Source organism: Hibiscus syriacus, unplaced genomic scaffold (genome assembly GCF_006381635.1).
Source record: "Hibiscus syriacus cultivar Baekdansim isolate YM2019G1 unplaced genomic scaffold, ASM638163v2 tig00110429_pilon, whole genome shotgun sequence".
Lineage (NCBI taxonomy): Eukaryota > Viridiplantae > Streptophyta > Magnoliopsida > Malvales > Malvaceae > Hibiscus > Hibiscus syriacus.
The window spans coordinates 4,488,013-4,552,500 of NW_024062733.1; the positions used below are offsets into that span (position 1 = coordinate 4,488,013).

Genomic DNA, 64,488 nt, shown 5'->3' on the forward strand with positions numbered 1-64,488 from the left:
ACTTGTTGTTTATTATGATTATTTGAAAAATATTATACTAATTGTTGTCAATTAATTTATGCGTTTGTAAAATTAGAAAGCTAGAATATACGTCGAAATAGTTTTGCGGTACAGGTAATAATATAAAATTATATTATTTAAATTATTTACGTTTATGTGTAAAAGTTTTATTATGTTATATTTTCGTTCATATATTATTTATTTAATCAGCATTGTTTCAGTTTTTTTTGCAGATATAATATTACCGCACTTTTAAACTCAAAGAATGACGCGACTTTCAGCTATTGTTTATTATAATGGTGAAATTCGAGAAGATGAAACCGGCGTTGTTTTCGTATCAAATGAGCGTGTTAAAATATCATTGAAGAGAAACATAACTCTTGAGGAGCTAATAACGAAGATTTCGAGGAAGATTCATGTTCGAAGTAGTAAAAGAATGTCGTCGTTGCAGTACAGATTTCCAACATCATTGTTGCCATTAACTTATATAGCGGTCGAACTTTTGAACAATAATGATGTTGAATGATGGTTGAAGCTCAAAGTAATTATTCAGACGCCAATATTGAGATGAATGCAAATTTATTCAAGTGCATGTCGTTCGGGGTCAATCATTAAGCTCCCACTATGGGCTGGCTGAACAAGTTGATCAAGTTGACAGTCCGACGACAGTAATGTGTAATGATTTTAATGCCATAATAGGGAGACATTCATCCGCAACTCCTTACAATATGTATTGAGGTGGGTCGACGAACAATCCGTATGGCAACATCGCGTCTAGTTCAAGGGGAAGGCATTCATCTACAAATCCGTTTGACCTTAATATGGAGATGCCATCAACGCGACCATCTGTGCAGTTTCCATTTGACACGATGGCTTCAAGTTCCAGGGGGAGGCATTCGACTGCGAGCTTTTTCGATCTCAATGTCGATATGCCTTCTAGTTCAAGGGGAAGGCATGCAAGTAGTAGGTTCTTCGACCTAAATGTGGATCGCATGGAGGAACCATCATCTCTACCAGAAGAACCGCTTCGTGAGCCTGGTGTGGATGGTACTGAGACTGGACTATTCATTCACCCAGAATCACCGCAATTCAACTCCGATGATGAAGTTCCAGGAAATATGGCACAAACTGACCCTCATGCACACATGTATGAAGTTGATTATGGTGCAATGTACGGGCCAAAATTTGCGGATATGTCTCATCTCGGTGACTATGGATATTACTCATCAATAAATAATGATGAGTTATATTTAGGCATGGAGTTTTCAAGCAAAGAAGAAGCGATGATGGCTATAAAAATAACAATATCTGTAATTCTGTTCAATCGAGAGTCGACCGCTCCACGACAAAAAAATATGTATGCTACTGTGCCCGACGTGAAAACGGATGTAATTGGATGGTTCGCATATCGAAGAGGAAGAGGAAAAATAACAGATGGGAACTAACAGTATACAACGGTCCTCACACATGTTGTGTTGGAGGGGTCAACCAAGATCATCCCAACTTGGACTCGGAAGTGATATGCCAAGCCATCATGCCCATGGTAAAAGCAAGCTCTCATATAGCTGTTGTTGTGTTGATTTCAGCTATACAATCGCAATATGGGTACACTGTCTCCTATAAAAAAGCTTGGTTGGCAAAATAAAATGCCATTATCAAACTTCATGGCGAATGAGATGCATCTTACAACGAACTTCCAGGCTGGTTTAGGCTGGTGCGGAGGTTGAATCCTGGGATAATTGTGGACTTTGAAACCTCCTATGCATACCATAATGATCGAGTTTTCCGCGATCGATGCCAATTCTATCGGGTTTTTTGGACTTACCCACAGTGCGTTAATGCTGTCAAATACTGCAAGCCTGTGGTCCAGATCGACGAGACATTCTTGTATGGAAAATGCAAGCAAGTTTTATTATTGGCAGTTGTCCAAGATGGCAATCGCAACATTCTTCCATTTGCTTTTTCTCTTGTCGAAGGAGAAGATACAGATTCTTGGGTTTTTTCCTCTGAAATTTACGTGCACATGTTATCACGAGGGAAAACATCTATGTTATTTCAGATCGTGGAATTGGGATCAAAGCAACAATGGAGTCTTTGGGTCCAATGTGGCAACCACCCTTTGTCCAACATAGGTTTTATCTCTGACACATTGCTGCGAACTACCATGGAAGGTACAAGAAGAATGATGAGCGTCAATTAATTGTGTGCATGGGTAAGTGAAATTGATGTAGTTTATTTTCTTTCGATCGTTTTAATTTTGCAAAGAAAACAAGTTAGTAAGTTATACATTTTTTTAGTAGGTTACGAACTACTTCCTCGAATGTTTGAATCAATGCTTCAAGATTTACGGGCGAAGAACGAGGAAGGATACGATTACATCAGCCTCATCGATAAAGAAATGTGGACGAACGCATATGATGGTGGATATAGATATGGACACATGACGACCAACTTGGCAGAGTCAATCAATTCAACCTTAAAGGGTGCACGTCACTTACCAGTAGCGGCTTTGGTAAATACTACATATTTTTGTTTGGGGGCGCTTTTTGCGAAGCTCGGGGGACAAGCTCAAACCTGGATGTCAGGCGGTCATGTCTATCACCCTAGATTAGTTGCAGATCTACAGGAAATTTTTTTTTTTGCATCAAATGGAATGTCTGTAACAAGCTTCTCTAGAAGGCATGAAATGTTTCGTGTCACAGAGTTGCCGCGACCTCTTCAAGGGATTGAAGCTGTGTAGTTAAGAGTAAATCTAAGGGACAAAACATGCGACCGCGGGTTTTTTCAAGCTCTGAAGTATCCATGCTCTCATGTGATAGCAGCTTGCTCGCATACACGTCAAGACTATAACCATTTTGTGGATCCCGTATACCTACTATATAAAGTTTTTAAGGTATACGAATTTGAGTTTCCCCCCATAGGTAATGACAAAGACCTTGATGAGGTTCAAGATTGGCTTCCGATTATACCAAATACGAGTTTATTGAGGGAGCGTGGTCGTCCAAAATCCAATCGAATTCATTGCGATATAGATATTCGAGAAAGATCTAGACAAGACAGAAGATGTGGGCATTGTAGAAACCCAGAACACACTAGAAAAACATGTCCACTTCTGTTGCCATCAAGTAACAATTGATGAGGAAATGATGTATTTGTTTATCAAATAATAATTCTTGTATTTTAATTTGTATTTACTTCAAGTTAATGTCATTCGATAATCGTTGATGAAGATTAAAAAATGATACAATAATACGAGATTGGACGTTTGCGTTATATGTGATTATAATAAAAGAGATAATAAGTGGCAAACTTAAGAAAGTTATCGAACACAATCATTAAATTTTATCAAACTAATAACAATTTGGTATTTCAAAATAATTTTAAATACAACAAACTTACAATAAGTATTAAATGGTAAATGATAACCAAATTACAATAACTGATATTAAATGGTAATAAACAAATTAACTGAAATACATTAAAAAAAGTCTAACAAATTTAACAAAATAAAGTAAGTATTAAATGAGAAATAATAAAAAATTACAATTAAAAAGTCCAATAAACTAAATACAAATATAATAAAAAACAAAATCTATCGATGCCTACGTGCGAATGTGTTCCGCAGGGCGGTGGCTGTCGGTCTCGAGGAGGATTTCTTCGTATCACTGGTTGTGACTCCTCGCTGTCATCATCATCACCATCATCGTTGTCGTCGTTGTCCTCCTCCTCCTGAGTAGGTACAATAGGTTGATGAGGAACTGATGACGATGAAGCACCTCCATAGAATAAGGGCCCTAGAGGTGTATGACTGACTATCCCACCGGCCTGCGAAAACTGGGAAAACTCATAAAACCCAAACATCGCTTAGTGTGAAAACTGTACATGAGGTGTTTGTTCTGCGGCCATGGGTGATGAGGTTGAACCCGTAAAATATCCAGTATATGAACCCCAAGTCATATCTACAAACATAGACCCATAATAGCCTCCAGGAGGGGTCATCTGCGACGGTGGCAGCGGCGGGGTCATAAAACCAGGTGAAGGCGGCGGCGGCATCTGGTAATGGAAAGGCGACGGCGGCATCATATATGGTTGCCGTATGTAAGTTGCTGGATACGGTGGCTGCTATGAAGGTCATGCTGGTGCAGCTGAGGATGAACCAGAAGTACCTACTCTTCGTCCATGAGTTGGGGGACGATGGTGCTGTGCCGGTGAACGTCTCTGTCGACGTCGCAGAAAGGTCTGCCCTCGTGCATCCTCGGAAAGCATAAACGGTTTCCCGTTACTGTTGAACCACTCATAATAACCGTCAGCAACCATCAAGAGGTCATCAAAAATAGGCTCTCTACGGGGAAGACGCCGATGTTGATCCTCCCACAACATGACCCATTCATGATGCCTCACCAGCCAATCTGTATCTGTCTTGCCACGTCTATCTGCGTTATATAACTCGTCCATATTGTGAGGTACTTCCGTAATTGGTTGAAAACAACCAAATTGCTGGAGCATGCGATCAGTGGAGTGCCACTCGACGATCGCATAACAGATCAAGGGGACCATCGCCATCCAAACATCTAATGGGCCCTTCAACTCAGGTGGGATCACCCCCCTCACATCATCAGTAGAATATGACACAAATTCAAACTAAAACAAATATATATAATTTTTATCAAAAGAATAATCTAATTATATAATTATAATCTAAAATCGATTTTTAAACATTAAAATTTATACCTGTGTGCCAACATTCTGATCGATTAGCACCCTAATTTTTTCTAAATCATCATGTAGCTCTTGATGATTTTTCCTATCAGTATACCACTTATTCAAGGAAAAAAAATTATTATACGCTTTATAAAATTATTAATATACAAAATCAGTTTTATAATTACCTCAGGAGTAGTGGAAATACGAATGGGTTCTTCACAACGGGACATAAAAAAGGGCAATCGATACCATGCCCAAGACTGCAGCAGCAGGAGACATCCGCCGATAGCATTACGCCTGTAATCAATGGCTTGACACATCTCCTTGTACAGCAATGCCAAAACTGTCGAGCCCCAGCTGAATGATCCGGCCAGATGAAAGTCGCTCAGATGTCGCAACCACATGCAGTGAACTTGGTTGCGTGATTTGTCCGGCATCAGCAACCCTCCTATCAGCTGCAGTATGCATGCCCGTGCATACAGTTTAACTTCATCCTCAGACGCGTCCTCGCTCAAGTCTCGAAAATTGGCATCTAACCAATTTAACGGTATCCGACCACCGTTAAAACTTTCCGGGACACGTCCTAGATTTTCCCTGCACAAAGTAGTCTAGGAACCCTACGCGATCCCTGATATAACATCCCCATCCACCGAAAACCCCAGGTGCATAGCAACATCCTCAAGTGTAATCGTGCACTCTCCGCACGGAAGATGGAATGTGTGGGTCTCCGGCCTCCACCGCTCTACTAAGGCAGAGATAAGGTCTGGTTCTATCTTACAGTGACCCTGATATCTACCTATGTAACCAAATCCAGCCTCTATTAAATACGGCAATACATGACTATGTATCACTAACTTAAGGTTCCTAATAAAAGGATCTAATACACGGTCATTCTCCTAAAAATAAATAATTACAAAAATTAATTGTTAATCTAATAATCACGCATTAAATAAATCAACAAATTATTACTAATCATTTAAATTAAATTAAAACGTTAAAATGTTACCGAATCAGCAAAGTGTCGAGATATATGATTTTCATCCAATCAAAGTAGACTGTCTTCCATTATATATCTGCAAAAAAATTATATAAGTACAATATTAAATAAATTAAAATACTTAAATAAATTAAATACAAAATATTAAAAATATAATAAAATATACCTTAAACATAGAATATAAGAGTATTTGAGAGAAGTTGAGAGAAATTGAGAGAATTTTGTGTGATGAAAGTGATTGAGGATGGGGGTATTTATAGGGAGGATTGGGGTGTGAAGCGTCGGGGTAGAGGGGTAATTAAACATATAGCGCAGGGCAGGGGGCGTGCCTTTCTGACGCGTGGCAGATATACAGGTAAGACGCGGCCCCTGATCCGCGCTATACCCACGTGTATCCCATGTCAGCATATAGCGCGGTACAGGGGGCACGCCTTACCCCACGTGACGCTAAATCAGCATATAGCGCGGTTTAGGGGGCGCACTTTACTGCTAAGGATGTTAGATCAGAAAATATAGTCTGACCGATATTAGATCGGTAAATATACCGATCACCGGTGATTTTTCAGGAAAAACGCCTTTATAAATTCTTAGGTAACGAATTGATAAAATTTTAAACGAAATAAAATATGCTATTAATAGAAAATATAAAAAGATATTTAATTATTGAAAATCTGATACTTTTAAGTCTTCCTCGCTTCCTTGCTTTGAGCTTGTAGTTACCAAAATTTATAGCTATATACCAAAGAATCTTTGCCTTAAGGCCAGAGAAACCATATTTAGAGCTGAATGCCAAAGAATCTTTGGGTGTTTCTTGGCTGCCATAGTTGACAAAATTAAGCTTGTAGTTACCAAAATCTATGAATCTGTACTATTCATTTCAAGAAGATACACTTAACAGAATATTAGTTCATCATAAGTAGTTTTCGTTTCGAACCTTCCAAGAACAGTTACAAGCATGTCGTGATGGGTTCTTGTAAGAAGCTCAACATCATGGTGCTGGCTTTTTCCCATGTAAACCTGTCGAGTTTTACACAATTTACCTCGTTCTTTGAATATAATCAGCTTAAAGATTAAAGAAAAACAAATAAATGAAGTATCATTCATGGTACTCCCGTGGATGATGACACAACATTTCGACTGGAATCTGCTATCTGGTAACACATAATAATAATGCATGTGTAGAATCAGCAGTAATGCAACTAAAACAAGCGACATAATCATTGTGTTAACGAAGAAGAAAGGCCTTCTTCTCATGCCCTGATACTCTTTCTGGGTTTCGAATTGAGGATCGAATAGTTCAGCTGGGTGTCTGTGGGGGAACCTGCAACTCTTTATCACACACCAGAAAGGAAGCTCATATCTCCTCTCCACTTTCAACCACAAGAAATGTGTGAAAAGAACGCGTATAACAGCAAACACATATGGTTCCCACCAACAAAAGCTATTCTTATGTTAGGCAGAGCAGCAAGAAAAAGAACATGACATTTGCAAAATGAGTTGGTAATTTACTAGCTACATTAATCATACGCAACTTTGCAATGCTTAATGGAACGAAAGCACTTGAATAAAAAGGAAATGTGTTCTTTGCCATATAGTATAATTGATCAAAGAAAAATCAAATCAGTTCACTAGGTTTGTCTCTTTTTTTAAAGAAAAATTCTGAAGTAGAAGCTTCTAACTTTCAGGCAATGAGTTCTGTGATTGGCCTAGTTGGTGTGACGTGAGATCACTTTTCCTCTACTTTTGCCATGTTGTAGTTCTCATCATCAAAGTGCAATCGCAGTGGCTCATTATGATTAACAATTATTTACAGAGATCACCCTTAAGCTTCAGTCTTCGGTTCAGTTGTCAATCATTAAGCAGACTTTCTGCTTTCTTTCTGGTTGAGAATCTGTTAGCTGACTCTGATAAGAGATTGTTGAGAGACATTCCGGTCCCAGCGGTTTTCTTCTTTACTTCATACCTGTGCTTAATCCTGTCATAAAGCTTGTAACCGAGAAATGCAGGGAAAGTTAATAGCTCCCTAATATCTCGGCCCATGTCCTCTGTCAAATACACCATCTTCTCCTCCAAAGAACTAGGATTGTACTGCAGTATTTGAGGGTGTTTCTTGCTCATGTAAAAAATATCTTCATAAGAAAGTCCGTAACTCAAGAAGAGGCCGATTTCCTTTTGCATATTTTCACAACTAGTTCTGGTGACAGCACTCAAAGCGGCTGCAAACTCTTTTGTCCTATATTCATACTCAATCTTTACCAAAAACCCGAATTTATGAGCCAGGTTATCTTCAAAGGAAAGGGCCACAAACAAGGGGGCCTTGTCAAGAACTTTAATATGTCATTAGAATCAAGTCCACAGTGCTTGAGAAACTCGATTCTAGGACGCAACTTCCTCTCTTTGCTGGCACTAATCACATTCGGAAACACGAGAATGATCTTGAATATTTCCCTGTCACTGAGACCAACATATGATTTCATGAATTCCACATGCCCCTCCATATGCTCCAAACTATAACTCAAAATGGCGGGCAGTTTGAGCAACACCGTCCCAGTGGCATTTGCTTAGCCTCCGCTGAGTTCTTCAAGAAACTGAATTTTTGGAGAACCCAAATCATAGTTGAGAACTGAAGGACGCCTGACTATTATTTCAATGCCATGAGTTTCAAGAAATTTATGTTTATTTCAATTTCTTCAACAGACTTGCAGCAAATGGCTTTGTTCAAGTTGACATTGTTGAGAACATGAGCTATCTTCTCCCTGGGAACTTCATGACGAATAAGCATTTTAACCTTATGATCAAAACCAAGCAAGAATCTCGCAGCCGTTGTAATAAAGAGACGTTCAAGTTGTGCTGGCTCGACCTTTCCTTCTAATTCATCACGATCAAAACTAATCACTGAATCAATTTCCTCGGCAATTAGCACACTTGGACATTTAATGACCAACCGATAAAGACCAAACCCATTGATACCAACAGACCGTAAAGCAAGAAGCCGGGCACGTATTCTGTCCAAAGACGTCGCACGAATAACAGTCAAACTTTGAGAGCAATAAGAGTTTTGTCAGAACCTATTAAAAAAGCTTAGAATAGTTGGGAGTACGATAAGTGTTTGATAAATTGCCAGAGTGTCGCACCCCAAAATTTCGGGTAAAAATATTAAAAATTCATTAAATAATTAAATGTGTTAAATTGAATTTTTATTAATGATTTTAGGTCAAAATGTAAACCAAAGATGTTTCAAGGACTAGCTCCATAATTTTTCCATAACCAAAAATATCATCTGACAAAAAAATAAAATAAAATGATGTTAGGAAGCTTAAACCCATGACCTAATGGATGACCACTCATGCCTTAGCCATCTAGCTTAAATCACTATTAATGATAATAATAATAGAAATATGTTTTATTCGTTTAAGCTCAATTTTAATAAAAAAAATCAGAACCCATATTCTCGTGAAATCTCAAAATCCCCCAAAATCCCTAGTCGACCCCTTAACCGATCTACCCCGCTCCGGCTGCCATTGATGTGCCCCGTCGCCACCAGTTGAACCGGCATCCTCCCGTAACCGTCCCCAACCGTCATCGACTCCAAATCGATTTTCGTTCATCGTGAAAGACGTGAAGACCGTTCTTGTTGCTCCATCGTCAAATCATCTCAGTCCAGTCTCTGTTTCCGTCACCGACCATTCCAGCCTGACCAACGACCTCCCGCAACCAAAACCCCTCTATCCCCTTGTCGTGGATTACCGTCGTTCGTCGTGAATCGGAGTTCGAGTATTCATTGAAATCTGCCGACCACTGTTGTTTTCTTCAATTTTCGACCGAACCCGATCTTGTTTCGCCTCACCACCCCCAACTTTGGATTCCCCATCACTGTCCGACCAAAACCTAACCGGGTACGTTATCCACCATTGCCGTTCTCGCTATCCGTCATCGGGGTAAGCTTCAAATCGCTTTTATTTGACTACCTCACCATGTTTTAGCTTGATAATATGTTGATTTAGGTCATTTTTGGTGTTTGGTTGCTTGTAGAATGTTCGGTCGTCGTCCCTGACCCCGTCCCCATCGCCGCCGTCACGTGCGCGTGGGGTTCCTCCCCAGTTTTGGAACCTCCTAGAACCGATTTAAGCCAACTTGAATCGGTCTGAGATAACTTAGACTGAATTGAGTCAACATGAACCATTATGACCCGTTGACTTTGATCTGCCCGTTGACTTGTCCGTTAACCAGACTCGTTGACTTTTACTTTAACCTTTGACCAATTTGACCATTGGCTTTGACCAAAAACTCAAATTTTTTGAAAAGTAATATTTTGTGTTTTTGGACATCATGAGCCTAAATCCGAAATCCGTTTTGTCAAATTCGAACCTTAAAGCCTCCGAATTAACCTGTTAAACTCGAATATGCATATGTAATTTAAGAATTTATTTAAGTGATTTAATTAAATGCATCTAATTTGAGGGTTAATGACTAAATTATTATGCCGTTTAATTAAGGTACCTGTGATTCTCCCGACCGTTCGTTTGCTCGGCTCAGTTCCTCTCGACCCGCTCATATGTGAGAGCACGTGATTACTCGTATAGTTTTGCAACCCTATTAAATACTTAGTTTAATGTACTACTCCGATAACAATTTTGTTATGATATGACATAGGTTCTTGTACAGTCGTAGAGCGTAATGAAGCTGGTGCTCGATAGATCTACCAGACTTATTCATTTTGTGAGGTGTATTCCTTGTGTGCTATATACATATATATGCTTTAAATACATGTTCGAAATATCATGTGCACATGACTGTTTTACCTGATTTGCAATATGGCTAGCTGACCTGATTTAATTTCGCATGATTTATCTGTTTCAAGCCTAATTTCTGATTTACTGAAGTTTTAAGACTGCTTGTCTTATTCATGTTCTCTGGTTATTGTTTTTACTAAATTGATATCTATTTGAGCTCTGATTTCCATGCTACTGTTAGTTACTATTTAAAAATAATTCTCTTTGGGGTACTCTGGGATCTAGTATGAAGTCTCTATAGGTTCAGCTTCAATCAAGCTGGTAATTCCTCGTGCAGGTTCAACACCGATCAAGCTAGTAATTCTTTATGGACCTAAGGTGACCCTTGGGTGGGCTCTTGGGGTCTAGTGGTAAGACCTTATGTGTAACACCCCCAACCCGTATCCGAGTTCGAGGTGTCACATTGACTTTTCAAAACTCCGTTCTTTACAAATCCACTAAAATCTTAATTTCATCATTTAAGAAAATGAGTATTTTACATTAATAATTACAATCAAATTGTTACTTTAAAACTATCAGAGCTTATTCAATTTAAAATCTTGTAACTACATGCCAGCTAACTCTATAAACAAAATATATATGTTCAATATGTTTCTGATCTGATCATCGTATGGAAAATACTGACATGTCTTGCTTCTCGCTATTCCACTCTTGTTTCTCATGCATACGTGTGAAACAATCACACGCTAAGTCGTTGACTTAGTGAGGCATAAAACATATAATAAAACTCTAACTTGTAGTCATGCTTGAACAATTTCTACTAACATATCACATACAAGTATCACACCCACATATACATATACTAATTCCTACTATGCACATTTCATATATTCATCTATAAAATAATTATCCATATGCGCACATATCATCCCTCACTTCATAACTTTATCATCTTATTATCATACTTTCACATACATACACATCATTTTACCAAACAATCATATAGTATCACGTAGCATTTTTCTCATATTATATCCTTTATTTTAGCCCATGCATACATGTGAGAACTGTAGATATATGAGTCTATTGAGGTTGTGCACTATGCTATCACCACAGCTCATATGGGGTCCCACTAGGGGCTATGAATTTATCCCAAATGACCACTATAAAATGTCCCGAAGGACCACTGTATGTCCCGAAGGACCTATGAACCCTCGACTCTTGGCATGCCAACTATACCTCTAGCTCTCTTTACACATAACATGGGTATTAGTAATCTATCATGTCACATATTCACATGTACATATCACTGTTCATATGATTTCATATTCATATGTCACTTATCTTATAACACTTCCCATGTGTTCATATAACATGTATATCATTTTCATCTCTTGTTCACATATGTTCCTGTATATCATATATATCACATATGCACACAGATCATTTTCATATTCACATAGATCTTATCACTTAACTTATCCTTTATACTCATTTAATTTCTGAACTTATTTTATATTCTCTTATCATCACTTAGTAGTGTCTTTAAAGAAATCACATAGCACATACAAGAACAAATCAATTCATATAAATAAGCATACACACACTCATATTAAACACAAGTTACTATTTATAAATTCATACGCAACACTATAGGAAATAGACTTGTCGCAAGTCTTATTTCCATCAACCATCATATACTATCGAATATGCACTCACCTTGGCCTCACTAAGTTTTGATCCCCTCTTATGATTTCCTTTCTTTCGATCGAATCTTAACTTGATGATCATACCAGAACTTATTCGTGTTCGATATCTACATAATCATACATTGATACATATTAATATCCAATTAATATACTTTAATCTATCATTTCTTAGACCAAAAGAAAGGTTTATTTCTATTTCCCCTTGAAGTGCATTGATGCATTCTACAGTGTATCGATGCATCCCTTAACATGTACATCGATGCACTCCTTATGCATCGATGCACTAATTGCATTCGATGTTTCCATTTTTAAGGGGTGCATCGATGCACTTCCTGTACATCGATACACACTGAACAATTTCTGGAAATTTACCCTTGATGCATCGGTACATGATGAATGTGTACCGATGCACACTAGCCTAGAATTCTAATTTATGCCCGAAAATCCACTCTTTTCAGCTTAATTACTTCATATATCATCCCCTTTCTTATTCTTAACTTACATACTCATATTCAAACTCATTTCTATTCATTAATCACCTCTTTAACATCAAAATCCTATTCTCCATATGTAATTCAAGAATTACACTAAATTTTCAACATGTTCCAAATTTAATTCTATTGCTTCTAACTTCTTAATTAGACCCTTGACAAGTCAAATTCATCCTTAGAACTTCAAAAACCTTTTTATAATAAAAGTTCATTTATAAACTCTTAATAGAAATTCCTTTCTAATTATCTCTTCTTAGTGTTTTAAACTTATATAAGCTTTCCTTAAGCTTATATAACCCCCAAAGACTCAAATCCAACTTAAAAATTCAAGAAATCAATAGCTAAATCAAACTTACCTTTGCTCTTGGCTTCCACGTGAATAAGAAGAAAGGAGAAGAAGAGAACTCTGGAGAAATCTCACCCTTTCCACGTGGTTCCCTTTTCTTATAAAGGAAGAATAAAAATCTTACTTGTCAATTGACCATTTTACCTTTTAATTCATTCCATAATTACTAAATAACCTTCATCATATATTTCCAATAAATCATTGAACTATTCAATTATCCTACTTTAATCACCAATTTCTGAAATTTTTCAATCTAGTCACTAACATGATATTGAGGATGTTACAATATGGACCCTTAGGTGGACATTTATGCTTCAACTACAATAAGACCTTATGGACCCAAGGTTCTCCCTTTGGTCAGCACCTACGCCCTTTGAGCCTAGGATAAGTCCTTATGGATGCAGTTCTGTGGAACTGCATATGGCGTACGGTTGGAGGGTTGTTATGTATTTTAAACTACAACTCTACCATCGTCACGTGCGTGTAGGGCTCCTCCCTAGTTTTGAAACCTCCTATAACAGGATCGAGCCAACTCGAACCTGTCTGAGTCAACTCAGACCTGTTTGAGTCAACTTAGACTGGTCTGAGTCAACTTAGACCGAATTGAGTCAGCCCGAACTGACCTGAATTAACTCAAACCGGTCTGACCCATTGACTTTGACCTGACTGTTGATCATACCTATTGACTTTGACAAAAAAGTCAAAATTTTTGAAAAGTTATATTTTATGTTTTTCGACTTCCTGAGTCCGAATCCAAAGTCTGTTTTGCCAAATTCGAACCTTAAAGCCTCCAAATTGACCCGTTAAACTCGAATATACATCTAATTTGAGGGTCAAAGACTAAATATTATGTCGTTTAATTAAGGTATATGTGATTCTCCCGACCGTTCATCTGCTCGACCCAATTCCTCTCGATCCGCTCGTTTGCGAGAGCCCATGATTACTCGTATAGTTTTGAAACTCTGTTAAATACCCATTTTAGTATACTAATCCGATAATAACTTTGTTCTGATATGACTTAGGTTCTCATACAGTCGAAGAGCGTAGTGAAACTGGTGCTCGATAGATCTACCAGACTAATTTGTTTTGCGAGGTATGCTCTTTGTGTGCTATATACATATATCTATTTTAAATACATGTTCGAAATATTATGTGCACATGAGTATTTTACCTGATTTGCAATATAGCTAGCTGATGTGATTTAGTTTCGCATGATTTATCCGTTTCAAGCCTAATTTCCGATTTACTAAAGTTTTAAGCCTACTTGTCTGATTCATGTTTTTTGGTTACTGTTTTTACTAAATTGATATATGTTTGAGCTTTGATTTCCTTGCTACTGTTAGTTACTGTTTGAAAATGAATATCTTTGGGGTACTCTAGGATTTGGTATGAAGTCTCTGCAGGTTCAACTTCGATCAAGCTGGTAATTCCTCATGCATGTTCATCACCGATCAAGCTGTTAATTTCTTATAGACTTAAAGTGACCCTTGGGTGGGCTCCTGTGCCCATAGTGCCTAGTGGTAAGACCTTATGAACCCTAAGGTACTCCTTTAGGGTGGCTCATCTGCTATGTGCATTTGGTAAGTCCTTATGGGTTTGAGGGCACACCCCCTCAGGTAGGCACCTATGCTTCGACTAAGATAAGACCTTATGGACCCAAGGTGCTCCCTTAGGTTGGCACCTAGGCCTTTTGAGCCTAGGATAAGTCCTTATGGATGCAATTCTAGGGAACTGCATATGGCATACAGTTGGAGGGTTGTTCTGTATTTTAAACTACAACTCTACTATCATTTTCATAATTTTGATAATGAATCGATTTTGAAACTTATCTGTATGTTTTTATTTTGCACTGCTGGAACACACTGAGCTCCCTAGCTCACTCCCCCAAACTTTTATCTTTCAGATACTTTTTGATAGGCGACCCAAACCTGACACTTGGAGGATCGACACATTCGTACAATATCATTTTGTTGTAATGTTTTTATCTTCCGAGTTGCATTTATTTTGAGTGATATGTGCCTATATTTTGAAAATACTTGTTTTACGACATATGTTATTTTTGTTACTAATGTTAGATTTGCTTCGATACTGGTTATAAAATATTTTATTTTACTCAGTCCTTAATACTTTAATTTATTGAAATTGAAATTTAATGTTATCAACTATATTTTTAGAGATGTTTATTCGTAATATGGTTTTAAACTATTGAAATATGTTTTGGAAAATTTTTTATCGTAAGGGTCTAGGGGTTACACAAAGAGATTGGACTACAAACCCTTTTCCCAGTGAAGAGGGATGGCCGTGTCGACACAGTTACATTGGATGAGAAAACGATTAGGCGGTTGGGGACACTTGAATGGCCTGAGTTCAGTACCCGAGGTGTTGTTAACACTTACCAGAGAGAACCATTGCCGTGAGCGGGCAGTTGGAAAAGCACAAAGAAACGGGGGATAGTAGTTTGGGTGGACTAGTAAAGGTGTGAGAGTTAGAGAAAACAGAAAAGGAGGAAAGACAAGGAATCTGTAAACATGGCAATCCCAGTCACCATATTTGGGATTGGATGAGCTCAATCTCACCAAACGTTGGGGCTTCGAGTGCTTGAAAATAGATGGCAGGCCTTGGTCGTCACAATGGTCCTGCTCCCTCAAGATGATTCATGTTAGCTGAAAGGATGGTGAGCCTGTCCATGGCCAAATAAGACCTCCACCGTGTAGAAAATAGAGTACCCTTTTTATATCAATTAGGCGAAGGGATCACTTGGATGATCCCGTTTCTAACTCAATCATTCGGTCAGCAAAACTCCGTTTCATTTAATTTTTTTTAATTCAATTTGATTTAAAAAATTTGATTCTTTAATAAACTCAACTTGATCTGATTTTCTAAAAAATAAAGTTGAAGTTATAATAAGATTAAAATAACTCAAATTTTTTAGTAATTAATTAATTACTTTTTAAGTTTGAGTTAAATCTCTCATCTTTACAAGATATATGTACATTACATATGAAAAGATATAAAAAAATACATGTATATCATATATATACATATAGAAAGTTGTTTAAAATGAAACCAATTAGTATCACAACACTATAAAAATTTACAATTAAATTTAAATAGAGACTTGAACAACTTGAATAAAAAAATTTTAAATTATAAAATAAAAATCGTTAACTCTACTAACTCCAAATATTTTTAACTCATCGACTAACTCCAAAAATTTAAAAAAAAATTATATTTTTTTAATTCAATCTTATGTTAAAAAATTGACTCTTTAATAAACTCAATTTGATCTGATTTAAAAAAAATAAAGTTTAAGTTATAAAATGACTCAAATAACTCAACTTTTAGTAATTAATTAATTGATTAATTTTCAAGTGTAAGTTGAATCCCTCAACTTTACATGATATATATACATCACATATGAAAAGATATAAGGAAAAAAATATGTATATCATATATAGCTATAGGGAGTTGTTTAAATCGAAATTTAAACCAATTGTAACACTCGTTAACTCTGAACAATGGTTCCTATCTCTCATCTTGTGCATTAGGTAATTCCATAATTGATTCCGTTTACAAGGGAAAAACGAGCCTCTGATTGGAACATCCAACATGACCATCTTCTCAAAACCAAATATAAATTCTCATATTACTTTTCATCAAGTGAACACCTTACCCACAGGCTTGAAGTTAGGGGCCAATTTCAGCCGCAAAACCTCAAACAAAGCCATTTGAATCCCATCCATCAATAGGAGTAAGGCACACTCAAAATAGAACCAATTGCTGGCTCAACCGCAGAATTGGCTATTTTGCCAGACAGGCTTGATGGATTTATAACGTTTTATATTTCCTCTGAGTGTCCTTCAGGGCAAGCTTTCCTCCATTTTTCTTGCCTGTAGGAATAGCCTTCATAAGGACAACAGAAGAACCTCCCTTTCCCGATTTCCGAGGTAATCTGGAGAAAGGAAACCTGGATGAATTAAATTTCAACCACATTCAAATCAAGTATATTAAAATGATTGATTAATGGAAGAAAATAAGAAAGAATGAAAGAAAAAGAAACTGTGGTAATTTGCTGGTTTGCTTGCCTCTTTCTAAGAACTTGGGTAAGATCATCAGCTGCCTCATTGTGAACTTCTTCCCTTTTATCATCTGGAGCATTCCATCCCTTGCATAGAAGATGAATATATAAACAAGTTAGAATTACTTTTCATTAACCTCTTGATGGTTAACACACTTGCTGACAATGGTCGCATTCTCTCCCCTGCGTGAATCATCAAAAAGCTATCAACATACACATATAAATGACCGATCCATAAAAACCATATTCAACTGGTTGTTCAACCGAAGAACACATACATATATAACCAACGTTTTCAGTGAATAACTAAAAGGGTCAACTTTTTTATAAGAAAACAAAATTTACTTCCACCAAGGAGCAAACTGAAGATCAAACCAAATGCCTCGAGGAACTCAAAACAATAACTCAACAAGGAGGAACAACATTCAGGATAGTTGAATTCATATAAATTTTCATTGCTGACTGAAAAAACTGAATACCGATAGCCTCTAAATCTCGGGAAGAAAAATTGTAACTAGATTTTCATGTCAAAACTACACATTTATCACGACTGGCATAAATAGCACAAGTTTTACACAGAACTGAAAGCATACTAGAAATTCAAAGGACGCGTCTCCATATGAAAGAAGCTTTTATAAGAAGCTCAATAACCAAATTGCTATTAGTGACCTTCAGAGTACAGAAAACAATAAATAAAAAAAAGGTACTATCTCTTCTGTCATTTCTCAGAACCAAAATTAAATCATTTGCATCTTAGAAAATCTGAACCATGCAGTCACTTTGCGCCATAAGTTTAATTAGTACCTACCTATATATTGAGCTATGTTTTGAATTAATCACCAAACATCAAATTAGAATATCCCCGTGGAATTTAATAAAACAATGCTTGAAGAGAACTAAACAAATCATTTATCAGATTCAAGATCATATGCTGAAACATAAAACTGAATACTAGTATGTTACTCAAACTCTTCATTTGTACAGTACTCATGTCCAATTCACATCTTGACATAGCTCCCATACTGTCTTATAAAAAATCCTCCAAATATAAGGAAAAAAATCGGAAAAAAGCACAAATATACCCATATCAAATACATACACGTATCCAACACTGGCACACCAGACTAAGTTACATGGGAACTCTATCCCCTCTTCAGCAGAAGAGGAAAAAAATGCATCAAGAATAGCTTAAGTTAACAGCATGAAGAACAGCCAGCAACTGTGGAAAGAACTAGAAAACAAGCAAATATGATATTGAGCCCAGGGTTCTCAATGTTATAAGGTAACAAGTTAAGATAAATAGAAAGCCAAAAGTAATATCTTCAGTGTTTTGAACAGCTTAAAACAACATCATACTTAGACAGCTTCAATCAAACCAAGAAAGTGTACCAGAACTGTATCCACTAGTGTGCAACATTATCATCACTCCCATTTAAGTAACCCAGAAAAATTTACCGGAATAGTGTCCAGTTGTGTTCTACATTATCATTATTCCCATCTAAGTAAATTCATTAGCTTACATAAACAACATAGAACATTGAGTCACAAGTGCAATACTGAACTCTTCAATGAAAAAATGAAAACAGAAAACAGAATGGTACTTGATTACTAATGACTGAACTTTTAAAAGCTCTCACTATGCATATCAATACACAAAGCTGAATCCAAGTTGACAAAATAGGCGTGATTGATTTAAAAGAATTATTAGAAAGGACATGAAACCTTAAATCTTACATGATTTGTAGGCGATCCACATTGTGTTCCACTAGTTTCTATCAGCTCCAAACTCGAAATCTTCCGTTTCTTATTACAAACACCATTGTCTTCAAATGGAGGAGGTGGTTTCCTCTTCTTTCTACCAATGGTGCGTGACTTTCCTTTCTTGTCTTTAACTTTCCAGATATTTTTCCTCCTGAAGATAAACTTGTCAGATTTCCATGCCTCGCAACTCGTGTCTATTACCGTAACTTCACTTCTCGAGTACCCAACCAGTTCCCTCTCTCCTTCTCCTTTGTCTTCTGCTTCTTCTTCTTCTTCTTCTTCTTCTTCTTCTTCTTCTTCTTCCTCCTCCTCCTCCTCCTTCCACGTTGTTATTTTCGCTCCTTTGTTCAGATTCCCTTTTCGCTTCTTCCCTTGAACTCGACGACCTCGTTGAAACGAAAATGTCCTTGTCTTTTCTCACGTTATCCGAACTGCTTTTCCATTCCTCGATAGAATTAACGTCGGGGGTATTGAAAATGCAAATTCTAGGGTTTGTCTGTTTCCTGGAAGATTTTTTCTGGGAAAATCTGGAGGTTGGGGCTTGTTCGCCCATGTTGAAGAGCTCCGACAGGACATTGGTCATTATACCAAACCATTTCTTGTCTACGGAAGGCTCGGCGGATGTCACCTCCGGAGTTGGCGGCGGCGGCTTGGGATTCTGGAGTTGTTTATCGTTGGAGTGAGTTGACTCGGCATTTGAATCCGGAGAATCGGAGGCATTGATGACCGGAGAAGCGGGAGAGTTGGGGTTTGAGAGGAAATGTTCGAGGTCAAGGTTGTCGGCGGCAGGGAACCCCTTGCTCGAACGAAGCCGGTCCAGCCAGTTCGAACCGGTCTTAGCGGTCGTGATAGAGCAGAGCATTGGGTAACGTCAGATTGAGCTGGTTCCACGAAACTTGTGAGAAAAAGAGCAAACGAAACGGGATCAAAACATAAAATAAAATAATATTGGGGGTTTTCTTACCAGGATAACAAAGGCCTGGGATGATTATGTACTGGATTATTAGGTCCATTTCATAGCCCAATTTAAAGGGCCTCCGCCTCTTTTATTTATTTTAAATTATTTTTTATTCTGATATTCATTTTAAATTAACTTTTGAATTAATATTTAATTTTATCATATAAGATAAGATGTGTTACATAAAAAATATTTTTAAAAGTACATTTTGTAAGATGTGTATTTTGCCTGCTTGATGATAACACGAATGCGTATTAAACTAAAACGGAAAAGACATAAAAAGTCAAAAATATGAAAGAAACTACAAAAATTTTATAATAGACATGTAATTATAAGGATAATTTATTTTTCTCTAAAGTATATTATAATATTTTAATATCAGTGTGCAGTTAGCGGCATATCTGCTTAGAGTGCTTTAGGGTAGAGCATAAGGATGAGATTGTTGGGTGAGTCAGTCACCTCGAGTATAAGGACTTGTGTATTATAAGATCTATCTTCAGTCAGTGGCAGGGAGGACTAGGGGTCCGCGTGAGAAAAGAAGAGTGATGTCAGCTCAATAATTTTAGCTGAGTTAGAGGTTTCTTGTAGGGTCTCATAGGAGATCGTCAACCCCACCAACAGTGGTGAGCTTTAGAAGCTCTGGTAGAGTTTCAGATTATTCAGAGTGCAAGTGTTGTGATGAAAATCAGTGAGAAAGATGTTATTTCTATGCTTAGACAGACGAGTAGTGGAGTAGATCGATCAGTTCTCGATTTAGGTTGGAAGATCTTGGAGAGACAGGGTCAAGACGTTGATGTCGAAGATAAGATATCAAATAGATAATCCAAAAATTTGGATCCGAATGGATAGTAGGTGAACCTTAGTAGATTAAAAGAGGTTACCCTAGAATATCATTGAGGGCTTAGATAAGACTCGATAGTCGACCTTAGGGTAGTTGTTAACTCAAGTGTTGCTCGACCTTAGGATTTCGGGATTCAGAGTCAGAAGGATAGGTGGTTGTTCCTTGTTGAGTTGAAGATCACTCTAAGAAATGTTTAGCTATAGAATCTCACCCTTGTGTGTTCTCTAGATGAGTATTCTTACTCATGGTCTTGCTAGATACGAGACTATAAGGACGTCTTTATATCATCAACAAAGGGTTTGTGTAATGGACCCACAGAGAATTAGTACTCCCAGGTTCAATCTTGGAGGTAGAAACCTCCATGAGAGTGTTAAGAGTGCTTAGGTTACTCTTTCCAGTATAACAATCACCCCATTGTCAGAAATATCAAAATATGTCTTAGCAAGTGCCAAGGCACTTCAGTTGCTAACTGGGTGTAGATGCCCCAAGTACTCGCAAGGAGTAAGTTAGTAGGTGTATATTCTAATGTAGCAGTTCTAGAATTTCACCCCATATTCTAAAGGTACTATAGGTGTTATAGTGAGTTATGAGTCTTGAGATGCATTGAACCCTCATACGTCACCAGGATGCCTTCTTGCATGAACAATAAGTGAATAAGCTAAGTGAGCCAAGACTCGTGAGTGGTGTCTTCTTGTTGGTATATGAGTGCGAACTATATACAACACATAACAGTAGTCAGTGTTGTGTACTTCCGAGAATTTTAGTGCTTCAGACTTAAGGAGATCAAGTACGTTAAGCTACATTTGACTAGCGTTAGCGGTCATTGGATAGCTTATTAGTGGTAACCGATAGTGAGTGTCAAACGTAAAGTCTCAGAATTGTTAGTCAAAGTGTGGTTGTGACAGATCTCCGCTTTGTGAGGTATGTTCTCTGGGAGAGCTAAATGTTTCTAGTTTCGCTCTATAAGTGGCTGATTTCCAGTTGTGACACCTTAGATGCTTGATCAGGTGAGTAGAGCGTATGAAAGTCGCACGGTAAATGAGAAACAGTCAGGTACCGTGGGTGAATATTAAATTAGAGTTGCATAAGAGAAGCGTATATATCGATGTTAGAAATTCGAGATTTGTCGTTACATCTTCAGTAGTTGGTATCGAGACAATGTTGGCAAGTTCCATAAGATCTTAAGGTATCGCATGACGAGTCGTCTATGTTCAGCAAATTAAATAGTTTATTGGGTTACGTAGAGAATGAACTCAATTGTGTAAGATTATTCATAGAAGGATTTAACGATAGCAGTGATTTTTGGAATTGCGTCATCCTTGTAGAACGTTCCGAGCACATAGTATCAGATAACAAGGATGTGATGTCTTTAGCTTTGTGCTTCTCAAAGGTTTTTGCTTAAAGTTCAATTTTCATAGTGCCTTCAGAAAATCGTAGATTGATTTGGCGAGTTCCAAGTTGCAATATCATATTGTGAGGACTTCTTCCTTGAGAATCAGATTTATTAATGTTTAAGAACTTTGAGAAGAACTTTGAGATTTTTAAGTGTTCGACCTAAGGATAGGTCGTTTTTCAATCCAAGTAAATTTCGAGGACATAATTTCTTTTAAGGAGGGGAATGCTGTAACACCCCAAATTTTGGGCTAGTAGTTTCGAGTTTACTCGAGAGGTAAGTGTACCTTGCATAATTTATATTCAAGTAGTTGGGTTTAATTGGGTTGGACGTGGGCCAAATTATCAATAAAAAGGGGTTTTTGAATAGTAGAAAGATGAAGAGGGACTAGTAGAATAATTAGCTCATTTTAAAAGATGGAGACTTTTATATCTTCTTCCATTTTTTTCTCTTCACTTTGTTCGTTCTCATTTTCCTCCTTCCATTTTTTCTTCTCCAAGTTTCATAGTAAAAAGGTACGATCTTGGACCCTTTTTATTCATCAAATTGTCCATAATCCTCCATTAAACGTGTATTAATGTTTCAAAGCCTTGGGTTCTTTAGGTGTAAGAAAATTTAGGGGTTTTATCATCCAAGTCATGGTAAAGGATGATTTTTAGTTAAAAGAGCTCTATTTCAAGATTTAATCATCAAGGTAATGTATTTCTAATCCTTTGGAGTATTAAGTTTTCATTAATTTCAAGAAATTGCTAGGATTTGAATATTTGAGTATATTTAGGGTTTACCTTTGATTTCATGATCAAACCATATTTTAGGTATAAGAAAGTGTTTTTATGATACCTTATGACCCTAATTAACTCTCTAAAGCTTCAGAATATGATTAGGAACCAAACTAAGTTATTTAGGATGATTTTTGGGTGATTTGTTAGCCTAAATAAATTATTTAAGGGTTCGAGTATCGATACTGGGATGAACAATATCAATACTGGTTAAATTGGGGCTAAAATTAAGGACTTCATAAGGGAGTATCGATACTTCCAGGGTGAGTATCGATATTATCCCTGCAGTATCGATACTCAAGGTAATGATATCGATACTGAGGTCCCTTTTTCGTAATAGAATGTATTTTTGGTACTGATACTCATAGGGGTATCGATACTTGACCCTAAGGTATCGGTACTACAATTACCGTATGGATACTACCCCCTTGTATGATCAGATTCGACCCTATTAAGGTCCGTAAGAGCTAGGGACGGTTTGTAAGGACAAGACTTAGTCCGTGAAGGATGTAAATAACCAAATAGGCCTAGTGAAACTCGTACGGGTGGGTTACAACCAGTATAACCATAGCAGGCATAATGTGATCAAGTATCTTTCGTTGAACACGTAACAAATAACTAAGAATGAAGGATTTTTGCTCAGTGAGTACCGACAACCGGTATGATCAAATAATCATATTATGAAACAGTAGAGTCGTTTTTCGCAAGATCGACCGAGAGTGTTGGACGTACAATTATCATTTTTATTCGAGGGCGGATTAAGGGAAAGTATAGTAATAGCGAATAGAGTATCGCTACCCAGAAATGAACCCGATTCAGATATTGAGCCAACTAGAACCACAACCGGTAAACAGTAACCACAGTAATCGTCGTGAAGTCCTGAAACGCATAGAGACTTATATAGAGTCCGAGAATGATTAAAATTCCCTTATGTAGCAAACAACAAGATCAGTACAGATTATCAGTAATAACAGTCTAATAAAGACTCACTTAACATTCTAGATGAGAAAACGAGCGAGATAACAACTAGAAAGAGTAATAAACAATAATAACTCAGAACAACTAGAAACAGTAATGTAGACACCCAGTTTCATCTGGAACTTTGTTATGAGTTTTAATGTATTTATATATATTATAGTATATTTTTGAAAATACGATTTTTGATAATATATATATGGTATATATATTATAATATATAGTATATTATTATATAGTTTTTGAAATATATATTATTATTATTTGTATTTTATTTGTATTTGTATTTTTTATTTACCATACATTTATTTATTATTTTATTTTTTAAATCCAAAATAATGTCTAAAGTTCAAAATTCCAGATTGGGGTCTAATAAGTTAAGGTCCAGTGCAAATTCTCAAATCAACCTAACCCAATAGATTAGGGAGGTCCAGCAGAGAAGGCGAGGCAGGCCTAACAGAGACCATTCAGGGAACCCAAGGAGCCTGACCCAACACCATAAGGTTTCCACATTAAGCTCTAGCTTCGTACGGATAAGAGCTATCGGATCAAGGAACGAATGGACGACCAATATTATAATTATATAGGGTTATAAAAACTTAGTGTAACACCCCCAACCCGTACCTAACCCGGATACGAATCCGAGGTGTCACATTAACTATTTAAAAGCATGTACATTTATAAAAATAGAGAGAAATTCAGATTTAATTTAAACCTACTAAATAATTTACATATATTACTCAAAAAGTTTACAAAAACTGTTCAGAGCTTATACAATTTAATTCTTTGAATACATGTCAACACTATTATACAACAAGAAAACCTACTATTAATTCTTCTGATCTGATCCTTGCAAAAGTTACGTTGTCTCCTCTGCCTATCTTCTCTTTCTGAAAATCTTGGATCCTACGTGTAAAACACTCACGCGCTAAATCATAGACTTAGTGAGACACGTAAATAAATAATGGAAACTATAACTACTCAACAAATGCATGTACATTTATATAACCCAATACTTATATGCATACATATCAGTACTATCACTATTAACATGACTTTCATTTATTAATATACTTATATGTCTTATATTTAACAATACACATCACATCAAATAATTATTGTAATACAATTCACATCACAAAGCATATATCTCTTATATCCTACACTTGTTTAGATCGCTCTTTAATAGCCCATGTATACTTTTGAGAACTTAAGGTATGTGAGTACATAGAGGTTGTGCACATATGCTGTCACCATAGCTCGTATAATTCCCACTAGGGGAACATAGAATTTGTCCCGAATGACCATATAGATTATCCCGAAGGACCACATATAACACATATATCCCAAATGACCACTCCTTAAGGACCACATACATATTCCAATGGACTAAATAGGTGTACCGAAGTACCGCATATATGTTCCAAAGGATTACATATATGTCCTGAAGGACCACGTAGACCCTCGACTCTTGGCATGCCAACTATACCCCTAGCTCTGATAACACATAACATGAGCATTATTATTATGCTATCACACATTCACATAGTCACGCAGTTCACTTACATGTAGATCATTTCCATATGATTCACATGTCACATGTCACATGGCTTATATCTCTTGATCATTTAATCACATAACGTCTTATCAAATAGCTCATAATCATATACATGTTCTCATATAGTTCATATCCTTTCTCCCATAATCACATAATTTAATTATATCATTTAACATAAGTTATCATACCAACAGACATTCACATAACTCATTTAACATACATAGTACATCATGTAACTTATACAATAACTTATGATACATATACTTACATTCATATGCTCTACATGCTTGTATTCTTGTACTCGTATAATTTACTATCAGAATTAAACTCATCGTAAGTCTTAATTCCATAGCCTAACTTACACTTAATATCATGTACTCACCTTGGTTTACTTGCCCATATCAATCTCTTGTTTCCCTTTCGTAATTCTTACTCTGATGGCCTATCCTAACTTTGTTTTCGATCGATATCTACACGAATATAATCCATTTAATATAGGGATTTGAATTACTTGATAAGATTCATACCAAAGCAAACTAAATAAAACACTAATTTCTACTTTTCAGCTTAAGTAGTATTGGTACTACCAGTACAATACCGATACTTCTATGCTATGGTACCGATACTCCCCTCCAGTATCGATACCAATATTAGATTTGATGTTTATTGATATCGATACCCTCTCCACGGGTATCGATACTCCCAGTATCGATATTATCACTTCAGTACCTATACCTCATGAATATTTATTATTCTTTTTCCATATGGTATCGATACTGTTAATGCATTATCGATACCCTACATATAATTTTCCCATAATTTTCCTTGTAGTATTGTTACTCACTCAACCAATATCGATACTACTAGCCCATAATCTATTTCTTCAACCCGAAAATTCCAACACTTTACCTGAAACTCTACTTATTTGGCTCTCTTCATGCTTTTAAACTTAACTATACATACTTAAACTATCATATATCACTATAACACCTCATTATCCTTAATAACTCACTTTAACTCTTGAATTTAAGAATTTTACTAAACTTTCCATGTGTTCTAAATTCAATTCTAATGCTTTAAACTTCTTAATCCTTATAATGACAAGTTTTATCAACAGAACTTCAAAAAACCTCTTCATACCAATAATTCATTTCTACACCCTTATTATAATTCCCATTCTAATTATCTCTTCTTGATGTTTTGATCTTATATAAGCTTTCCTTAAGCTTATTTAACACCCAAAGAATAAGTCCCAACTTAAAAATCCATGAATTAACTAGCTAAAATTAAACTAACATTTGAGATGGAGCTAACGTGAAGAAGAGGAAGAAGGCAAGAAGAAAGGTTCTAGATTAATCCCAATTTCACGTATTTATCTCCTATTAAAGGGGATATAATATCTTTTAGGCTGAGAAGATTATAATACCCTTTACTCCTTCTATATTTACTATTTAATCCAATATTAATATATTCATATTTAAGTCCTTGAACTTTCCAATGTTTCCTGAATTGATAACCAAATTTCAAAAACTTTCATTTTAGTCACTAACCCGGTATTGAAGATGTTACACCTAGATTTTATGGCATCATGCGCAGCCGATCCATAACCGTTGGATCCAACAGCCACGATTACACCGTTAAATCAACACGCAAACGAAGACACCAAACAAAAGGCACTTTAGGCAAGAAATGAACAACCATGGCAACCAAATCACCATAAACAAGGAAACAAAACAAAAATCACAAAATAATGGCAACCCAAAAACCATATAGATTCAAGATAGAACAAAAAGGGAAAACATCCCCTTTTCTAAGCAAATCAAAGAGAAAATGGGAAGTAATCCCCCTCGTCCGAATCAAGTCCCACAGATCTTGGGACAAACATATCATCATATTTAAAGGGATTTGTCATTTCCCGAGCTGTATATAAACCTGCAAAGAGAAGAATAAGGGTGAGGTCAATGAGGAAGCATTCGAAATCCACCAAAAAAAGGAAAAAGGAAAGGGGAAGAAAACACTTAGCTTTGTGCTTCGTCGCTGCAATTGGGAAGATGATCGGCTACTGGAGAAGGTGAACGATCATCGTTGGAGTTGAATTGTCACCCAAAAAGGTAAGGGGCGAGAACTTTGGGTATATATCTACGCTAATAGGGGCATTGTATGTATGTTTGGGGGCTAGATTTAGGTTTAGGGTGTATAGAGCTTTTGAACGGGGAAGTTTAGGGGTCCACGACCACCGTGGACTGTGGCCGAGGCGATAGTCAGAGCTAGGTTGGTAATGTAGGGCCACTGGATTCTAGAAATGATGGAGACTATGTGAGGGAATTTCGAGATCATTTTAGAGAAAGTTTTTGATGTTTTTTAAGGGAATGTTTGAAAATGACAAAAAAGAAGAAGAAGGAAAGTTGGGTTTTAAATAGAGGGGACTCGAGTATAATTATGAAAATTTTAAATTATTTACGCAGTTCTCATTAGTTTAATGCGTAATTCATTTTGGTTACTAAACTTGTAATTTGAGCCCTTTGGTTTTATTTTTAATGCAATTCGGTTCCTGATTTCATATTAATTATTTTATTTCTTTTCTTATTTATATATTATTATGACATTTCTTTTAGTGTGTCTAATTAATTTAAATTGTGTGCCTTTTAAATATTAAAGCATGATCATTAAATTGTTTTATTGTATGATGTTGTATTTTAATTTAAGTCTTGATTAAATGATTTTATGAATTGCATATCATTTTAATTTAAAAAAAACATACTATCCCCATCAACATTACTCCATTATTTTACATAATAAATTAAAGGTCGTGTGCATTCAATTTAAATTATTTAAGAGGGTTATCCTAATCCACCTTGGTAGTTTGATTCGATAATTTAAAGTGAATGAGTACCCTCAAGTGAAACAAATAAAAAATTGATAATCTTTAAAATCAATTAGAATGGTAGAAAAGGAAATGTTCCCATATTTAGACTTGTCGAAAATGAGCCTTTCGACCCTATTCATAGGTTTAGGATTGATACTTCTAAATATGCTAACATTCTTTATCTATCTTAAAGGACAGGTAATCCTATTAACAAAAATTCCGCTTGTTGTATAACTTTAGGAAAATAAATGCCATGAATTAGATATTCATTGTTTCCTTCTAGGGAATTGTCACTTTACCTTATATTAGGTGGTGATTCCCTTACGGTTAGAAATATTGGAACGTCAATTAAAGTTTTCGATGAAGGGAATAGTGATTAAACGATTTATTTGGGAATGAAACACAATTCTTCCTCATATAAGTTTGTTAACTTTCCCCAATTAATTGTTCGAATCGTCAGAATCCATAAGTTCCATTGCAAAGACAATAATTAATTGATTAGATACCGTTTTTCGGGCATTGTGGGGGTGTTAATCATTCCCCACGCGTAATCGACTCCTGAACTTATTTTTCTGGTAAGCAGACCAAAAAAGTTATTTTAATAATTTTTTAAAATTTAATTTTCTTAAAATAACAACATTTTGGGTGATCCAATCACATCCTAAACAAAGATTGGCGGCAACTCCATCGAACCACATTTTTATTTTTAGTCAAAATAAACCCCTAAAATCAATCCCTCAAATTTTCAGGATGTTACGACAACATGACGACTCTACTGGGGATTTTAGAGAGTTAGGCCATTAGTTGATTAATCTTTGTCTTTGCAATGGAAATTATTGATTCAACATAATTTAGTTTTTGATCCCTTGGTTGTGCTTGCTTTTTTGCATTCATCTTTAGAAAACCCTAGTGATATATACATAATTGTCATTGTCTATATTGAAATGTGTATTCATGAACTTTTAGATTATTAGGTTGTGTGGATTTGTTTTGTTCAAAGATTTTATACCTTGTGTATTGTAAAGGTAGGTAAATTTCTCCTCGTACACTCACTGAATTTGCATGACATGAACCCTATACTTAGTTGTCCTTTTTAAGTGAGGGTGAAAACGACGTCTTCATTAGTAAGTAACCTTCAGTGTCCATGGATTATGTCTTCGTGAGATATGTTTCCATGTGTCAGGCATAAGGAGGTGCATCATCTCGAATTTGACTTGATCTATATGAGCTTATGATGGGTTTAGGATCGAGGGTCTGCCAAATCCCAGAGGGCACCAACAAGGATAATTCAAGTACCTTTAACCCTAGAGCCTAAACCATGCATGTAATATACCCTATAAATCTACTTGTATCAAAACCATGTCAAACCTATAGGAATTCCCTAGTAGATGTACACAAAGGAGAAATCGATCTATATCATTTTCCTTTATTTTTCAAGCAACAAACATGCAAACTAGAAATCATGTTGTTAGGATAAAGCATGGGGGTATAAATCATGTGTGGGTAGGATTTTATATTTACCATGACAAGAGTAGAAAACTTGTGGGGTAGGATTTACTGCCTTTATCTGTTATTTATTGTTTTACTAACTCATTTCCTTTTTGTTTCCTTTGATTTTACTTTGCCTATTGCATCACATTAACATATTATAAGAGACATTGATCCATGAATATCCCATCAAATTAGAAAGGTTTTGAAACAATAGTCCTCAAAGCATTTAGCTTCATATTTAAAAGTGTATGCTTGGTCAAAAGCAACATAACATGAGCATGGAGGTAGTCCACTACTTTATTTCACTCGAATTGATTCAGAGGAGTCCCTCCTACAAAGGCAAGCTCAATGGTGACCGAAAGACTCAAGAGATATTCATGAAGAGAATGAGACATCACATGATACAAGCTGAAGCCATTCAAGCCCACACTAAGCCTAGCTTGGACTATGAATCACTTGGCTCAACAAATGAGAGGGGCTAAGCCGTATCTTTAAGGGAACTATTTGCAATATTTGGTACTTTTCTTTCTAATGAAAGTTGTTCTATGATGGGGCACTATTTAGATTAATGTCTCTTCTTGCATTGCATATTGCATTCATTTCATAAAGCATTGAATTGATTTTATTTATATGTTTTCATATTATAACATGCATGCATGTTAAAAAAGAGAGATAAATTACTAATAAAGATAATGTTGTCTAACTGAAAAGATAATGACCGATACCACATCTCATCCTTACAACACTCATTTTCAAACAAGAAAGATGAATGCCAGATTAAAGAAAATGGAAAACAATATCGCCATGTTATAGAAAGATATGTAAGAGAATAATAAATCCACCATTGATACCATCATAAAGAATCAAATTAGCTTGGTCAATCAGATCGTGGCCAGGCTAGAAGGAATGAGTTTTGTAAGTGCTCATGGGGAAGAGAGATCTAAAGAAGTAGTGGTCATGCCACCACCACCAAAATTGGTGATCACACCTAAGAATTTTTTAGGGTACCATGGAGACGCTTCTGCCTCAAAGGGGAAAGTGACGATAACCATTTGTCATGAAGACTGTCGTATCCCAGACTTTGACGAGGAAGATAAGTCTATGAAGATGAAGAATAAAATAAATCAGTTGGAAGACTAGATAAAGGTCATGAAAAGAGAAGAGGATTTCTATGGGATTGATGCCTCGGAGCTGAGTCTGGTCCCAGACCTAATCCTTCCCCCTAAGTTTAAAGTCCCAAGCTTTGAAAAATTCGATAAGAGTAGCTGCTGTCCCTATAGTCATATCAAAATGTTCTATAAGAAAAAGACAGGACATATAGGAAATGATCAATTCCTGATTTACTGCTTCCAAGAAAGTTTGACAGATTCAACAATCCGTTGGTACAATCAATTGGACCAAATCCATATCAGGTCATGGAGAGACCTCGCTAGGTCTTTCCTGGAACAATACAAACATGAGAATGACACGAGACCCTACCGAGTGATGCTTCAAGAAATAGAAAAAAAGCCCAATGAGAGCTTCAGATAGTACACACAATGGTGGAAAGACGTCACTTCAGAATTTCATCCGCCCTTAGATGAGAGAGAAACAAGGAAACTCTTTGTACACACTCTCAAGGCTTCATTTTTCAGTCACTTGGTGGCAATCACTTCTGAGAGCTTCACAAGCATTTTGATGGTCGATGAAATGGTAGAGACAACCATCAAGTAAGGGAAGATATAAGGGAATGAATCCCATAAGAGACCATCATCATGGAACAATCAATAAGAGGTCAACAACGTCACTATCTCTCAACCAAAGTCAACTACAACTGTATCATCAAATCCTTCAAGCCAATTTGACCTTATTTATATTTTGTATGGGGAGATATTTCAACAACTCTATGAAAAGCATATGATATCTCCCTATCCATTGGATCCCCTAAAACCACCGTATCCTAGGTGGTGTGATGAGAGCGCACATTACGAATAACATGGTGGAATACCATAGCATTCCATCGAAAGCTGCCCCACATTTAAGATGGCTGTCCAAAGGCTACGAGACAGAAATCATATTCATTTCAACAATTCCAATGAGTCTCAAAGTTCTAATCACAGAGAAGCGGGGGGTTAACGAATAATGGAAGGGTGATAAGTCTGGAGTTTTCGCATTAAGTTGTGTTGCATGAAAATAATTTGTCTTATTTTGATTTGACTTGTTTTCTTATATCTAAAATTTTTATCATTGGATAAATATCATTTCTTTGATTATGAGCAATGAAGCATTTTTGAAATTAAGTGAATATCAAATATATTGAAGTGCACATTTGAGAATTGAGGTTATAGCCTTTTGACATGTAACAAGATAAAAATTCCAAAAAAATATCCATTATTCATTGGCTCATCCTCATACTCAATTTTATTACCCAAAGAAAGATTCCCCCACACAAGTAAGCCATCAGTTGCTCAGGTAAGGATGGAAGCGGACAAAATGGGGCATCATTGATTCATGACAGTGCATATTGTTTAGTTTACATATATGTTAAGGATGTTTGGTGACGGTTTACAATCTTCACAAATGGAATGGTGGAGTAGACGGATTTGGATTAGGTCAGTTGCTTGGAAATTGAGCTTTAAGGATAAAATTTCCTTTCACAATAATCAGACTATAACAGATTCTTCTTGATGAGCTTAAAAAATATTGAAATAAAAACTCAATGAACAATGTGGTACTAATGAAAGTTAATTTAAACATTATTGGGGCACTCTGCTTATAGTAGTAAGCTGTTAATCTTTGGAGGTAATATCTGAAACAATTAAGTTTTGTTTAAGTTTGTCAAGTTGAAGACTTTCTGACACTTTTATCCTTTAATTAAGGGTATTCTGCTAAAGTAATAGGTCATGTCAATTGCCCTAACCTTATGAATACGATTACATTCAGATCATGACACTAGTCTCTATGTGTCGAGATGAATCTCCCAGCAAAATCAGAAGCAATGATATCAAACTAAACAAAGCATAATTTAAAGAAAGGTAGTAAAGCCTGAGATAAATGTGATTTGACCTTAGTTTTGATGAAACATGGCCTAAGGAAGTTAGGAAACATCTGTTATAGTCGACTACACAAAAGCACTCAGGAAATTTATTTTTAGATCGATATTTCTACACTATCTCTTCCCATGAAGTATATGAAACTTGAACAAATGGATGATTCCTAAGAACTGAAATAGAAATACTCTCTAAAAAGTCTAGTAATGAAGTGTATCAGTTGTGCTATTTTTGTTCGCATCCTATTTAAAGGCCATGCCATAATTATGGGGCATTCTGAAGATATTCAAAATCCATGAAAACCATAAAACCCTATTAAGATCAAACCAAATTACATGGCCTTTCCAGATCACCCATCGAACTTGACACTTGTCAAAGGGCTATAATTTTGAAATCAGCATGTGTCATTTATTTATTTGATATTCAGTGAACTATATTCTGCTTCAATTGCTCTTACATCATTTTCTTTACCAAACTTTTCAATATTTTGAAAAACATACACTTTTCAGACAAGACATATTTTTCCTCGAAGATCAAATGAAGAACTCAAAATAAAGTAGGGCATCTCTAGCATCCCTTTTCTCCCGTCATTTGTGTCTCCTGATCAAGGTTGACCCTGAAGAAGAAGTGTATCTTTACTATAAAGATTTCTGCTCGATACGGTACAAGATACCTACAACAATGAGTTGGTTGGAAAGAATTTCACCTATGATAGCGAGTTCACTACCGGATCCCTTCCAAATGACAAGCATGAGTTTACTGTTGTACTTGAGTATGCCATATTGAAGATAAACAATGGGAATACAAGACCTGATGAGAATGAAAGCCCAAATGAGCATGAAAGAGATAAAGGCAAGCTTTGATGCCAAGATTCCTAGGTGAGCAATTCAGGGTACTCTGTGAGTACAAGAGTCAGAGAACTTACAAGAAGCATTGAGGGTGCTTGATACAGTTTTTAAGGAAGCATACTCCTAAATAAGGATGTTTTTTTTTGTTTATGACTCATTCTTCCATGACAACCAGAGCAATTTTATAGACATTGGAGGAGGTATCCTTGGTAGTAGAGGTTTTAATTTGAGCTTTCAAGCAGTACAAAGAAACATTTCACTAAATATTGATGTGCCAACTACGATGATGATTCAATTATTTACAGTGGTTTATCATCAATCAAAACGCAAGAGAGCCTGCTCATTCGACTAAGCCAAGGTCAAAAGAGCATTCAAGAATCTCAGGATTAAAGTTATTCCATACAATCATGAGTACAAGATCACTTGATTGAATAAACAAATGTGCAAATATCAGACATTTTTCCATGAAGCTGTCAGTGCTAGGACAAGGTTGACTCTAAGGATAAGGCTGATAGAAGAAGAATGAGACTCTATCCAATAAGTAAAATAAGAAACAAAATATGCATTTTTACATACATCTTATACATACCGAAAAACACCACATTCATCATTTTGCACATATATAATTTCTTTGTAGCTTTAGAGTCGAGTTTCAACTTCACGATGAAGGATACTCAATTTGAAAGCATCTTTAAAATCAATTGTGGTTTGGCTTAACTCAACGATGAAGAGCCATCTTCTAGCTAAATCTTTTCTAAGATAAATTCAAGCTAGATTTATACTCCACGAAGGAGGACATCCGGTTAGAAGAATATTTCACTTGACTTTCCCATGAAGGGGAGTCATTCGAAGAATATCTCACTTGGCTTTTCCGCGAAGGGGAGTCATCAAGAACTGACTGTATTTTGGCTTAACTCAGTGGCGAGGAGCCATCTTCTAGTTAAATCTTTTGAAAATCAATCTCAATTCAGAATCGACTGCAGTCTAGCTTAACTCAGCAACGATGAGCTAGTTTCTAGTCAAAGTTTTTAGGCCATGTCTCAACTTTATGACGGAGGATTCTTGACCCATAAACACATCCAGAACTGACCGTATTTTGGATTAAATCAGCGGTGTGGAGCCATATTCTAGTTAAATTGTTTCGAAGTCAATCTCAACTCCACGATGGAGGATATTGGGTTCGGAAAAACAATTCAGAATCAATTGCAGTCTAGCATAACTCAGCAGCGAGGAGATAGTTTCCAATCAAATTTTTTATGGCAAGTATCAACTTCATGATAGAAGATTCTTGACACAAAAATGCATCTAGAACCGACTACATTTTGGCTTAACTCAGTGGCAAGGAGCCATCTTTCAATCAATTTTTTTCGAAGTCAACTCAACTCAACGACAGATGATATGGGTTCAGAAATATAATTTAGAATCTAATGCAATCTAGCTTAACTCAATGGCGAGGAGCTAGTTTTTAGTTGAAGTTTTTATGCCAAGTTTCAACTTCACGGTGGAGGATTCTTGACCCGGAAGCACATCCAGAACGGACTGCAATTTGGCTTAACTCAACAAAAAGGAACCATTTTCTAGTTAAACCTCTTCAAAGTCAAATTTCAACTCTACGATAGAGGATATCCGGCTTGAAGAACAATCATCTACAACTTTGAGCAAGATTTCTACTTCATGACGAAGGATATCGAGCTCGAAGAAAACCCAACTCTAAATCAACCAAAAGTTTGATTCGATTCCTGAAGAAAAGTTGGACATTCCAAGAGCTAGCTCGCCTTCAGAATCCCCTTATTATCGGACGAAAATATATAAATGGTATATATATTATAATATATAATATATTATTATATAGTTTTTGAATATATATATATATATATATATATATATTATATGTTTATTATTAGTATTTTATTTTATTTTTTATTTTATTTTATTGTTCATATCCAAAGTGATGTCCAAAGTCCAAAATTCTTGATTGGGGACTAATAAGTCAAGTCCCAGTGCAAATGGTCCAATCAGCCTTACCTAACAGATTGGGGAGGTCCAGCAGAGAAGGATAGGCAGGCCTGACAAAGCCCATTCAGGGAGCCTAAGGAGCCTGACCCAATACCCTAGGGTTTCCACATTAAGCTCTAACGTTGCATGGATAAGAACCCTTAAATCAAGGCACAAATAGACGACCAAGATTAAAAGCAACTAGGATTTTAAAACCTTAGATTTTATGGCATTATACGGAATCGATCCATAGCCATTAGACGAGCATTTGATCCAACGGCCATGATTACACCGTGAAAGCCACGTGTTGATGAAAACACCAAACAAAAGGCATTTCAGGTAATAAACAAAAAACCATGGTAACCAAATCATCATAAACAAGGAATCATAACAAAAATCACAAAAAGAATGGCAACACAAAAAACATGCAGATTTAAGATCGAACCAAAAAGGGAAAATATCCCCTTTTCGAAGCAAATCAAATAGAAAATGAGAAGTAATCCCCCTCGTCTGAATCAATTCAGGGTGGTCGCCGAGGCAGAGCTCAGAGGTAGGTTGGCGGTGGAGGGCCACTAAATTGTAGAAATGGGGGAGGCTCGGTGAGGGAGTTTTGAGAGCATTCTAGAAAGAGTTTTTGAGGGATTTTTAGGGAATGGTTGAAAATGAAAAAAAGGAAAGTTGGGTTTTAAATAGAGGGGACCCGAGTCTAATTATGAAAATTTTAAATTATTTCTACATTCCCTCTTAGTTTAATGAGTAATTCATTTTGGTAACTAAACTTGTAATTTTAGCCCTTTGGTTTTATTTTTAATGTAATTTGGTCCATGATTCAATGTTAATTGTTTTATTTCTTATTTTTTATTTATGTATTATTATGATATTTCTTTTAGCGTGTCTAATTAATTTAAATTGTGCGCCTTTTAAATATTAAAGCATGATCATTAAATTGTTTTATTATATGCTGTTGTATTTTAATTTAAGTATTGATTAAATGATTTTATAAATTGCATATCATTTAATTTTTTAAAAAAGCATGCTAGCCCCGTCCATATTACTCCACTATTTTACATAATAAATTAAAAGGCCATGCACATTCAATTTAAATTATTTTAGAGGGTTATCCTAATCCACATGGGTAGCTTGATTCGATAATTTAAAGTGAATGAGTACCCTCCAATGAAACAAATAAAAAATTGATAATCTTTAAAATCAATCAATATGGTAGAAAGGGAAATATTCCCATATTTAGGCTTGTAAAAATGAGAATTTCGACCCTATTCGGAGGTTTAGGATTGATACTTCTAAATATACGAACATTCTCTATTTATCTTAAAGTACCGATAACCTTATTAACAAAAATCTGCTTGTTGTACAACTTCAAGTAAATAAATGCCATGAATTAGATATTTCTTGTTTCCTTCTATGGAATTGTCACTCTACCTTATATTAGGTGGTGATTCCCTTACGGTTTGAAACGTTGGAACATCAATTAAAGTTTTCGATGAAGGTATTAGTGATTGAATGATTTAATTGAGAATGAAACACCATTCTTCCTCATATAAGATGTTTAACTTTCCCCAATTAAATGTTCGAATCATCAATGTTTTCTCTTAGATTTTGAATATCATGATATTTATTTAAGTAAAAAGGGGATCATTAATTAAATTAAGTATGAATCCATAAGTTCTACTGCAAAGACAATAATTAATCAATTAGGTTCTGATTTTTGGGCGTTGTGGGGTACTAATCATTCCCCACTTGTAATCGACTCTCGAACCTATTTTTCTGGTAAGCAGACCAAAAAGGTTATTTTGATATTTTTTTATAAAATAAAATTTTATTAAAATAACAACATTTTCGGTGATCCAATCACACTCTAAACAAAGATTAGTGAGGACTCCATCGAACAACCTTTTTATTTTTAGTCAAAACAAACCCCTAAAATCAATCCCTCAATTTTTCGGGACGTTGCGACAAGTAACAGCTAGGATGTCATAAAACTAGCCTTTGTGTGATACTCGAGAAACAGTCAGGACACCTGAGTTACTTTAACAGTAGGGCGATTGTCTTGTTTGTCAGTATGTTCTGGTATATACCAATCAGTGCCACGACACTTCTTTTTCCAGCTGGGCGTAGATGCCCCAAGACTAGACGGAGTAAGTCGGCGGGATGTATGTTTCCGATACAGCTCTGGATCTCACCCCATATACCAAAAGGGTCGAGTGTACGTTTTCGATGTAGTTATGGATCTCACCTAGACACCCGAGGGTATTCCAACAAGTTAGAGGGGTGCGTGAGCTCTGAGATATAAAACCCTCAGTTGCACCATGATGACAACTACAACTTGTGTGTTGCATAGTAGTATCAACATTGCATTCAGATGATGTATAGTAAAGTTAGTATTACATTCAGATAATGCATAACAAAGTCAGTATTTCATTCAGATAATGTATAAAAGAGACATTATTGCATTCAAATAATGCATAACAGAGTTAGTGTCACATTCAGATGATTCACAGAAGCGTCAGTATCACATTTAGACAATGCACTTCAGATACAACCAGTAGGGTTAGAGACCTTTCAGAGGTGTACTCATGGCTAAGATCTTAGCCGAGAATTTAGGGATATATGAGACCCCTACTTCAGTGATAGGACAACCAAGTCTTAAGTAGGTAGCACTTGATCTAGATCATTCATGTATCTAATGCTTAGTGTCTTTAGCATGCTTGTGTTTATGAAATTCTTATGCTCCTCTATATTAGCGATTATACTGCTGGGCTTTGTAAGCCCAGCCTTTCGTTGGCATGTTAGTAGTATGAGCAGTTCATGGAGCACCGTCGTAGCAGGACTTATAGTATCTCCTTCAGAGTACTTTACTGTAGCTTAGTGGGCATATGTATTCATAGAACCTGACTTATGTATTCAGTTTATTAAACTCAGAGTTTGTATTATTTTGATTTTAAATTATGTGTCACGGAACTCCTACTTTTGTAAAATGTTTTATAACAATTATTTATGTTTTATTATGATACCATTCAGAATGTCTGAAAAAGATGTGTCACTTTAGGCCCAATCAGATTTAGGGTGTGACAAACTTTGTGTAAATGCACATCCTTGCATACCAGTGACTTTTTCAACTGCTGCACCTGCGTTGCATTGTATACCAAGCTTTTTACAATAAGATTTTTAAAACGAGATTTATAACATTACTTTTTTTTGGGTGTTGAGCTTGGAGGATGGATATAAAGTTAGAAACATTATTTTTTTGGCAGATAAATTAGGAACTTGAATTGTAAATGTCCATATATAAACAGAAAATAGAAGAAGTTTAGGGAGGGATCTTCAAATGTTGTGTACCTGTGTGTACATTTTTGGGGTAAATTACATGTTTAGTGTCCAACTATTACTTTTTTTGTTTTAGTCATCTAATTACTTTTTGTTTCAAAATTATATCTAATGTTATATTTTGGTTTCATTTTGATTTCCCAACATTAAAAAAGTTAACAGTAATGTTGATGTGTCACCATAAGGTAACGTCATGTCATCATTAAAAAAAATTAAAATTACTACATCAGCAGTCTTGTTAGTTTTTTTTAATGGGAACGACCAAAATGAAACTAAAATGTAACGTTAGATATACTTTTGAAAAAAATAATAGTTAAGTGACAAATGGGATAAAAATGATAGTCGGGTACTAAACATGTAGTTTAACCTTTCCTTTCCCACGTATAGGTCGTTGCTTGAGTTAGATTCTCTCGGAAGTAGTACAACCAAAGTGCTCAACTCTGCCAGATTTTCCTTTTTCTTCTTCTTCCGTTAAAGAATCTAGTCCTATCCTTTAGTTAAAAGGCTGAGAAAAATAAGACAGACAACACAATGATATGAAAAGAAAAGAAAAGCAAAACTAAAAAACCCTCTAAAATCCTTCAAACTCGTAAGAGAAAAGAGAAATCAGTTTAAAAGGAAAAGAAAAAGATTTTGGGGATAATGCAACTCTTAATTACCTCATTCCAAATAGGTTGCCTGCACGCTGATTTTGATTAAGGAAAAATGTTTCCAAGTAAAAGGACATTACCATATTAAAGATCCAAGTCATTTTAGGATAGACGACATGTATGATTCACTATGATGTTACAATCTGCGTGTACCAACAAGTGGCTGGCAATGGCAGCTATCGTGAAATTAGTGTGCTTGTATCTGTAGGGAAGGCAGAGGCAGAGGCTGGACCACCAATCTGCAGAATCCAAGGAAAATCAAAAGCCTCATACAGCGCCAGAACCATATATTTTCTGCATTCACCAAAACTGAATCCCAATGCTGTCCTAATTAATAACATTGAACTCATGGTTTTGACTGGTCTATCCAATCAGATCTCCAAGTCCTTTTGTCCCATGTAATATCACTAATTCTCATCATTGACATTATGTTATTAATTCAAATGAGAGTTCAATTACCTGTTTAGGGAATGCTAATACAAGTCACAAAAAGGGACACCATCTCTTTTAGCATTATTGTGTAACCTTACACAGCTTAACTATAATGCAATGGTGTCGGCTCCCAAATGGAAGGACTAACTATCACTATGTCACTTTGCACACAAAACCCAAATTTTGTTTCTTTCTTTTTCATTTAGATCTCTACCCCTCGGTAGTTCTGTTGTGCGGTGGGGGAAATTAAGGGGCTTTAATCTAAAATATTATCCTATCAGGTCTAAAAAGTTACATAAATTATAATTACATTAACTTAAAATGTTACTTTGTCTATTCTAAAAAATTATACAATTAATAATATACAATCGAGAATATTACATGAATTTCTTGATGGTAATATTTTAGGCTCCGACCAAAATAGTTATATAATTTATATGATTTTTTTACCATGTTCGTTCTAAGATGTTACATGAATTTCTTATATGATTGTTATCGATAATGTAATGATTTGGTTTCAGCCTAAAATGTTACGTAATTCACTCTAAAAAGTTAGACACTTGACAAATTTTTCGATTGTAAACGATTACGACTTTTTTAACCTTATATTGACGGATTGTAGTTTATACTCCCGTAGCCTTTTGCATTTAAAGATACTAACTACATATGCAGACCGGAGACTGAGGCTCCCATGCCATATGTATAAATCACCATTAGTCTTTTGTTATATATTATATAGTTGGTTTAGTTTAAGCTTTGCTTTTCGTGCGAAATCCATCTTTCATGGGGAAGATTGGAGGAAACTCTTGGTTGGCTGCAGTGAAGAAGGCTTTTAGGTCACCTAACAAGGAAAACAAGGAGAATAGCTCTAGGAAGAGAGAAGAAAACGAACAAGAGGAGGAAGAGAAGGTTCTTCATTTCTCAACATTTTTGCTTTAATTCTGTTGCATGCCATCAACTTTAAATCTATTTCCCCCACTTTTTCTCGGTGATTTTGTGCAGAAAAGAGGAAAACGAAGATGGATTTTTAAGAAGCCTTCACAAAATGAAACAATAATACATCACAATGAAGCAAAGAATATAACTACTACTACTACTACAAGTAGTGCTAAAGAGGTCACCATCCCTGAAGGAGGCGAAGCTGAGCAAAGACATGCCATTGGCACAACAGCAGCTGCTCAAGCAGCAGTAGCCACAGCACAGGCAGCCGTTCCAGTCGTTCAACTCACTCAGCCTTCCGTTTTCGTCACACGGCGACATTTTTCCGCCATTGTTATACAGACAGCTTTAAGAGGACATCTGGTGAATAAATATTGTTTGTTTTTCTGGCTGTAACCAAGTGAATATAGTTCATGTTTGGGATAACCACTAGCGTTTTTGCAGGCAAGGAGAGCTCTTCGGGCACTAAAGGGGCTGATGAAGCTTCAAGCCTTGGTGAGAGGCCACAATGTTCGAAAGCGAACGAATAATACATTTAGGCGCATGAAGCAAGCACAGAATCCGCGTTTAGTGACCCCAACAAAACCACTGTAAATACTACTTTTCTTAAAGATGACTTAAGCTTCGAATGGACACTTTGTGTTCAGTTTATTAAATGGCCTTGTAAGTTGATTGCAGTGTAGGGAAGAGAGCTGCAATGTGTATGATTGGATACACCCGAAAACACTGCAGGAGATTCAAGCCATTGTGAAGAACAAAAAGGAAGCTACCTCGAAACGTGAAAACGATCTTGCTCATACCTTCTCTCACCAGGTTAAATGATGTTTCCATCTCTGAACTATGTTGTTTGCTGGATTTAGAAACATAATTGATGAAATCATTTTATATATGCATGTTTCATGGAAAAAAAAAGATTTGGAGAACTCAAAGTGAGGAAGAAGAGGGGAAAACCAAAGGGGTTGATCGGTGGAGGCCGACAAGGAAGCAATGGGATAGTCGTGCAGGTCGGATGTCGTGTGACCACATAGATCACATAAAAACTATTGAAATCGATACCACTTGGCCTTACGCCGACCAACAACGGAGGCCTAGTTCATTTTGCATTGCCTCCCGTCTCCCCACTGGCTCAATCACACCATCAAAACCAAAGCCTCTCCAAATGTACTCAGCTAACCTCAAAGAAGAGCCAACCACCACCAGCTCATGCACCAAACTCAGAACCACCAGCTATCCATGGAATTCCAAACTATATGGCAGCTACGGTATCTGCTAAGGCTCGGTTCCGGTCCCAAAGTGCACCGAAGCAGAGGCAGTCGGCGAAGGAGAAAGTAAGATGTGTCAAGGAACGCCTGTCGTTTCCAGTCCCGGACCAATGTGGTGTTAAAGGGTGCAATGATCATGTTCATGATTATAACTCGGAGCACAAACCTAGCTTGTCTTCTTGTTATGCACATAGTCTTGGGGAAGAAATCTTTCCACCTTCAACGAATGATGTTAAGAAGTGGTTGAGGTAAACCAAACGAAAGCATCACTGTTTTAAGGTGAAAAAGAAGTAAGGCAATGCTGCTTGTAAACTTCATTCCAATCACAAAAGCTAGGCCTAGAACTGAATGTAGATGATGGGAATCAATTGTGACAGCGTCTCACAAGTTCGTGTACTGATATTTATTTGAAAATTTAATCTTTATTTCAACTAATAACTGGTAAGATAAAGCACAACGATCAATCAACTTAACTACAGACTGAATTCACTTAAACTTCAGAACTTAATCGCTATCCCATCCATTACAGAAAAACCGAACAAATGAAGCAAATCGAATCATATCAACTGACTGAGTATTCCGAAAAGTATATTTCGTAACCGGTTTTCGTCCGGGCACGAATTTTTTATTTGGCGGGAAAAATGATGGGAATAAATGGTTTTTTTTAAATAATTTGGGAGTCGCCATCGGCCTTTTGGGTCAGGTAGGTCGAATACCTAAAAATCATCTTTTAAAAGAGTTTTTAAGAAAACATTGATTAAAAGATAAATTGATCTGCGTGTTAACAAAAAATTCTTTCTTTTTAATAATAAAAAGGGATTCGTGGTCGGTTACGTTTAGGGAAGGATTAGCACCCCTACAACGCCCAATTGATACTTTTTAATTATAAATTGTCTCTTATTATTAGAAATTTAAAAATTCAAAATATATTTAATTTATGATCCTATTATTTTATAATTATGAAAAAAATATTTATTTATATATATTTGTAAATAAAATATTTATTTATTTAGAAATATCAGAAAAGAATTTCTAGGTGCCTTAAGACAGCTCTTTTCTTCGATATTTATTTATTTAAAAATATCAAAAAATGGACATCCAGTTATTTTAAGACTGCCCTTTCTTAATATTGAAAAATAAATAAATATTAAAACATGATTAAAATAAGTTAAAAATAATTAAATAAGATTTTAATAAATAAAATAAATATTATTTTATTATAAAATATATTATGGCTAAATAATAATAATAAATAATATAATAATAATTAAAATTAAACATATTAACATATAACTAAACAATAAATAAAATTAAAACTATATATAAAACTTGTAAAAAATAAATAAAAATTGAAATTAGTGACTAAATTATAACCTAATTCATAATTAATTATTTAAAATTACAGGGATTAAACATGTTATTTTACTCATTTATTAATTTATGGACTAAAATAAAATTATATTAAATTCGAATGTCAAATTAAAAGAAATTAAAACATGTTATTCAGGGTTTAAAATATTAATTAATAAAGTTACGAGGACTAAATTGGTTATTTACTTAAAATATCTATTATTATGCAAATGACTAAAATAAATAAAATTAAAGTTATTAAACCGGATTAAAAGGATTATAAATTGATTTAGTGACTAAAATGTAAGGATTACAAACTAGGATGGCTGCGGAAAGGGTTTGGCCATGCACGAAATTACAGATATACCCCTCCCAAAACGGCGTCGTTTGGGAAGGGGTATTTATACCCGAAATGGCTGGCCCTTCGGGCCAGCTCTCTCATTTCTCTCCTCTCTCTAGAGAAGAGAAATATCATTTCTCTCGCTTCTCTCTAAAACTGAGAGAAGCGGCACCGGCTGGCAGCCGTTCGCCGGTGTTGACTCTGCCACCGCATCCGGTGGCCGGAAAAATTTTTTTTTACACCAAAATACAGATCAGACCATCCTATTGATGGTTCCGATGACCGTTTCTCTTAAAACACTCTCGATCGGAGCAAATCTACGAAAATACCTTCGGGTTTTCGTAGACCTTTGGTGATGTTTGGAGGCTCGAGTGAACTCCGGCGACGGCGGGGCTTTGTTGGTAAGTCTCCCTCGTATTTTTCTTGCTATTATGGTTGCTGGGTTGCTCTCTGTATCTTCTTTTCTTTTTCTTTTTTTGCTTTCTGTTTTTCTCTTGGGTTGCTGTTGTAGTGATTTTTTTTGTTGTTCGATGTCCCCTTGTTTGCAGGTGGTCGATGGCTTTATAGCCATCACCAGCGCTTGTCTCGGACTGGGTAAAAGGGTTGATTTCGGTGATTCACCGAACTATGTGGTGACTCACCCCTAGAGCAGCAACATAGGTGGCCATCTGGGTCTTCTGGAGCCTTCGACGAGGGGCGGCTGGAATGCTCTTGGAAACGGCGACGACCGCGTGGCACAGGAGTGTCGACAGCTGGACGTTGGATCACCTGGCAGAGGCGGCGGTTGGCCTTCTGGAATCATCAGAGGCGGCTGGAGTGCTAGGGTTTAGAAACCCTAGCTGAAACCCTAAATTAGTTTAGGGTTTCTTTTTGGGTCTGGGTCGGTTCTGGTTAGGTCTTCAATTTGGGCTTGTAATTATTTTTTAATAATAATATATATAATAATAATAATAATAATAATAATTATAATAATAATTATTATAATATAAATAATATTCAAATGAAAAAAATGAGTATCTTCAGCTGCCCCTCTTTGTTTATTCTTGTGTTAACAAGAATAGAGTAAAGACGAAAAGATAATAAGTTTTTTTTTTCATTTGATTTTACTTGATTATGATGGGAATGTTGAAATAATTCTTCTTTGGGATTAGCTCTTCTCATTATGAACTTTTCCACCGGGGATGACAACTCATCTCCTTTTGTGATGTAATCTAGCAAAGGTTGAATAATCTCTTCTCATTATAAATTTCTTCTTCCTTCTTCAGATGAGTTCTTCTCATTATGAACTTTTTCTAGAAAAGTTGATCCAACAAGTGATGAATTTAAGCAAAAGGTTGAACAAGTTATTCTCATTATGAACATCTTCTTCTTTTTTAGATGAGTTCTTTTCATTATGAACTCTAATTGGCACTGCTGATCCACCGAGTGATGAATTTAAGCAAAAAGTTGAACAAGTTCTTCTCATTATGAACTTCTTCTTCTTCTTCACATGAGTTCTTCTCATTATAAACTCTAACTGGCACTGCTGATCCACCGAGGGATGAATTTAAGCAAAAAATTGAACAAGTTCTTCTCATTATGAACTTCTTCTTCTTCTTCAGATGAGTTCTTCTCATTATGAACTCTAACTGGCACTGCTGATCCACCGAGGGATGAATTTAAGCAAAAAGTTGAACAAGTTCTTCTCATTATGAACTTCTTCTTCTTCTTCAGATAGTTCTTCTCATTATGAACTCTAACTGGCACTGCTGATCCACCGAGGGATGAATTTAAGCAAAAAAGTTGAACACGTTCTTCTCATTATGAACTTCTTTTTCTTCTTCAGATGAGTTCTTCTCATTATGAACTCTAACTGAAAATGTTGATCCATTAAATGATGGATTTAAATCTTTGCTAAAATCTTTGAAATTCCTGTCAAAATTTAACATGGATAAAATGAATGAAAATGCACCTATTTTTGCAAATGCCTAAATATGATGCATGAATGTTAAGTTTATCTTTATTTGATTTCAAATTGGTGAACTTAGTATTTCTTCAGTTGTGTAGAAATTCAATAAATCTTTCTTCTTCAAATCGGAGAATCTATCATCTTTTAAAAATGTAGATGTAGATATAATGTCAAAAACCCCTTGAGAACAAAACTCAATGGCACAGGCTCTTGAAAAGTTTGTACTCATGTAACATGTTGATTCTGATAACTACTCATCTAATTATGAAGTGATCTTTCAAGATGATTTCACAGATATTGATAGTTCTTCTGATATCGAGGAAATCCTGAATTCTGGTTCTGATGAGGAGAGTAAACTGTTATACTTTACAAAAATGGGATACTCAAATGCTAAGTCTTCAATAGTCATAGAGATGTGATCCTGATTCATCAATTGTAGAGTTGACAGATTTTATATGTGCTGCTCAAATGGCTAAGGTTGCTGACACACTTCTTCCGGTAAAAGATAAGAAGCCATTATGCAATGATCCCAATTACAAGAAAAGGCGAAACTTGGGCTATGATTTTCTTAAAAAAGAAGAAGCATAAGTAGCTTAGAAAGAAGCTTCTTGATGAAGGCAATCATGCAGTTCATCTTCCTAATCCAATGATTGGTTTTGGAATTCTTACCGAACCAGATCAGATAACTCAAAGAACACTTCCAGAAGATGCTATTGAGTCTCCTTATTTATACTATGATAATGTGGTGGTTGCTTCAGTTGGTTTTTGGACCAAAACATCACAGTACTTATATGATGTAGAGCCAAAATTTGTAGATTCGAAGCATTTTTGTACTGCTGTATGATAAAAAGGCTATATTCATAATCTGCCAATTGAGAACATATTTCTTCTTGTTCCGCTTCCAAATAACTCTATGATGGTAATAATTTGTTTGCTTTTTAACAATGATTGCAAACGTTGATAAGATTTACTTTGTTTTCCATGACCTTAAAAGTATTAACATAAAGTGATATTCAGAAATCTTTAACTTATTTCAAAATTATATTAATCCATTTACAAAAAAAAAAAGAATAAGTTGAATTTTCGAAAATAAATTGAATCTCAAATAAATTGAATTTAGATAAAATAAACTTAGAATTTATTAATATATAGATAGAATTGTATTCAAAGTTATGGTAAGCATAGGAATGATAAAAATTCAAATGACTCAACAAGTTATTAGCATAAGTATTTCTAAATTAATCAAATTGATATAATTTAGAGTACTGATGTAAGCTTTTGTCTGAAAGATCTCAAACATTGTCAGAATGCTTGTAGATGTGAAGTTCCTCCCAAACTATCAAACTCTTAAGAGGGTTCAATTGCCAGATGCCTAATATCAACATGCATTTGAGCCGCCCTTTCAGGTTTTCAACTCAAATCCTTCATTTGGTTACAAGATGCCCTTTGCGGGTTTTCATCTTGACCCCCTCTTTTTTTTCTTTCTTTTCTTTCTTTTCTTTCTTTTTCTTTTTCTTTTTTCTTTTTTTTCTTTTTCTTTTCTTCTTCTTCTTTTTTTCATTTTTTCTTCAAGCATAATATTTCTTGACAGAATCTGAGTTTATTGGGTTTCTCAGAATTTTTCCATCCATTTCTGCCAAAATCAACGCTCCTCTGGAAAAGGCCTTTTTTACAACGTATGACCCTTCCCAATTAGGCATCCATTTCCCACGGAAATATTTATGTATAGGCAAGATCTTTTTTAGTACTAGATCACCCTCTTGGAATTCTCTTGGATGTACTTTCTTGTCATGAGACTTCATCATCCGTTATGATACATCTGTCCATGGCAAATAGCTTTCAATATTTTCTCTTCAATAATGTTCAACTGATCAAATCTAGCTTGGATCCATTCAGATTCATCGAATTTTGTTTCTCTCAAAATTCAAAGCGATGGAATCTCAACTTCAATTGGTAAGACTGCTTCCATCCCATAGACTAAAGAAAAAGGCGTTACCCCAAGTAGATGTTCGAACAATAGTTCGATATGCATATAGAGCAAAAGGTAACTTCTCGTGCCAATCTTTGTAAGTTTCAGTGGTCTTTGTAATGATTCTCTTGATGTTCTTATTTGCTGCTTCAACTGCCCCATTCATTTTTGGACGATATGCCACTGAGTTTGCATGTTTGATCTTAAACTGTGCACAAAGTTCGGTCATCATCTTGTTATTCAGGTTCAGAGCATTATCTGTAATGATTCTTTCTGGTAGGCCATACCGGCAAATTATTTCTTTCTTTATAAATTTACAGACTGTGGACCTCTTAATATTGGCATACGAAGCAGCTTCAACCCACTTGGTAAAATAATCAATTGCCACAAGGATGAAACAATGTCCATTCGATGCTTTTGGTGTGATTGCCCCAATGACGTCTATTCCCCACATAGAAAATGGCCAGGGTGCTGTCATTACATGTAAAGGAGATGGGGGTACATGAATCTTATCTGCATATATCTGGCATTTATGACATTTCCTTGCATAATCAATGCAATCTGTGTGCATGGTAGCCCAATAATATCCATATCTCATTATTTTTCTAGCCATGGAAAGACCATTTGCATGTGTTCCACATATTCCACTGTGTACTTCTTCAATGATGCTTCTGGCTTCGCTAGTATTTAAACATCTCAATAGCATTTGATCATTGCTTCTTCTATACATAGTCTCGCCATCCAGAAAATATCCAGCAGCCATTCTTCTCAAGGTTCTTTTATCAATTTTAGATGCATTTTGTGGATAACTTTGATTTTTGATATATTGCAGGATATCATAATACCATGGTTTACCATCTACCTCTTCTTCCACACTATAACAATGTGCAGGAATTTCATATACTTGCATTTTGATTGGCATCATATCAACTTTCTTAGTTGCTTGGAACATAGCAGTTAATGTAGCCAAAGCATCTTCCATTTGATTTTCTTCTCGAGGGAGATAATTGAAGGTGACTCTCTCAAATTCTTTCACTAATTCGAAGGTAAAATTTAGGTATTCCAACAATTTAGGATCTTTTGTTTCCCATTCACCTCGTAATTGATACACCACTAACGATGAATCTCCATATATCTTGAGACATTTAATTTTTCTTTCTATGGCTGCTTTCAATCCCATGACACAAGCTTCATATTCCGTCATGTTATTGGTGCAAAAGAACTCCAGTCTACTTGTAAAGGGATAATAAATATTTTATGGAGAAATTAACAGTGCCCCGATTCCTCGTCCCAAGGCGTTGGATGCTCCATCAAAGTAAAGCTTCCAAGATTCATCATTTGTTATGAATTCTTCATTCATGGATATGCATAACAAATCTTCATCTGGAAAATTAAAACTCAAAGGCTGATAATCATCTGATATACGGCTGGCCAGAAAATCAGCTATAACACTTCCTTTTATCGCTTTTTGGTTGACATATACAATATCAAACTCGGATAATAACATCTTCCATCTAGCCATTCTGCCTGTCAAAGCTGGTGATTCCATTAAGAATTTCAAAGGATCAAGTTTGGATATCAACCAAGTAGTATGATATAACATGTATTGTCTGAGTCTTCGAGTAGCCCACACCAAGGCACAACATAATTTTTGTATTGGTGGATATCGAATTTCACAATCAGTAAATTTTTTGCTCATATAATAAATGGCTTTTTCTTTTCTTCCAGATTCATCATGCTGTCCCAATACACATCCCATCGAATTTTCAAAGACTGTCAAGTAGAGAATTAATGGTCTATCAGGCATTGGTGATACTAAAATGGGGGCATTGAATAAATATTTCTTAATAATATCCAAAGTTTGTTGACATTCATCATTCCAGACTTCATGATTGTTCTTTTGAAGTAATTTGAACACTGGATCACATTTGTCAGTTAATTGAGAAATGAACCGAGATATATAATTTAATCTTCCCAAAAAGCCTCGAACTTCTTTTTTTGTATTGGGTGGTGGAAGATCTTGAATTGCTTTTACTTTATCTGGATCAATCTCGATTCCTTTTTTGCTGACCACAAATCCCAAAAGCTTCCCGGAAATTAACCCAAAATTGCATTTAACGGGGTTGAGCTTTAATTGATACTTCCTCAATCTCTGGAAAAGCTTTCTCAAATTTTGAATATGTTCTTCTTCGGTTCGGGATTTGGCAATCATGTCATCCACGTATACTTCAATCTCTTTGTGCATCATGTCATGAAACAAAGTTACCATGGCTCTTTGATACGTTGCCCCTGCATTTTTCAATCCAAATGGCATTACTTTATAGCAGAATGTGCCCCACATGGTTACAAATGTTGTTTTTTCCATGTCTTCAGGATTCATTTTTATCTGATTATATCCTGAAAAGCCATCCATAAATGAAAACCATGCATGTCATACAGTATTGTCCACCAAGGTATCTATGTGGGGTAATGAAAAGCTATCTTTCGGACTAGCTTTGTTGAGATCTCTGTAATCCACACACATTCGAACTTTCCCATTTTTCTTTGGTACTGGAACAATGTTGGCTACCCATTATGGGTATTTGGCTGCCTGTAGGAAACCTGCATTAATCTGCTTCATCACTTCCTCTTTGATCTGCAACAACATTTCTGGCCTCATTCGCCTGAGCTTTTATTGGACTGGTTTATATTTTGGATTGATTGGAAGTTTGTGCATCACTATATCTGTACTCAAACCAGGCATATCTTGATAAGACCAGGCGAAGATATCTTTGAACTCTTGAAGGAGATTTATCAATTCTTGTTTTATCTGGATTGTCAGAGTAGTACCAATTTTTACCTCCTTCATTTATTCATCTGTTCCCAGATTTACAGTCTCAATCTCTTCTTTGTGAGGTAAAATTTGCTTATCTTCTTTTTTCTATCAATCTTAATAATTCAGTAGGAACATCACATTCCAGTTCATCCTCACACTCATTGATTTTCTCCAGATATATGAGCTGCTCTAAATTTATCTTTCGATTAAATTTAGGAATAAACATGCTATTAACATTGTGACACCTGCAAATTTAAGTCGGACATATTTCCGAAAGAATATAGTAAATTTATGAAATAAATGAATGTAAAAATGTAAAAAATGTAAAGAATGATTGCCATTTGAAAATTTTAAAGAAAATTTCTTATATTTAATATTAGGTGAACTTAACATAATTTCCTTTACAAGATAACAAAAAGTTTTCGTACTCTTGGGATAAACATAAAGATTAGTTCTGAATATTACTCTGTGTTAATATTAAAAACTACAGGAAGGTCTTCAGCGGTCCAATTGTTGAGTGTTTCTCCAGGAAAACAAGGGCGAATCCTAGCCAAGTATTTGCCAGTCTTGTTGTCATTCATGATCATGTTGATAAATAATCCTTTCATAGCTTCTTCAACTATGCTTTGATCTTTCGTCAACTTTTCTTCTTTAAAGGCCTTAACAAACTGTTGTTCTACATTAATTGTTCCCCCTGATCTGATGTGGTCTTCAACTGTGGGAAAAACATATGTTCCCAAAGGATTTCTTCTCCTTTCAACCTTGCCTTTCTATCTTCACATCTTCTTTTCATCTCTTTGTTCTTTTGCTAAAAATTGGGCTTAAATACAAGCCCAAAACGATCTTTCTTCATCTTCATCTTCATACTTACAGGAACTAAACTCCCTTGAAGATTCTTTCCTAAACCTTTCCCAGTTTTAGCTCCGATGCCTAAAGTCTGTCGTACAGTCATCTTGGTGCAATCAGACAATCTGAGATATGGAATTTTACTTCCCTCTGCAATAAAGGTTGCATTGACAAATTCAAGAGCTCGGAAAGAGCATTCGAGAGCATCATCATTGGTTTCAATATACGAAACATCACTTGTTATAGACGCAATGATTTCTTCTTCAGCTCCTACGCATATTAGTTGTCCATCAACAACGAATTTCAATTTCTGATGTAATAAAGAAGGAACAACTCCTGCAGAATGAATCCATGGCCTCCCTAATAAACAATTATATGTAGGGTGGATATCCATTACCACAAAGTCAATATTGTACACGACTGGTCCGATTAACAACGGTATTTCCATTTTCCCAAGCACCTATTTTTGAGTGCCATCAAAAGCTCGCACTACATTCTGATAACTTTTCATGCGTGATTTATCCACAGGCATTCTTTGAAGTGTGACTAGAGGCATCAAGTTAAGAGCAGATCCATTGTCAATCAATACTCCTGGAAAAACATGACCATGACAATGTGTGGTAATATTCAAAGTTTTTACTGACCCCATTCCGCCTTCAGGTATTTCATCATCCGTGAACGTTATGTAATTGTCAGCGGCTATATGTCCCACAATTCTGTCAAGTTTATTGAGGGATATATCTTCAGGGATAAAGGTTTGATTAAGCATTCTCATCAAATCATTTCTGTGTGCTTCTGAATTCATCAATAGATCAAGAATAGAAATTCACACTTGTTGTTTATGCAGTTGTTCAACCACACTATATTCAATATGTTTTAGGAATTTCAAAAATTCTTGCACTTGTTTTTCTATTACAGGCTCATTGAATGCTGGAAGGGATTCATCATCAAATACCTTTAGGGGTATTATCATGGATTTTCCTTTTGCTTTCACCTGTTCTGATGCATTGGATGTTTCGGGAGAGTAACATCTCCCACTTCTTGTAAAGAATCCGACTTCACTCACTGCTTCAGACGTCGAATCCAGACTCTGTATTTTCTCTTCTATTTTTTTCAGAGAAATAGATTCTCCTACCATTGAAACATTGGTAGTATAATTCCAAGGTACCCTGCGGGTATCCTTGTATGGAAATGGTAAAGGAGTTGTGATAACTACTTTCGTCTTTGTTGGTGCTGGAATCACTGTAGATGATTTCACATTAATAATCACGGGATCACTTGTTCTCTGATTAGGTTTAGAATCTTCTGATGAGCAAACATCATCTTCTCTTTTCCTTGGTTCTTCTTCAAAGAATTCTATCTCTCTGTTATTCATCAATTTTTGCACCAAATCCCTAAATTCAAGACATAGTTGAATTTCATGCCCCTTCTCTTGATGATATTCACAATAATTCTTGCCTTCATTATGCTTTGGCCTGAATTCTTGTGGAATTATACCAGATAAGGAGAGTTGTTGAAATATCCAAACAAAAGGAGATTTAATTTCAGAAACGTCAGTTTTTGCTTTCTTTCTGTTCTCTTCCTGAATTGCATTCACGTTTTTATCTCCATGATTTGGCAGCGGATGATTTGATGTAGATGGTGAATTGAATTCTAACTTTCCAGTGTTGATCAAATTTTGAACCACCCTTTTGAATGCCAAACAGTTTTCAATAGAATGACCCATAATTCCTTCATGGTAAATACAGTGTGCCTTTACATCATACCATGGAGGAAATGGTGGTTGCATGGGAACCAAAGGATAGGGCCATATGACATCTGCTTTTAACAGCGAATCATAGATCTCAGCATAGGGTACTGGTAAAGGTGTAAAAGACAACCTTTCATTTTCCTTTCGAGATCCTCTAGACTCTACTCGATTAGTGTTTGTAACACTTTTTTGACGAATCCTTGTTGTAAGAGTTTGCATTGTTGACTTCATTCTCCTTTTTTTGGTACATAGGTCTTTTGGAACTAGACCCCTCATTTGATTCAATTTTGCCACTTTTCAAGACATTTTCAATGAGTTCTCCAGAAATGACCAAATCTACAAAATTTCTGGTTACATTCCCCATTAGATGACTTAAATAAGGAGCTTTTAACGTATGGACAAACATTACTGTGACCTCTTTTTCTGATAGAGGTGGTTGAACTTGGGCTGCTGTGTCACGCCATCTCTGAGCATACTGTCTGAATGTTTCGTTATTCTTTTTCTCCAAATTTTGGAGAGTCTATCTATCAGGGACCATGTCTGTTACGTGGCGGTACTGCTCTAGGAATGCCTTAGCCAAATCTTTCCAGGATCTAATGTTGGCTTTGGTAAATTGAGTATACCATTTTAAGGCTGGTCCTGTCAAACTATCTTGAAAGCAGTGAATTAATAATTTCTCATCTTTCACATATCCTGCCATTCTGTGACAAAACATAGTAATGTGGGATGAAGGGCATGTGGTACCGTCATATCTATCAAATTCGGGAACTTTGAATTTGATGGGGAGGATTAGGTCTGGAACCAAACTCAATTCACTAGCGTCAAACCCATATAATAATTCAGTTATTTCCACGGATTTCATTCGTTCTTCTAAGCTCCTGATCTGTCTGGTCAATTTTTCATTTACTTTTTCTTTCTCATTCAGCTCATTCAAATCTGGGATTAGATGCTCAGCATTAAAATCCCCTATTTTCACATCTGATATAAGTGGATTTTTGCTTGAAGATGCAGGATCCACTTGTCGATTTTCATATGGTTTGGCTTCTTGAAATGCTGATGTGCGGGCATTGATTTGTATAGGTGTAGTACCAGAGTGATAAATTGGTTCTGGTGGGAAACCCAGAGGATACATAGGTTCTTGGTCGAAAGATACAGGATTTTCATGCATTTTTCCAATGATAGCCTATTTTTTAAACATGTCTTCTATTTTCTGCATCATGCTGTCTTGTGAGTTTGCAATACTGACTTCAATTTTATCTAGCTTCATTCTTATCTCTGCTTGTTCTTTATTATGTTGTTCCTCAATACGTTGTATTTTATCCTCCATAATTTTCTTAGTAGCTTGTCTAGTACCGTAGTGAAGTTGTATTTCTCTTTTGGCCAGAATAACTGCGATTGAAAAATCTTTTGATATTATTGTTTCAAATTTTAATTAATGAATTTTATCTTAATAATAAAAATTATACATAAAGAAAATAATTCAATGAATAATGAATGTATGCAAAATGCATGTATGCAAAAGGTATTGATCCCATAAAGTTAACTGTCATAGAACAACTTTCATCGGCATACAAAAGTTTCTTTATAATAGTTCATAACTACAGATAAGGCGTAGCTTTCCTATTAAGCTCTATAATTTCTTTCATTAGCCATGACACATTCTTTTCGAACTTAGAAACTGGATCAACGTGACGCTCAATTATTTTTGCTTCAACAGCTAGTTCCCCAACATATCTAGCAACTTCGCTCATTTGTACCATGGCCTCGAATACCATATTGCTTCTTTCTTCACTTCTTTCTACATAGAAATCAATTGATTTTTGCCATTGTTCATTAGTTCCTTCGAGAGTTTTCTCTAACTCGGTGATTCTGACTTGACAATTGTGCAGAGTTTTTTCAAGATCTCTAATGCGTCTTCGCAGTGAAGCACTTTCCTCATTACTTTCTTTAAGATCACTAGGTCCTAGACGAACCTTTTCTTGAAATAATGACTCTTCAAGTTGCAAAATGTAAGCATTAAACTCTGAGTTTTTGTTTCTAGACTGATCCAGATCTTCTTCAAGTTTTGTTCGTGCTTTTGCGTCCTTTGATTAAGCTTATGGATTTGAACATTCTTGTTTCTGCATCTTTGCATCCAATTGCTAGCCACTTCTTGCTCTACCTCAAGTTTGGTGTTGAAATTCTTTTTTTCCAGCTCCCATTTTTCTTTTTCAACATTGAACTCTTCAATCCTTTGGCCCTTGACTTCAAGTTCGATAATTAGATGGTTTATTTCAGATTCAAATTCCTTGAACATGATATTTTTCTCACTTAAAATTTATCAAGGATGCCATTCTTCATCTCTTCTAAATCTTTGGCTCGGTCCCTTTCTCTTTGCATTTCATTCATGATCTCGCGGTGTTCAGCTTTGTGTTTTATAATTCGCTCTCTTCTATCAACCTCAAAATCTTCCATTTTCTGCTTTCCTTTCTCAAGGCTTTTGAGTAGACGGCTATTCTTTCCTTTCAGATCTTCAACTCGACTTTTCTCGATATTCAATTCTCTGGTCATCTGTACTGTTGATCAGCTCAGTCCTGATGCTTTTCGGGATTTATATAACTCCTGGTAATTTTTCTTTAATGTTCTGAATTCACCATCAACTTTTTCTTTGTTTTCTCTCAACATTGCACATTGTGATGAATGAAAGTCAATGTCAACACCTAACATAGCTTTATCTCGTCTCATTTGCTCTAATTCTCTTGACCAACCTTCTCTTTCTGCTTCAAACTCAGCTCTCAGGATTTCAATCTCTGATGGAACCACCTTAATGCGATCTTCCATAGAGATATCCTCATTTTGGTCTGGTAGAGGGATATTTTCATTTTTCCTGACAGATCTCCATTCCTCATAATCAGGAGTTAACATTTCTTTTGTTGCTTTAGCTCGGATACAAAAAGTTGTTTTCCAAGCTGTAAAGGCATCCATGATATTTCTTTTATAATTTTTGCTATGGAATGCGAACTCAGACGAATGTAATCCAGCAGTGACAGGTACAAATTGACGACCTTCATACTGTCTTATGACCAGAAGTGGTGCATATCCAATTCCTCCCCACAATCCGAGCAGCATTACCCAGTTGTAATCACCACATTTGTAAAAGAATTCCCTTTGGATTTGCCACGGGGCTCAGCAAATAATGTCATCGCTTTGCAGATTTCAAAAGGCATTAATCCACATATCTTTCGTAATTTCTTTCGGCCATTCTTGCTCCAGAAATTCTTTTAATGGTGAGTAGTCCGTATTAAAGTGCCGGTATGAAACCTTTTCTGTCCTCCAAAAATGGCTACGGATCCAGACATATAACAATTGGGTACACCCTGAGAATTGTCCACCTCCTAGCTTTCTACAAGCGTTTAATGATCTGAAAGTCTCAGCTAGAATTGCAGATGCAGGATTAATCATTTTTGGTAGCTGCTCAAACAAATCTACTACTACAGCTTCAATATATCCCAATACTTTTGGGAAGATGACCATACCATACATACCCAGAGCAAAGAGATCGAATCGTACTTTAGTGTCTGGATGACTCTGAATAAGTTCTTTAATGTTGGTTCAAGCAATGCCTTCGCTTTCGCCCTTTTGTTTTGTACGGGATGACACTCATTCCTCTCGTACTCCAGCAATCTTTGCTAATTTAACTCGAAAAGGTTGAGTTTTAATTGACCTTGAATAAATTCGATTCACCAAAGCCCCTTCTATATGTAGCAAAGTTGTGTACTCTTCAATAGTAGGAACCAAGTCCTCCTTATTGAGAGTGAAGCAATTGTCCCTGGATTCCAGAATTGAATTAGGGCTCGAAGTAAGTCCTCATCAACTTCAACATAGAGCAAATATGAGATGTCTCCGTAAGTCTGATAAAACTGCAACTTTTTGTTTGAGTCCCAACTCTCCCAAATGCTTCGCAAATCTTGCATATCATTTCTTTTTAGCGAAACAGGAGCATAGCTGGCTAACTCAGATATATAGTCATCCTGCAAACTGTCTCCCCCTTGTCTTTGTAAATCCTCAGCCCACTGTCTTACGTATGAGTTTAGAACTATTTGATTTGAACACTTTTTATCCATGGATGAAGGTTTTCCAATGAGACAATTAACACGAGGATCAATGCCTTTTATCCTGTATGATGCTATGCAAACAGAAGAAATAAAGAACAAAAAAAAATGAATTAGTTCACATAATAAGGAAAAATAATTTAATAATAATGTCTACCTAAATATCTTTATTTAAACATGCTTTCTTCATACTTTAAATAATTTAAATTCACATGCAATTTATTCATTAAATAAATTAAAAGAAAAGTTAGAATTCATTTCTCCTGTGTGTACACCTATTTTGGACAAAATTTTGGCATGGCTTTAGATCGGAAGAGTTTTTAGGGTTTATTATATGCAGGGTTTCAGATCTAAGAATAAAGGTACCCGAATTGTCCTTGTTAGTGCCCCCTTGGGCTGTTAACCCTCAATCCTAGTCCATCACAGACTAAAGTGGTTCAAGTTCAATTCGAGGGGATACACTTCTCTATGCCTGACACGGAGAATAAATTCTCATGAAGACATAGAGCATATGAACCCCGAAAGTTACTTGCTAGGTCTAACACGGAGAATAAATTCTCACGAAGACGTCGCTTTCACTCCCACTTAAGAGGGACAAACTCAATTATAGAGCTTTATATTATGCAATGCAAGTGTTGTGTGTGAGGAGAAATGTTCAAACCTCTAACAGAAAAATAAATAATGAAATAAAATGCTTGCAAATAAAATGAAATAATATATATAAATACTATAAAAATAATAAGTATATAAAAAATTTGAAAAGAAAGAATTATAAATTAAATATATAAATTTTTTAATTTATAATTAATAGAGACAATTTATAATTGATTTTAAAAGCTTGAAAAGTCCCCAGCGGAGTCGCCAAGCTGTCGTAACCGGTTTTCGTCCGGGCACGAATTTTTTACTTGGCGGGAAAAGTGATGGGAATAAATGGTTTTTTTTTAAAAAATAATTTGGGAGTTGCCATCGGCCTTTTGGGTCAGGTAGGTCGAATACCTAAAAATCATCCTTTAAAAGAGTTTTTAAGAAAACATCGATTAAAAGATAAACTGATCTGCGTTTTAACCAAAAATTCTTTTTTTAATAATAAAAAGGGATTCGTGGTCGGTTACGTTTAGGGAAGGATTAGCACCCCTACAATGCCCAAAATTGGTACTTTTTAATTATAAATTGTCTCTTATTATTAGAAATTTAAAAATTCAAAATATATTTAATTTATGATCCTATTATTTTATAATTATGAAAAAAATATTAATTTATATATATTTGTAAATAAAATATTTATTTATTTAGAAATATCAGAAAAGAACTTCTAGGTGCCTTAAGACAGCTCTTTTCTTCGATATTAAAAAATAAATAAATAATTAAAACAATTAATATATAATTTATAAAATAGGATATTTATTTATTTAAAAATATCAGAAAATGGACATCCAGTTATTTTAAGACTGCCATTTCTTAATATTGAAAAATAAATAAATATTAAAACAGGATTAAAATAAGTTAAAAATAATTAAATAAGATTTTAATAAATAAAATAAATATTATTTATTATATAAATATATATATTTATGGCTAAATAATAATAATAATAATAATAATAATAATAGTAATAATAATTAAAATTAAACATATTAACATATAACTAAACAATAAATAAAATTAAAACTATATATAAAACTTGTAAAAAATAAATAAAAATTGAAATTAGTGACTAAATTATAACCTAATTCATAATTAATTATTTAAAATTACAGGGATTAAACATGTTATTTTACTCATTTATTAATTTACGGACTAAAATAAAATTATATTAAATTCGAATGTCAAATTAAAAGAAATTAAAACATGTTATTCAGGGTTTAAAATATTAATTAATAAAGTTACGAGGACTAAATTGGTTATTTACTTAAAATATCTATTATTATGCAAAGGACTAAAATAAATAAAATTAAAGTTATTAAACCGGATTAAAAGGATTATAAATTGATTTAGTGACTAAAATGTAAGGATTACAAACTAGGATGGCTGCGGAAAGGGTTTGGCCATGCACGAAATTACAGATATACCCCTCCCAAAACGACGTCGTTTGGGAAGGGGTATTTATACCCGAAATGGCTGGCCCTTCGGGCCAGCTCTCTCATTTCTCTCCTCTCTCTAGAGAAGAGAAATATCATTTCTCTCGAAAATTGAGAGAAGCGGCACCGGCCGGCAGCCGTTCGCCGGTGTTGACTTAGCCACCGGCCACTGCATCCGGTGGCCGAAATTTTTTTTTTACACCAAAATACAGATCGGACCATCCTATTGATGGTTCCGATGACCGTTTCTCTTAAAACACTCCTGATCGGAGCAAATCTATGAAAATACCTTCGGGTTTTCGTAGACCTTTGGTGATGTTTGGAGGCTCGAGTGAACTCCGGCGACGGCGGGGCTTTGTTGGTAAGTGTCCCTCGTATTTTCCTTGCTATTATGGTTGCTGGGTTGCTCTCTGTATCTTCTTTTCTTTTCTTTTTCTTTTTTTGCTTTCTGTTTTTCTCTTGGGTTGCTGTTGTAGTGATTTTTTGTTGTTGTTCGATGTCCCCTTGTTTGCAGGTGGTCGATGGCTTTATAGCCATCACCGGCGCTTGTCTCGGACCGGGTAAAAGGTTGATTTCGGTGAGTCACCGAACTATGTGGTGACTCACCCCTAGAGTAGCAACATAGGTGGCCATCTGGGTCTTCTGGAGCCTTTGACGAGGGGCGGCTGGAATGCTCTTGGAAACGGCGACGACCGCGTGGCACAGGAGTGTCGACAGCTGGACGTTGGACCACCTGGCAGAGGCGGCGGCTGGCCTTCTGGAATCATCAGAGGCGACTGGAGTGCTAGGGTTTAGAAACCCTAGCTGAAACCCTAAATTGGTTTAGGGTTTTCTTTTGGGTCTGGGCCGGTTCTGGTTGGGCCTTCGATTTGGGCTTGTAATTATTTTTTAATAATAATAATATATATAATAATAATATATATATATATATATATATAATAATTATAATAATATTAATAATAATAATATAAATAATATTCAAATGAAAAAAATGAGTATCTTCAGTATACATAAAACTTCAGCTATGGATATTTGTTTATCATGAGAGGTCCGAGGGAAGAAAGGAAAGAACCGATGTCATCGTTAGGAAACATTATACTTTGTTGCTTCCACATGTGAAGTTCCATCTTGTTTTAAATTTTCCAGAGCAGAGATAATCCTATCCAGGGGCTCATGAACACTTGTCAGCTTGAAACAAAGGGGAAAATGCAAAATATAAGCTCACAACATAACTGAAGACACCAAACCAATCCAACCAACAAACAGGGGAAAAAGCTATCCCTTTTTTATGAGTATTCTGCTCAGTAAAAACATAGGTAAATTCTCCATCACTTGCTTTTCTTTTAGTAGTTCATCTATTTCACATCACATGAGGGAATTGCAACTCATTGGAATGAGTCTAAATGGGAGTGTCAAATGTTAGGATCATTTCTCATAAATAACGCATTTGGTGTTAACATTGTTTCTTATACCACTGAATAAAGTATTAGAAGCCTCCACAGTTGATGAACATCACCACTGAGCAGATTCAAAAGGTTTTTTGATCTTTACAGCATTGTTCATTATATATATTTTTACATTTTGGTTAACTCGAAATTTGTTGGGTTTTGCATGCATTGTTTTGTGTATGTATCATTTGTAATCAAGTTAAAATTCTTTTGGATTCTTGGCGTTCCTAATAATTTTTACTACAGTTTCACAATCACATCATTTGTTTTCTCTCTTTCACAAGTTAAAACAGCTTTGAACTGTTGATTTTATAAGTATATTTTTGTTTGTTGGGGGAAAAATTGTATCAATTTTCTGTGAATATTGATATGATAATGATTGATGTTTCTTCTAGTACCTTGAGGAGAATAAAGAGTTCATTATGGCAATAATGGAGAACCAAAACCAGGGAAAGCTGGCTGAGATTGCTTCCTGAGTGACCCTTCCTTTGAAATCCTTCCTCCTATTCAAGGATAGACGAAAGGGCAGGTGGGGCAGTTGCCCTTGAAAATTTTATTTTCTTTTGTGAATCTGTTTTTGCTTCCTAAAATTTTACAAGTTCTTCCTTCCTCAAATTTTATAAGTTTGTCCTCAACAAAAAATCATGCATCAGTCCATGCTCCTATTCTTTACTCACACATACCAATTGCTATCCAGTTTTTTTCCATTGAGCTGAATGTTTAGATCAATGTCATTCACCCATTATTTACAGCATTATACCAATTATTATAAGCCCTTTTTTGTACTTCATAGTTTCTCCTGTATTTTCTTGCATTTCACCTGTAACTGGAAAGTTTGTGTATTTAATTGGCCATCTATTGGTTGGCTAATCTTTGAGAGTGAGCATAAATATTTTTCTTTGGTAATTTAGTTTCTTAAGTTGTATGTGCAATTCAGTGCTAGTTTTTTTTCCAGCTAATAATTCAGTGCTAATTTAGCGCTCAACTTGTAGGCCTTTTCATGTTTGCAAAACAACATATACATTCCATTTAACACTTGGTCATCCTATATTTTAAAGATGAGATGAATGATTGTTTACCGTGGTTTGCCTATAATTTAAGGAACTGAAGAACAGTGACCACCATGGTGGAAGAACTAGGGTTAGATCTGTATATTTAAGTCTTTTTGAGTAATACAGTCAGTTAATCAGAACTGTAAACTACGGTATCTGCTCTCATTTCATAAAGAAAATGATTCAGGTATCAAGGCACAGCTGCAGCGGAACCTAATGTATCTAGCTAAAATTGCTGATGCACAAGCACAGGGATCAACATCTTCCCAGGTTGTCTTGGAGATTTCTTCGGTTTAATATATTTCGATAAAGCAACATGCATTTCATTTATTTGAACTCATTTGTGAAATATTGAAGATGCCTACGCAATCCACAACACATCAAGAGCAACATGTGCAGTCCTCGCAAGCTGTAATATCTTGCGCTCCTTTTAGCCGTTGAAATCCAAATCTTATTTCTAATATAGATTAACCTTCACCAACGTTTGTTCAAATAAAGATCATACTCATTCGTTTCTTGAATTTAAATCGAGATCCTCTCCCAATTAACTCGAAATCAATTAAATAATAGAGAATGAACAAACTTTAAATTAAAAAGACAATCAAGAATTCAGACTAATCCAAAAAGCTTTCACAATAAAAAAATCCGAACAACAAGCCAATTAAATTTAGTTTATGGCTGGGTGGAAAAGAAATACAAGATAAAGATTCTTCAATAACATGAATAGAAAAGAAAAAGAAATAAAGAAGAAGATTGCACTCCGCTTTTATCTCTCTAGTCTCCCCTCTTTTGTTGGGTTTTGGTCTTCTTTTATAGGAGAGGATTATGTAATGAGAGTTTTAATTGGACTAAAAGAACTAATAAATCTATTCTAATAAAAGAGAATAAATCTCTTTTAATAAAAGAGTAATTAAAAGAGATCTTTATCTTCAAATCTTTTGTAAATAAAACTTCTTTACCTCCTCAATTTCTGCGTGAATATCCCAACTTTTTTGAATTTATCTCCTTGTGCCATGATTATCTTCAAATACCATGAAATTTTCTACTTGTTAGGGAAATTCTTAATCTACACAAATTAACACACACCAACAGTATTTTTTCGAGAAAAACCAACCAAAATGTAATATCCAACTTAACTGTGAAGTAAACTATGAAATCATGAATGAATAACTAATAATGCAACTAGACCGAACCTAAATCTAGCAATAATTATGGGTAAAAGGTAGAAAATATAGTACTTTTATACGTTTAACACTAGGTAGAGTGAAAGCATGACCAATGCCGATGCCATGGTGTTCATATTGTGTAGAGCTCTTCTGGTACTTCTCTGCATCTGGTGATCAGTTTTTATGATGCTGATTTTCATTGTGGTACCAGGAAAAATGTGGAGATTATGGTAGGTGAATATATGTCGAGGGCTAACTTGGTTCTTTTGTCATCTCTCTGGTTTAGTTGCTTCTCATCTCGAATCTCACGGCAATATACTTCCTATTAGTGATTCAAATCATGGTATCTTACATGTAAGGCAGAAGTGATCTTCGCATAATTAAAGAATAACTCAGAATTGAGGTAAACTCATTCGCTATCTTCTAGAAGATAATGCTGCCATGGTACAAAACAATTTTGTTCGATAAGCTCAAGGGGGGGAAAAACACCCGTTGATAGATTATCTTCAGCTACCTGCTGTTCCCCTAAAAAACTTGAGTTAGACTTTCTAGGACCAGGGGCCTTAGCTTTCAGCACTTGTCACATTTTATCTGTCAAAATTTGCTCCATTAACTTCACTGGGATATTCAGATTTGCTCAATAAGTTTACATTTCAGAGACATCCGGCAACACCAGAACAAATGCCATTGGGATGTTCGATCTGTAGTCCCTGTTGAAAATTCAATATTAGCCTAAATGTTCACACCTAAATTAATTTGATGTCATTGCTTACATCAATTTAGTTTTGATGTCATTGCTTACATCAATTTAGTTAGGTGAAAATTAAGTATTTTTCTCATGTTTTAATTTCAATGGTTTAGATTATTTAGTGTTTATTTTAATGAGTGGTTTAGATTGTTTCTTGTAACCTATAAATACCCTACTTGTATTTGAGTTTTATCATCCAACAATCAAAGCTTAATTATAAGCATTTGAAAGCTTTCTTAAGAGTTCTTCCCTTTAGCAATTTTGTGAGATTATTCTAAAGAGAGTTTTTTTTTTCTTCTCGATCAATTAGAGTTTTTACTCTATTTTGATTCTACAATTGGTATCCGAGCCACGTTTTAAAGATCTCTTGAAATTCTGAGTATGCTCTGTGGCTGCAGTTTTTAACTGATCTTCCACATCAGAAAATATTTCTTGAGTTATTGTCGAGGTTATTACAAACCTTGTGGAGCTTCTTTGTGTTTAGAGTAATTTAGTACTCTGCACGTTTGTTACTCAAGCTTGTTCGGTGTAGTCAAAGCCTTGCCGTTAAGATGGGTGATCTTCAAGTAGTTGGAGGAATCAAGAAGCTCAACAACAAAAACAACACGTGGGCAACATGTATGGAGTCATACTTACAAGGTCAAGACCTTTGGGAGGTTGTCGGTGGTGGTGAAGTTACACAACCGGCGACAGAAGATGCCAATGGA

General features: G+C 35.6%; 1 protein-coding gene, 2 long non-coding RNA genes and 1 pseudogene across 3 annotated transcripts; 2 read left to right on the top strand and 2 right to left on the bottom strand.

The window, feature by feature from the left end:
- Positions 1–7,540: 7,540 nt before the first annotated feature.
- Positions 7,541–9,284, bottom strand: LOC120124979 (annotated as a pseudogene).
- Positions 9,285–16,528: 7,244 nt separating this feature from the next.
- LOC120124981 (helicase SWR1-like) lies at positions 16,529–19,402 on the bottom strand. Its single transcript, XM_039143516.1, has 4 exons — positions 19,280–19,402; positions 18,793–19,230; positions 17,066–17,145; positions 16,529–16,947 (listed from the first exon to the last, which is right to left on the bottom strand). The coding sequence occupies exons 1-4, from the start codon at positions 19,400–19,402 to the stop codon at positions 16,809–16,811; spliced, it is 780 nt and encodes a 259-aa protein (XP_038999447.1). The 3' UTR covers positions 16,529–16,808.
- A 76-nt stretch (positions 19,403–19,478) lies between these two features.
- On the top strand, positions 19,479–41,790 carry LOC120124815. Its single transcript, XR_005516303.1, has 3 exons — positions 19,479–19,703; positions 28,978–28,980; positions 41,779–41,790. It is a non-coding gene; the product is annotated as an uncharacterized LOC120124815 (long non-coding RNA).
- A 930-nt stretch (positions 41,791–42,720) lies between these two features.
- LOC120125087 lies at positions 42,721–60,484 on the top strand. Its single transcript, XR_005516329.1, has 3 exons — positions 42,721–42,766; positions 51,093–51,096; positions 60,373–60,484. It is a non-coding gene; the product is annotated as an uncharacterized LOC120125087 (long non-coding RNA).
- The last annotated feature ends 4,004 nt before the right edge of the window (positions 60,485–64,488 follow it).

Excerpts from the sequence above, each read along its gene's own strand:
- LOC120124981 (XM_039143516.1), bottom strand. The coding sequence starts at position 19,402 with ATGACCAATGTCCTGTCGGAGCTCTTCAACATGGGCGAACAAGCCCCA. Across the intron at positions 17,146-18,792 it reads GTGGATCGCCTACAAATCAT|GGATGGAATGCTCCAGATGA; the intron begins GTAAGATTTAAG and ends CTTCTATGCAAG. Across the intron at positions 16,948-17,065 it reads ACCCAAGTTCTTAGAAAGAG|GTTTCCTTTCTCCAGATTAC; the intron begins GCAAGCAAACCA and ends TAATTCATCCAG.